The sequence below is a fragment of the Vigna angularis genome, chromosome 2 (genome assembly GCF_016808095.1).
Source record: "Vigna angularis cultivar LongXiaoDou No.4 chromosome 2, ASM1680809v1, whole genome shotgun sequence".
Classification (NCBI taxonomy): Eukaryota; Viridiplantae; Streptophyta; class Magnoliopsida; order Fabales; family Fabaceae; genus Vigna; species Vigna angularis.
This window is the reverse complement of record NC_068971.1, coordinates 32,202,778-32,254,845: the sequence shown is the minus strand read 5'-3', so window position 1 is coordinate 32,254,845 and position 52,068 is coordinate 32,202,778. Positions and strand designations below refer to the sequence as shown.

General features: G+C 32.9%; 2 protein-coding genes and 1 long non-coding RNA gene across 3 annotated transcripts; 1 reads left to right on the top strand and 2 right to left on the bottom strand.

Annotated features, from left to right (window-relative positions):
* Nucleotides 1-33,591: 33,591 nt before the first annotated feature.
* Nucleotides 33,592-35,129, bottom strand: LOC108328766 (uncharacterized). Its single transcript, XR_001832145.2, has 3 exons — nt 34,974-35,129; nt 34,774-34,870; nt 33,592-34,282 (listed from the first exon to the last, which is right to left on the bottom strand). It is a non-coding gene; the product is annotated as an uncharacterized LOC108328766 (long non-coding RNA).
* Nucleotides 35,130-35,716: 587 nt separating this feature from the next.
* Nucleotides 35,717-39,150, top strand: LOC108326821 (uncharacterized protein At3g27210). The gene is made up of 3 exons (XM_017560397.2): nt 35,717-36,233; nt 38,182-38,262; nt 38,530-39,150. Exons 1-3 carry the CDS (start codon nt 36,014-36,016, stop codon nt 38,955-38,957), a joined length of 729 nt encoding a protein of 242 aa, XP_017415886.1. The 5' UTR covers nt 35,717-36,013; the 3' UTR covers nt 38,958-39,150.
* Nucleotides 39,151-46,436: 7,286 nt separating this feature from the next.
* On the bottom strand, nt 46,437-51,267 carry LOC108327947 (triacylglycerol lipase 2). Its single transcript, XM_017561685.2, has 9 exons — nt 50,838-51,267; nt 50,625-50,744; nt 48,365-48,505; nt 48,179-48,289; nt 47,818-47,961; nt 47,679-47,719; nt 47,486-47,565; nt 47,090-47,185; nt 46,437-46,992 (listed from the first exon to the last, which is right to left on the bottom strand). Exons 1-9 carry the CDS (start codon nt 51,015-51,017, stop codon nt 46,664-46,666), a joined length of 1,242 nt encoding a protein of 413 aa, XP_017417174.1. The 5' UTR covers nt 51,018-51,267; the 3' UTR covers nt 46,437-46,663.
* Between the last annotated feature and the right edge of the window lie 801 nt (nt 51,268-52,068).

Here is a 52,068-nt window from a genome sequence, read left to right as displayed (position 1 = left end):
AACGCTATATGTCTAAAGATGAGACAAAAATCAAAAGAATCGTTTACTTGCCTAAACGATACCATGAGCTAAAAAATACTTCGTCCAATGATGAAGTTTTACTCAACACTTGATATTTTTAGAAGAAAAGCTTAATTGTCAAAATGCTACCTTAACAGTAGGAAATCAAAAAGTACTTTGTTGTTCTAAGCAAGTATTAAATGACAATAAATGCTCAATGTTCAAAAACAACAAAAGTGATAAGAAAAGACTATCTACTGCATGCACAATTTACTATACTCTTTGTAGATAAGTTATTCTACACGCAACCACAAAGTTTCAGATTTAATATCAGAAAGTGGATGTTAGAGACTAAAGAGATATACACAAAATATTCTTCACTTGAAGCCATGATTAAAAGGACGTACTGCATACTTCAAGCAAAGTACTGAAAAAACATGTTTGCTCTAACAAGTTGACTTATCCAACTACTGTTGTACACGATTAAAGAGAAAGCACAAGAATATAGGAAAACACTAAGTTTAACAGACATTTATTTAAGGAGCCTTTAAATATAAGAGCTTTCAAAAGAGAAATCAAGAGGAAGGCCAACAGAATAAGAAAAGCTCACAACGAGATATCTATCCTGAGAAGCGTACAAAAGAGAAGAAAAGAAAGAGCTCAAGAAAAAGATCATATTTGAGCAGAAAAAGAGAAGAAGAGAAGAAAGAAGAGAAGAAAAGAAATACTTTCAAGCTTCATTGTTGTATTGCTTATTGATTGTAAGAGAGAGAGAAAGAGAAAAGAGAGAAACACTTGCGAGTGTTTAGACTGCTTTGTATTATATTCAAATCCTCTCAGCGAGAGTAATAGTCTGAACAACTTGTAAGTAATCGTTGATTGTAGTTATGGAGAGAGTTAAAACACTTGCAATTGAAATATTTTGAGTTAAGGAAATCTAGGTGTGGTAGTCTAGTACTAGGAGTGATGTGAATAATCAAGGAAATTTAGGCTTGGTAGTCTAGAACCAAGAGTGGTGCGAATACTCATTTGTCGTGCACTCTTTTGTATTGTGACAAAGGATGTGTGTTGTCTTGTCAAAGATGTTGAGCCTGCTTCTTGATGACCATGAGTAATCCTTCATATGTTGGAGACAAGAGGTTTATTCCTTTTGCTCAATGATGAGCTTGGTCTGCTACTTCTTTGACGATCATTAACCTTTGCTTTTCAAGCATTTGGACCGTTTCCTCGAGTTCTGGTAGGAATTGGCTTAACGAGGTAGGCTCTGAATCCACTTGAAGTGACGAGAAACATTGGAAGGGGGGTTGAATAGTGTTTATGTATAACTTTTCGAGGCTAATATTTTGAACGTGATTTGTTGGAGATTTGGATGATTCTCGTGAGCTAGTTAGCCCTTACTTTATGAACATTATTTTGATGAATGCATTTGTCATCCCGATTTAAGCTCATCGTCCAAGTGTTTGGAAGAAAGTGAATCTTGGCAAATGAGTTGTCAGTTGAAAGTGTGTATGTTGAGGGATTCTTTTTCGTTAAAGGTAATTGTTTATAAACTAAAGTATAACACTCAAAAATTTTATACTGGTACACTTAATTGAGCTATGTCCAATAGATTTTCAATGAAGTACAAGTGAGTATTCTTACCACTCCTGGTTACCCTAGTCATTTTAAGTAACCAGCGTTCCTATGACTAATACCGAGTTTCACTCACTCTTAGTTGTGAAATATTATTCACCACTCCTAGTATCCCTAGATGCTACCTACATCCTCGAGATACGTAGTCTAGTTGAGTTTGACCCACTCTTGATTGTCGTTGTCACCTTAGTAACCATCATTACTAATTTAGCTCTGACTACATGCTTTCCTTGAGGTAGCTCAACGAGTTCCCATACCTCATTCTTCTTTAATTGATCCAGCTTTTCTTTCATGGCTTCAACCCAAGAGTTATCTTTCAGAGCCTGATTGACATTTAGTGGCTTTATTTGATAGATGAGAGTTGTGGTAGGATGCTTGTGATGTGCTCTTATTCTCACATGCTCGTCCAAATTTCCTATTATCTTTTCTGAAGGGTGATCCTTGATAATTATAGGTGTAGGCTGCTTGATTCCCTTCTTTCTTCATAAGTATTATTGAATGGTTTTTCATGTTGACTCTCTTCTTGATTATTGAGTGTGTCTTATACATTTGCCTCCTTGGACAAATTTTCGTCTATATGCAATTTAGAGAAGGAATCATCTAACTATGACTTGTTTAGGTTAGGCTCATGATTAAATTTTATATGAATGACTTTCTCAACTTTTGACGTTTTAGAGTTGTTAACCCTAAACGATCTTGACGTTTCTTAGTAGCCAAGCATTATTCCTTCATCGCTTATAGACTCAAACTTCCCTAGATTATCTTTAGTATTTAATATAAAATAATGACAACCAAAGGGGTTAAAATAAGATATATTGGGCCTTTTGTCCTTCCATAATTCATACGGTATTTTGTTAAGGATTAGCCTAATGTAAACTCTCTTTTGAATATAGCATGCATTGTTAACTAGTTTTGCTAAAAATTTCTTAGGAGAGTTAAAAGCGTTTAACATCATTCTGGCCATCTATTGTAGAGACCTATTTTCCCTCTCAACGATTCTGTTTTGCTGTGGAGTCCTTGGAGTTGAAAAGTTATGTTTAAAGCTAGAGTTTTCACAAAATTTTTGGAAAAGTTTGTTTTCAAATTCTCCTCCATGGTCATTTCGGATAGATATGATTTTCAAATTCTTTTCAGTTTATATCCTTTCACAGAGTTTGCAGAAAGCATTAAAAGCCTCATCCTTATAAGTTAGAAATAGGATCCAAGTCCATCTAGAAAATTCGTCTACTAATCCATAGTGTTTACCGCTCATAGACGTTGTTCTTGTATGACAAATTAAATCTATATGAAGCAACTGAAGATGTTGTTTAGTTGAAAATCTATTTTTACATTTGAAAGACTCCTTGACCTGTTTGTGTTTCATGCAAGCACTACAAAAGATTGTATCATTGAATGATACTTCTGGAAAATCCTCTTACGAGATAATGGCATTGCAACTTTGAGATTAATCTCATGCTTCCATGTTCACAATGATTATGTCATTTTATTGCCTCATCTTTCATAAATACAAGACATGAAACACTCTAAGACTACAATTCATCTAAGTTTGTTTTGTACAAGTTACCCTGCCTATTAGTTGTAAATAATATTGAATTACTAGCATCTAATACCCTACATTGGCCTTTTTCAAAAACCACATTGTATCCACTATCTCATAATTGACTTATGTTAAGAAATTACGTTTAAGGTCATCTACTAACAAAACATTATCAATGGAAAGGAGGAGGTTTGTACCTATCTTTCCAATTCCTATGATTTTTCCTTTTTCATTTCCTCCAAATGTGACCGATCCTCCTTTCTTACTCCTTAGGTTTAGGAACATACACTTTTCTCTCGTCATGTGATGTGAGTAGCCATTGTCTAGATACCATGGCATGGTCTTTTCGGTCATTAAGCATATCAACGAGAGGAATTATTTGACTTTTAGGTACCCATATTGAATTGGATCCTAGTTTGTTAGATGCATACATTTTCTTCTTTTCAGAAGATAATGTATCAACATTTGACCTAATAAGCCTAGTATGTTTGGTTTTGTTATGGATTTTGTGTTTGATCTTTTATACCCTAGGTCTCGTTTGTTAGAAGGGTGCCTACTGTCTTTTAATAAAAGATCTAGCCTAGCATTCCCTTCATGTGTTATACTTAATATCTTAGTTGGAGTGTCATTTTCATACCTAAGGGATTCTATGTGTTTGACACCTTTAGCTTTAGCTACATCATCTACAAGTTTTTTATTTTTCAAAATAGTTTTCTCCTTTTCCTGTTCATAGGCATTCAACTCGTTTCTAGGATTACTAACATTTTGGTGTAATAACTTCATGTTATCCCTAGATGAAGTTATTTCCTCTTTTAAGGTATTGCTTTCTACAGGGAGTTCTCTTCTTTGTTTACATAAATCCCTCTGTGTGCTAGATATTTTGGATGAATACGAGAGCAATTCATAGTATGCATGTATAACTCAGTGTAGGTTTGAGAAATCTACCTCAGCATCAGAGTCGTCTAATGTGCTCTCAGCATTTCCTGCCACAAGACATACTTTTGCATCCTCATCCTCGTCAACATCTTCTTCTTTTCATATCTAGGTCCAATTGACTTCTTCTTAATCTTTTCAATCTCGAGACATTCTAGTCTGAAATATTCGGGTTTATTACATTGATAGCAGACAGTTGTGTCTTCTAGTCGTCTGTCTTTTAAATTGTTCTTTGAGCTAGATTCAAAGCGCTGCTCTTGAACATCGTGTCTTTTTTTCTCCTTCCCACAGAATGAAGCTTTCTCAAAATAAATGAGAGCTCCTTTTCTTCGTTTTCGTTCATGGAGTTTTGTTCATCCGTTGGACTCCTTAAAGGATTTATCATTTCTGAGAACTTTGGTGTGCGTCCTCTTAAAGGCTTTGAGAACGATACTCTTCTCCTTTTTTTATAGAACCATCTTGTAGGAGTTCGAGCTCATGTACTTTCAGAATCCCGACCAACTCGTCTAGGCTCATTTTGTAAAGATTCTTTGACGTTCGAAGAGTTTTTACCAGTGGTCTCCATTGTCTAGGAAGATCTCGTAGAATTTTATCAATATGATCGAAGTTGTCATATGACTTTCCCAGGGATTTGAGATGATTTAGGATCGTTTGGAATCTACTGAACATTCTTTGGATGTTTGTTAGCATAAGTTGAAGAGAAAAAGTTTTGATGATGTTTCAAAATCAAGTCTCAAGTGCTCTTGCTGCAAGAAGATCGTCATGAAGACTTGTTTTGTTTTAAAGCATTTGTAATTTAGTAGATTTATGTATAGGATATGGTTTATCTTTGATTCTATGTATTGTATGCCTTAGGTTGCGTTACAATTCATGATGAATCATAAAACCTCATTTTATACTCAAGATAATTGATTATCAACTTATAATAATCGATTATCAGTAGTGGATAAACAAGTTTTTTACCGGTGTGCATTCATTAAATTCATAATTGATTACCATAAGTGGATAATCAATTATCATACGTTAACTAGCTGACAATAGATTTTTGGAGCTATCCTTGAGTGAGATTTCTACAAATTGGATTGAGACTCTCATTCTATAATATGAAATATGTTGTATTCGAAATTCTTATATGTTGTGTGTTGTGATATGTGTTTTAGGGTTTGTGTAACCCTTGTGCTTGTGGCTTTGATAGCTTGGTGTTGGCATAGAGGAAGAACTTTCGCGGGAGTTGTGATTGAGTGTTGTTGTTATTGCTGAGTTAAAGCATGTCATCCTTTGTGAAGATTCAAAGAAGGTGTTCATCCTTCGTGAAGCATCCGAAGGAGGTGTTCATCCCTTGTGAGTTTCAGGGGAAGTGAATTTCATCTCTTGTGGTAATAAGAGAGGTGTTTTAAACTTAAAATGTGTTATTTTCTTTGTGATTGTAACAATTTGTTGGTTTGTGACAGTGAAGAATTCTCGTTTAAGATTAACAACTATACTAGGATATGTGTGATTCGAACGAGTATAAAAATTACCTGTGCAATATTCTCTCTTCCTTACTCTTTTATTTGTTAAAATTGTTATTAAAGAATTTATGTTTTACGAGAAAATTATTAAAGGTATTATTTGCGATAAGAAACCAATTCATCCCCCTCTTGGTTTGTTGTACACGTTAATCATTTTGTTGCACCGCTCTGACAATGTTTTCATTTTCTAGCATCGAAAATAACTCTTATTGTCTGGTCAGCAGGCTCAACTTTATCCTTTTAACTTCATTCGATCCTTCGTAGGTGACAACTAAGGTATCCCACATTTATTTAGCTCCCTTATATATTCTTCTTCAGAGAGGGCGCACATCAAAGAGTTATGAGCTTTGGAATTCAATAGGTAGCATTGATTCTTCTCGTCAGTCTATTTGCTTCTTGAGAGTGACTCTCCTTGTTCATTAATGGGTATGTGGTTTCCATTCTCCATGATGTCCCACATGTCAATGTGACATGATTCCAAAAATGCAATCATTCTTTGCTTCCAATAGTTGAACTTCTCACCCTTGAATAGGGAGGACGATTAACGGTGTATCCTTCGTTTTCCATTCCTTAAGATCATTTCCTTGAGTCCTAATAAGAACTAACCCCGCGAGGTTAACTCTGATACCAGTTAAATTACGTGGAAAACACTAGAAGGGGTGTTGAATAATGTTAATGGAAAAAAAAATTCGCAACCTTTCTGTTATAGCACTTTCGTCAAGTATAAGATTATTCAAGTCGTTGTTAAACACTAAACCCTAAACCCTAAACTCTAAACCCTAAACGCTAAACTCTAAATATATAATTATGATATATTTTGAATAGAGCAGATGGATGCATGTAGTAGGTTATTTGCATAGAATATAGTAGATTGTGCATGCAACATATATGTCTTATCTCTTATCACTTTTGTTATTTTTGAACGTTGAGCATTAAAGGACATTTAATGCTTGTTCAGAACAACAAAGTTCTTTTTACATTTTCTATAGTTAAGGTAGCGTTTATAATTTAAGTTTTTCTCTAAGATACCAAGCGTTGAATAAGAACTTCATCGTTGTACGAAGTGAGGGGTTTAGTTCATGCTATCGTCTATTCTGTTGCAAATGCTTCTTAGGATATTGCATTTTTAGAGCAAGAGCATTTATCAAGTTTCCTCTTCTGCATGTTTTTTGTATTTTTATTTGAGTATTTTAAAGGGTTTAGCCAAATACATTGTCTCAACACCTTTTCACTTCTTGAAAGTTCAACTATTTACCATTGGGTACAATATATCTTACACGTTTAGCATAACTCTCATAAATGCTTTAACTTGGGAGTCATTTAGCATTGTGGCTAAATGTTTTAACTTAGTTGTTTTACGTTTCCTATGTTGCTAGATGATTAGAGATTTTGAGCCTAACACTTATGTTTTTGCCTATCCAATTATTCTAGTTATAGCATTCTCATATTCTTATCTCGTTGAATTTTGTTTGATTAAACTTCAAAATATGAGAGCATTTAGACATATAAGTCTTATAGACGATTTTGTCTTAACAAATACTATCAATTTAGTCAAAATGACTCACTAAAGGCTAAGGATATCACTCCACATACTCAACACATAAATCACAACTCAGAGATTAATTTAATCATTCAAACTCAAATTACTTATCCAAATCAAAATACAAACATAAACCAAAAACACAAATATAATCATAAAAATTCACAAATTAAATTAAAGATTACCATTCAATCATATCTCACACATTCACCAAGTTAACAATTCACTCACATATCATCAGACATTCAATTTAGACAATATAAGTCAAATTGTATAAAAAAATAATATTAGCTTCCCTAGCCTCGGTTGATCTCCTAAATTCAAAAAGGTGTATCATGCAACTCTAGATCACGCAAATTGTTCTACCTCCACAAAGAGAACTCTGAACAATGATCTAAACACTCTTAGAATACTAATTGAACAAAGATTCATCTTAAGTCCTTAAATGTCATATACAAGCCTGAAACAAAATTCTTAAAAGACCGAAAAGAAAAAAAAGATGAACTTAATCTGTTGAAGATTCTGATCGGATAGGAGTCCACAACTTAATGTCATGACTATTATGATGTACTCTGATATTCAACCAAATGAAAGATGAAGTTAAAAATCTAAAAAAAATAGAAAGAGTTTAGAAATTTTTTTAGAGCCATAGTAGTTTTATAAAACTCGATTAATAAAAAAATCATTTATAGTTAAATTTTTAGTAATAAAATAATGGTTTAAACCCTCATTTGGTCCTCAGATTTGTGTGTCAATCTCAAGTGGGTCATCATTTTTTTTTCGGTCTCAATCGGATTCATAAACTTGTAAAAATGAATCAATTATTTTTAGCAATTTTTTAAATTCTTAGATGATAATATTAAATACAGTTAAATTATATTAATATAATTGTTTTAATAAATTAAAACGAATTCATATATAAATTTAAGAATGAAGTTTAAAAAATATTATACGATATAGTTTTATAAATTAACTAATGTATAAATTTTAAGTTATACAAAATATGATTTTATTTTTTATATGTACATATCAAAAGAATTTCTAAATATTTATAACAATTGTCTGATTGAATTGCAGCATACTGCACGCGCGTTTGCCCCACGATGTTTCATACAATTAATTTAGTTGGCTTCTTATCTTTTCCAATTATTATTAGTCAAAGATCAATATGAATATATTTACTTCAAATTAAATACGTGCATGGAAAAATAAGGACTCGTTTGTCATCTATACAATATAAATATTATTTTTATTGTGAAGAACAAAAGGATAATTAGGAAAGGTACTCCTGATTGCTGAATGCCAGGTGGGACAATTCAAATGGATTTATGTACATTATTTGATATTTTAATGTATATATATTGACTTTTTTGGCAATCATATAGAGACGTGTGAAAATCATGACACGGACATGAAACGGATGAAAAGGGGATTCATAAATAAATAATAATAGTCCAGCTTATATAAATATAAGTAAAAATATCATTTAAATAATTTAATATTTTGAAATTTAGTTAAAGATATTATTTAAAAAAATATGTATATTTTCAATTTAAACATTTCTTACACTGTACATGAACAGATTTCACTGTTCATGTGGGTTTACGAGCGATGAATCCAAACCATAATGCTGTTTACTTTTGCAGATTTGTGAAGACGAAATTGAAGAGATTTGCGAGATACCTTCTTTTAGTATCACTCGCTGTGCTAAGAAGATTTGCGATGAATTGAAGGGAAATGACCTTTTTATCCTAATACATATGATAATACCAGTTGAGAACACGATGGAGGATGCTCCGACGCTTGCACTTGTGCATGAGGGCGAGAGCACGGTCGAGATTCTTCGCCGTCTCGACAGCGACGCGACGGATGGGATGCTCATAGGGCAGCGGCGACGAGGCGGAGGTGTTGGTGGCCGTGGCAAAGCGGACAAGGGTTCAGAGGATTTGGAGGAGGCGATCGACCTGCTTCCACACTTCCGAGCACTCATCTTTGAATGAGTCGGCCTCGTCCACCGTCGAGCGAACTCGCTCTGCCACCATAATCGGGTACGATAACTCTTCCTCCACTTGCTTCTCCTTCAACAACTCCATCTCCGTCGCGCCGAGTCTGCCACCAAGTCAGTCGATAAATAATCAATGGTTTTTCTGGGGATGGCGTGTGCTGTATGAGACCGAGTCAACCAACTCTATGTTGAGTCTGATAGAATCTGAGTCGGGAATTAGAACGGGGGTTTATGTTGGTGTTGTTTATTTGACACTTGTTGTTCATTTGACACTTGTTATTGTTCTGCCACGCATGTCTTTATGTTTTTTTTGTCCTAACTCCAAACGTTACCTACACTCACACATCACACAAGTAACTTCTTTCTCCATTCTTTCCTTATTAATTAATTTACCAATTTTATTATTTTATACTATTTGACTTCACATTTTTATTAATTAATTTTATTACTTTATTCCTTCAATTAGCAATTCAATGGCTAAATCAACGTTTGTATATTAAGCTTTTTGTTTTAAATTTTCCGTTTACGTTTAACTAGTCTAATAAGAAGGCTAAAATTAATTTTAATTATTATTTTTAAATTTTTATTCTTTATAAACATTTTTACAATCAAATATAACATTAAAAAATAAACATTTTTACAATTAAATATAAAAATAATAAATAACATTTTTTATAACTTTAATAACTAGGGGCATTTTGGTAATCTTTCATTTCTACCAATTATAAATTTTTTTAATCAGTCACATCAATCAAATCCTACACTAATTCTCACACACTTTACTTCCAACTCCACTCTCAGTTACCCACAAATCCACTCAAAAAAATAACAAATAAATTACCCTCAAATCCCCTCAAATCTATTCAAATCATCTCCCCAAAATCATCTCAAAAGAACAAAGCCTTAATAAATTTATGTTAAATATCACTATAAACTTTTTAGATTCTAATTATGTTAACATCCTAAAATTCATTTATCAGTTGTTATCAAATAAAAAATATTATAAAAAATAAAGTGAAAATAAGATAATACAGAGAATCACAAACCTATTATAAGAAATTAGATTGTACGAAATAATACAAACTAAACTTGTTATGAAAAAAAGTTAAAAAATAAAGGTTTAATCATTTCGAACATCTCTATTTTTGTAGGATTGTCTCAAATAGGTCCTCGTATTGTAAATGCTTTACATTAGGTCCCTTATTGTGAAAAATTGAATCAATTTAGACCTCACTATTAGTTTCGTACTAACACCATTAAAGTAGGTTACACATGTCAGTTCGTGATTTTTTAAAATTATTTTATTATTATTATTATTTTTTAAAATGCCACGTGTCCAACTGATATTGTGCCACGTGGCAATGACAATGTGACATGGCACTGACAGTGCCATGTGTCATTGTCAAACCACGTGTCATTGCATTAGTCTCAATTTGTCCCTATATTTTTATTGTGTCTCAATTTGATCCCTCTATTTTTTATTTTGTCTCAATTTAGTCTTAATTTTAAAAATTAAAAAATTTTGTCCCCCTCCAAATTCAAACAAAATTTAATTTGCATATAAATCTTAACAAATATTTTTACTACAATTGATATTTTTATTAAATATTTTTAACAAGATTAAGTTTAATTATATTTTTATTTAATTAATTATATAAATGTTAATTATGTTGTTTAAATATACCTATAAGAGTTAAAAGAAAATAGTAACATAACATGATGGTGTGAATTTTCCAAATGATTTAGCTCATTGAACAAATTATCGTGAAAATGGTAATTAAAGGTAGTTTCTTCTTTCATGATTTTCCATGAAAACTTTCTCCACCAAAATTTACACCAGCATGTTATGTCATTGCCATAATTAACATTTATATGATTAAGTAATATATATATAATTAAACTTAATCTTGTTAAAAATATTTAATAAAAATATCAATATTAATAAAAATATTTGTTAATATTTATATATAATTTAATTTTTTTTTGAATTTGAGGAGAGACAAAATTGTTTAATTTTTAAAATTAAGACTAAATTGAGATAAAATAAAGGTTTAATAGCCTCTTTGGTCCCCACTTTCGTTGCCTAATCTCAATTTTGTCCCCATTTTAAAAAGTGTTTGAAATATGTCTATAGTTAGATAAATTGGCGTCTAATGTGTCCCTTCCGTTAAGTATCACCAAACGGAGTTAATGCATTAATGATGTGACACCAGTTATGTGCAACGTGTCACTATATTGATTTTATGAATAATGACGTGTAAGGGAGTAATAGAGAATATGAACCCTATATTAAGTTAGGGTTTTATAATTTGGGGGAAATCTGATTTTGGGCATAAATAAAACCAATTAGGGTCTTCTCCTTTGTGTTGCGAACATGGTACAATGGGTGTTCTTCTTCAAATTTTTCTTGTTCTCTTTCTTTTGTTGTTGTTTAACATTTGGATGTTAGTGTTGTCTGTTGGCAGTAGGGTGGTGGTTGGTGTTTCGCGAGTTGGTGTTCCCTCGTTGGCAGTTGGTTGGCGAAGTGGTTCGTGGTTGTCTCGTTTTGGGGTTCCTTCTTGTGTCAATGTCTTTGAATCAAGGATGTTCGTCTTGCTCATGGGGGAGCTCTCGTGGTGGTACATCCAGAGGATTCGTTGGAAGCCAAATATGCCATTGTGGGAAGGTTGCTGTGTTGAGAGTGACAAAAACAGTTAAGATTGAGGGGAAGCAATATTAGACGCCCATTTATCTAACTGTGGACATATTCCAAACACTTTTAAAAATGGGGACAAAATTGAGATTAGGCAACGAAAGTGGGGACCAAAGAGGCTATTAAACCTAAAATAAAAATACAGGGATCAAATCAAGACAAAAAAAAAATACAGGGACTAAATTGAGACTAATGCAATGACACGTGGCATGACAATGCCACGTGACACTATCATTGCCATGTCACACTGTCATTGCCACGTGGCACAATATCAGTTTTACACGTGACATGTTTTTTTATTTAATTTTTTTTTAAAATAAATAAAAAATAAAAATAATAATTAAAAAAATAATTAAAAATTTAAAAAAACCATGAACTAACACATGTTACCTCCTTTAACGGTGTTAGTACGAAACTAATGGCGAAGTCTAAATTGATTCAATTTTTCACAATAAGGGACCTAATTGAGAGCATTTACAATACGAGAACCTATTTGAGACGATCTTGCAAAAATAGGAATGTTTGAAATCATTAAACCAAAAATAAATTATGGCAAAATACTAAACCACTCATACTCCTTTGTATGTGTAAAAGTCAAAAAAATTAACTTATCATTACAATAATTATTGTCACGAAAATTATAAGAAACTTTAAAGTGTACATGCGGAATGAAAGACAAACACATTGTTAAGACAAAATGTTTATGTGTCTAAACGCTCTCATGTTTTGAAGTTTAACCAAATAACATTAAAACATGATAATAATTTGAAAACAACTAGGATAAAAACACAAGACTTAGTTGTCAAATACTACCTTAACATAGGAAATAAAAAACACACTTTATTAGTATGAGCAAACATTAAATGACATTAAATGCTCAACGTTCAAAAACAACCAAGTGATAAGAAAAAGACATATCTGTTGCATGCACAATTTACTCTACTCTTTGTAGATAAGCTATTCTACATGCATCCACAAAGCATCATATCAAAATATCAGAAGAGGATGTTAGAGACGAAAGAGATATTCACATAATGTTCTTCACTTGAAGCCATGCTTAAAAGGACGTACTACTTATTTCAAGCAAAGTACTGAAAATCATGTCTACTTTGACAATTGACTTATCCAACGACTGCTATACACGAAGAAACATAAAGCACAAGAATCAAGGTGAACACTTAGTCTAACAAACATTTATTTAAGAAGCCTTTAAATAGAAGAGCTTTCGAAAGAAAAATCTAGAGGATAGCAAGGGAAAAGCTTACAATAAAATATTTATCATTAGGAGTGTTCAAAAGAGAAGAAAAGAAACAGCTCAAGAAAAAGATCATATCTGAGCAGAAAAAGAGAAGAAGAGAAAAGAAAAAAAAGAGAAAAAAAAAAATACTCTCAAGCTTCATTGTTATATTTCTTACTGATTTAAGAAAGTGAAAAAAAGAAAAGAGAGAAACACCTGCAAGTTTTTAGACTACTTTGCATTGTAATCATATCCTTTCTACGAGAGTAATAGTCTGAACGACTTGTAAGCAATCGTTGATTGTAGTTCTAGAGAGAATTAAAACACTTTTAATTGAACTTAGATCGAGTTAAGGAAATCTAGGCGAGGTTGTCTAGTACCAGGAGTGGTGCGAATACTTAGAAACCAGGAGTGGTGCAAATACTCAGACCAAGAGTGTTGTTAATACTCATTTGTAATCGTGTGAAGATTATAGTGAAACCCTCTGTAGAGGAGAATAAACATAACTTAGTTGGAGCGAACTAGTATAAAATCTCTTGTGTTATTTTCTCTTCTCTTTACTAAACGATCATCTTGAAAAACCTACAGTTGAGTCATATTTCAAAATACAAGAACTTGCAAGCTAAACAATTATTTCTTTTTAAGGAAGTTCTTACAAAACATTGTAGTAGAAACATTCTGAATATCAAAACAATCTTATCAACGCATCTCAATATATTTCAAGTCGAGCATCTAAGCTTTCAAAATAATATTTCACACGCTTGATAACGTGCTATATGAGAAGGGGTGCGAAAAATCTTTTCCATAAAAACTATTCAATCCCCCTCTAGTGTTTTTCAGGTACTTCAAAAAAGTGCACTTTCAGACGTCCAAAAGCTTTTAATGCCAAGTCCAACGAGAAAACCTTCGTTAAGCAGGGAAGGCGTGGCCTAGGGAGAAGGACGTCGGAAGGACGAATTCTGACATCAAACACCCCCATTTAACATTCTAGAGACAACCCAAAAACTTTTGCTCAATGGCCAAAGGGTGGTGCTGAGCGTTGAAGGATGTCAAAATTTACTGTTTTCTGACACCAATTAATCTCTTTTCTTCATTTCGATGTTAAATTGACATCCCTTGATATAACGTTGGTGCTTTTGTAGATGTTAAAAGTCAAAATTAACAGACATCAGATCTCTCTTTTGTAGTAGTGTATATTAGTAGATATCAAAAGATGCTAGATCTATCCAAATCTTTTAGATATTCATAAACACCAAAAAGATAAAAGATATTACGATTACTTAAAAGTATTAGAAGGATATTCAATATTAGAAAGAAGATTACAACAATAAAAAGGGCAGGAAAATGCCTAACCTAATTTCTATTCAAAGAGACTTGGGGAAACACATTAGGGAAGGTTAGAAACCCCTTTGGGGGACCAAATTTTGTGCAACCCTCCTTCTTCACCCCTTTCCCTCTCTATTTTCCATTATCTCACCTCTTTCTTCTTCCACTTTTGTGTTTCACATGGAGTGTTAAGCCTTTAGGGTTGACTCTATTGTAATTTCTTAACTGGATTATGAGGATAAATTGGTTAGTGCCTGGTATTACTAGTTTTCCATGTTAATTTAACACTTAGCTTTCTTTGATTGTGTGTAAAATCCATTTTAATTGCGTCAATTTTGCTTGTTTTACAGGATCATACAAATTCGTGGAAACCCGCTAAGGAAGGAAACCTCAAGGCTAGAGCCATGGACCACCACTTTAGTTCTACTGTCAAGATCTATAAATATAAGCACCTTGGCCAAATTTGGGGAAAGTGGAAGAACAAAAAAGGACTTTAATTGAGACACATTTTAGGGTACTTTTAGAAAGAGACACTAGAGAGTCTTTTCACCTATATCATCTATAAATAATAGAACATCTTTAGAGAATTAGGAGATATGATAACAACCTCCTTGGCTAGATTGGGCCAAAGTTAGGAGATGTGCATGGAAGGGTGTTTCCTTGGATAAATGGTGCGGATATATGGTGGTAAATGGTCCAAGGATGATGAGCTAAGGTATGAATGGGGTAGAAGCTCATGGCCTCTAAGAGATATGGTGGTGGTGGTGTAGTGTTTGGTGGCTCCAACAAAGGTTAGGCTAACTCAAGGAGGAAGGTGCACTAGAGGGGCCTCATGGGTTGCTTTAGTCTCGATCTAAGATGAGTAGTATGACCAAAATGGGCAACATAACATTACTCCACATTAAAGATGAAATACAAAGGTGGAGACATCTCTATTTATAGACCAAGGGTACCTCCTTCTAACCCTAAAAGCATGATCTCTCACTCATGTTTTAATCTCAACCACAAGTTAAATTTGTCCTAAGCATAACCAATAACCTCAATCTATGATTATCATCACGTTCCACAGCTCCTCAAGCTTGGTCCACGTCCATTCTTTATCAAATTCATCATTTTTCACAAAAATGTATTGTGATAATCGATTATCACTTAAGATAATCGATTATCACTTAAGACATGTAGTTAATCGATTATCACTAATGATAATCGATGATTGTCGAAATGACTCACATCCTGGACATGATTCAAGCATTCAAACATACATACATCGACCCTAGATCACGTGAAAATATACTTAACACATCATACATGCATTCAAGCATCACATACCCATGTAAACATATTCAAACACATATAATACATTACCTGAATAATCCAAATCCAATCATTGACATGTTATACTCCAATGATTATCACTACACCCTTATAACATATATTTGCATAGAAACCCCTAAGCATCATAACTTTGTTCTCCTTTAGCATTAAACCCTCTATTAGGATAACCCAACAAAAACATACATAATACATTCATAGGGAAAACTCATCACAAATATTACCAAAAACTTATTCCCATGCACACACAAACCCTTGCCCAACAATAGTAATAGATAATCATAATCATAATCATATGAACGTATATCAAACAAGTGTTATCATGTAATTAAATCTAGAATGCATAGCATATAACAAACAAACCCTTGCCCAACAATAGTAACAGATAATCATAATCATAATCATATGAACGTATATCAAATAAGTGTTATCATGGAATTAAATCTAGAATGCATAGCATATAACAAACAATGGTAAGATTCTCCATACCTTGGCCAATCCTAAAGCTTTCTCTATACTCAAAGATCTTCTCCAATGTAGTTGCACTCTCCCATTCACTCTCTCTCCTTTCCTCTCACTCATTTCCTATCACTTTCAAAGTTTTTGTTTTATTTTTCTAATGACCAAAGTTTCTATAGGAGGTGTCTAATATAGTTACAGTTATGTGTAAAATATACCTAGGGTACTCTATTTATAATAAAAGCCCATAAGTAATAACAACCAACTAAAACAAAACACATAAATAAGATAAATTAAATTTATCTTTAACTTAATTAATTCTGATAAATCCTTAGATAATATATTCTAACTTAATATTTTTATTCTAATTAATTATGATAAGTCTATCAATAACATATATTATTATTATCTAGTCATAATATCTAATTATATATAATAATATTTCATTATATCTTTTAATTAACTATGTAATAATATTCAAGAATATCTTTTAGAATATCTAAGAGTATCTAATGATATTCTTTTCTAATAATAATATCTCTTTTAAATCACAAGATTATAACCCTTATTTTCTTTCAACTACTTTTTAAAATAACAATAATTAAATCTTCTGAAAGATTAACATAATCTCTTTTTATTTAATTTTCATATTATTTAATTTGCATGATTTTCTTTCTACATTTTCCTATTTTAATTTCTGCACCTAGTTAATAAAATGTGAAATACCATTTTACTCTTAGGCAGAAATATAAATATAATCAAAGAAAATAACATAATAATTATGTCTTAATAAATATGTACACACAAGAACATTAATTGCCAAACAAAAAGACCAAAGTCTTAAAACTAACTTATTTTTAATACCCATATTTTTCCGGATCTTACAAACTACGCCTTAATACAAGGATAAAACAAATCTACTTATTTGGCTGAAATGCATGGCTTAAAGAAACCTACACTACTTGACAAAAATACACGGCCTAAAGAAACGTACATTACTTCAAGCTATGCTCTATGATGACTCCAAAAGGTGGTCCAAAGGGTAGAGTTTAGACCCTTTTCATGGATGACTTCAACTCTTCTTGTAGATGCTTCTTTGTTTATACTTCTTTCTATCATTTATGAGGAGCTAAATCTCATTTGTGTTGGACCAAAGATATAACAAATTTGAACTCTTTTATATTCGATAAAAACTTCCATTTATGAATGAATGCTTTTGGTTTAAAGTTTTTTAATCGATTTATACTTGTTGTTTGATGAATTGATCACTCATCTTATCTAACTAGCTTAAGATTGAGTGAAAGTTAGTCTTAAGTTGTGGTCCAATCAATTTTCCTATGGGCTCCTAGATGCTAAACATAGATATGGGGTGTGAAGTTGGAATAAATTCTTAATCTTAATGTAGGTGAGTCATACACATTCACTAACGGGTTTCAAATTGGACAATAGGCAACATATTAGGCTCTATATGCCAAACATGGACCCATAATTACCATCAAGAAAACTCCCATTACTTGATCATTTGAAGCTTCGTACTTGGAGGTAGAACTTATGTAAGAGGCGACAAATCTGTGAAGTCGAGCTTCAACATAGTTTAATTTAGTACTTTAAACTGAGTTTCAAGTACATTTTACAATATCTCACAACTACAAACACATTTTCTATACCCAAATTGTCGTACAACATATCAAACTAGTTAAAACACTGTAGTTTCTGCCAAATCCTTGTGGATATGACACTTGTTTACTACAATAACCCAATATGCTACTGGTATATTTCGAGTTGCAAATACGGTATGAACATAGAAAAAATATTTTTTTTTCTTTTTTTATTCTTGTGTTAATTTATTTATATTGTAGCAAGTTATTACGGTATTAAATCTATATAACATAATAATCATATGAATTCAATGATTTTTAATTTTATATGGGAAGTAAATTTAGTTAAAATTAAAATTAATTAAATGAGTTTTTTCTAATAAATAAAATTACACTTTGATTAAATGTAAAAGGTTTAACCATAATTAATCAAAAATTTATTTTGATTAATTAGATATTTCTTGATAAAATAAATAAAAAAAAGGGTAAAAGAATAAACATATTTAACATTTGGAAGGTTCATTCACACTTCGTCCAAACATATTATTTACACCTTGTGTCTCTCTCTATACTTAATATTTTTCCATATCTTTACAATCAACATAAAATAAAGTATTGTATCTCTCATTATCTTAAATGAAGATATATTTATTTTTTTAATACTTTATTATTAACAAGTAATCAAAATTACATTAGAATATATTGACTTTTCTTTAACATTACTTCTAAATAATATAACATTCTGGAGGCCAATTAAAATCCAATAAATTTTCTTCTGAGTTTGTTTTTATAAAAACTCCAATAATGTAATGATTTTAGGAGAAATTTAGTATTAATAGTCCTAGAAAAAATTCACACATAATCTTGTTTCATTTTAGTTATATTTATTATGATAAATCATTTTTAACCATTCATTATATTGTATAATTTTATTCAAATATCAAGATCTTAAAAAAAATATACATTGATATTCTTTTTTATTTAAAATTTATTTTATAACTTGAAAAATGATTTAATTAACGAATGCTGATTTTTATTTTAATACACTATTATTGTCAATTGTTAATTTTAGGTTTAATATTTCGGTAGGTTCTTGTTTTTGTCCAGAATCTCAAATAAATCCCTTTCTTTCTTGGCGTCTTCATTGGGTCCTTGTTTTTGTAAAACTGAAACAATTAGAGGCTTGCCGTCAAATTGGACAAACGGCTGTTTAAGTTTGGGTTACGTGACATGGTCAGTGTATTGATTAATCAGATGTGGCATTAAAAACGAGTTTGAATTGATTTTTTTATTAAAAAATGGATTGCACAAAGGTTAAATCAAATGTACTCAAGGAAAAATTGGCCAAAATTAAAACAATTTAAGTGTAGCCCTACAATTGAGAAATCCAAATCTGATTGGGGAAAAAAATTGGAGCTCCGAATTAGGGTTCGTGGGGGAGAAAGAGAAACCCCAATAATTCCCTAATTCAAACCCTTCAAAGAAATTCCCAAATCCAATTTCAGAACCTAACCCCAAAATCGCAACAGTTGAACTCCAAATCGTTTTACAATCTACAGAAAGGGAATAAAAGACCACCACCCCCAATTCACGGGCCTCACGCGAGAACACAGAACTCAAAAACCCCAAATGAAAACCCTTGCCACGAAACGCAGAGGCATCGCCGCTGAGACGCCCACTAGTCGCGAATGATGAACGTTGCGTCTGAACCTCCGGTTTCGCATCCTCCTCCCTACAACCAGAACTGAACCAGAAAGAGAAAAGGGAAGAAACTCCCTCCCTTACGACACGAATCAGCGTGAGAAAAGAGGGAAAGGGAAAAGAAGAAGAATGTCCAACGCGTCGCCGCAAACCACCACGAATGTCGCTTGGTCGTGCGATCTCCACACCGTCGTCGCGCCATCATCGCCGGAGTCGTCTCTCGTTCCTGAGATACCTAGGAACCCTAAAACTCACCTTCCCCAATTTGATTTCGATTTCGCAATTGCAGAGGATAATAGGGCTTTCAACACTTAATTTAATTTGATTTCTCAACTTTTCCCTTACTTAAATTATATTTCCACTTTGTACACTTAATTTTTTAATTCAAAAATTAAAAAATACAATTGACGCACGTTTTTAATGCCACGTAAATTAAAATTACACTGTCAGTATGCCACGTAACACCCTCCTTAACAGTGTTTGATCAATTTAACGGTAAGCCTTTATTTGATTCAATTTTACAAAAATAAGGACTCAATTAAGACGTCAAACAAGTCGGGGACCTATTTGAGATTCGGGACGAAAATAGAGACCTACCGAGATATTAAACCTTAATTATTGAAGTTAGTTTTCTGTTAGGGTTGTTATACTTTTAGTGTCTTTTCCCGTTGCCCTTTCCTAACCTTTAAAAGGTTAGGTTTTCCCCTCAATAGATATAAATATAAACACAGTACTATAATTTTTTACCATTTTCATAGATATTAAAGTTGAAGCTTTTCTTACCTTTTCTCCTATTTCGATCTATCTTTTCTCTTACTGTATCTGCAACGGAGGTCTTCTGGTGTGCCTTCCATAGCTTCTCTCTCTGCTACGAACCTAAAGCTCTGCTATGCTCCTTTTTCTATTCACCATCAAGGCTGACGAAGACTGGATGCTTCTGGAAGAGATATTTTATCTCCGTGGCTTTTTCAGCATTTGGGTTTTGGTTTGAAAAGGCTTTTGGGCCTTTCTTCGTGACTTAAGATTTGGGCCTCACTTACAATATGGTATCAGAAGTGCAACCTGTTTCTTGAGTTGTTCTTGGCATCTTGAATTGTTCTTGACACGATGGAAAACAACCCAGATCCCACCACTAATCCCTCCAGCCCCTATTATCTTCATCCTGGTGAAAATCCAGGCATTACCCTTATTTCCCAGGTCCTTACTGAATCCAATTACTCATCATGGAGCAGAAATCTGAAACGAGCTATACTCTCCAAAAACAAAATTAAATTCATTGATGGCAGTATCCAAAAGCCTGCCAGAACTGAGAAATTATTTGAAGCATGGGAAAGATGTGATACAATGGTTCTATCTTGGATCATCAAGACCCTTTCAACCCAGATTGCAGAAAGCGTCCTTTATGTTGACACTGCCCAAGATCTTTGGGAAGAACTCAAAGACAGGTTTTCTAAGGGAGACTATTTCAAGATTTCAGATTTATTACAAGATATCCATTCTATTAAGCAAGGAGAAAGAAATATCAGTCAATATTTCACTGACTTAAAAATTCTTTGGGAAGAATTAGAATCTCTCAGGCCTATACCCTGTTGTACCTGCTAGAACCCATGCACTTGTGATCTATCTAAAATCTCTCTAAAATACAGAGAGGCTGAACACGTTATTTGCTTCCTCAAAGGACTCAATGACACCTATCAAACTGTTCGGACTCAAATCCTTCTAATGGAGCCACTTCCCAACATCAACAAAGTCTTTTCTCTCCTTATACAGCAAGAAAGACAACATCAGGACAGGGGAGGCCAAAATGATTCTTTCAAAATTTTAGCCAGCACATCTGACAAGACCAACTGGAGAGGTCAAGGCCGTGGCACTAACTCAAGGGGTCAAGGAAGAGGAAGAGGGAGAAATCCCAACTATGGGAAGAAATGTTCCCATTGCAAGAAGATGAATCACACGATTGATGAATGTTACTCTAAACATGGTTTTCCACCATGGTACAAGAAGAATGATCACCAAAACAGTCAGGATAGGGGAGACCAAAATGAATGGAGTTATGCTAATGCTTGCAAAGAAGATTCTACCTCTACCCAGACTCAAAATACTCAACAGGAGATTCATAGTAATTCTATGCAGGGTTTTACTCCTGAACAGGTGCAAAAGTTATTAAAAATCATAGAGGGTACCCAAACCCAAAATACTCACAACATTAGTCAGGTTCAGAGAAACATCCCTGAAGACAACCAAGGTAATTTTTCCTGGATCATTGACACTGGGGCCACTGATCATGTGACCCATGAAAGAAAATATTTTGTTACTTTTCAGAAAATTAAACCCATAACAGTCAAACTTCCTAATAATTCTATGGTTACAGCCCAACACGCTGGAACTGTCCAATTCTCTGAAAATCTTATCATTTTCAATGTTCTCTACATTCCTGAATTTTCTTTTAACCTTATATCTGTACAAACTCTAACAAGGGACTTAAATTGTATTCTAACATTTTCTTCTAAGACCTGCCAGATTCAGGACAACTCTACCTTGAAGATGATTGGGCATGCTAACGTTTTTAAAGGCCTTTACTATCTTCAGTCATTTCCTGTTTTTACCCAGCACTATGTACCTAAGAATGTTCTTTCTTGTAAACATGTTAGTGATGACCTATGGCACTATAGATTAGGACATCCAGGTCACAATATCATAGAACAAATATGTAAAAGTTTTCCCTATGTTCAAATGCCATCTAAGACTGTTTGTGATATTTGTCATTATGCTAAACAACATAAACTGCCTTTTTCCCAAAGCACCACTGTTTCTGCTAACTGTTTTGATCTAATACATTGTGATATATGGGGACCCATTTCTATATCTTCTATCCATGGGCATAAATACTTTCTTACCATAGTAGATGACTATAGTAGACACACTTGGATTTTTTTAATGCACAATAAAGGACAAACTAGAGAGCTTTTACAGAATTTTATCCTAAAAATCAAAAACCAGTTTGGAAAAACTGTTAAAACTCTTAGATCTGATAATGGCCCTGAATTTAATTGTATTAGCATGTATAATTCCTATGGTATTGAACATCAAAAAAGTTGTGTGGAGACACCCCAACAGAATTCTATTGTTGAACGTAAGCATCAAGATATATTGAATAAAACTCGTAGTCTTCTCTTCCAATCTGGTATCCCTACTACTTATTGGTGTTATGCTGTTTCTCATGCTATATATTTGATAAATAGGCTTCCTACTTCTGTTCTTAATGGTAAAACTCCTTATGACATGATATATAACAATCCTCCTACTTATTTGAACTTAAAAACTTTTGGATGTCTTTGTTTTGCCTCCACTTTAGAACATAATAGACACAAGCTTGATTCTAGATCTAGGAAAGGTGTTTTCTTAGGATATAAAAATGGGGTTAAAGGATATGTTATACTTGATGTTAATACTAGAGAGATCTTCCTAAGCAGGAATGTTATTTTCTATGAGAATATTGTTCCCTATAAAACTCAACAGAATAATGCTAATAATTGTGCTGAAAAGGAGATAGAAACTGTTTTTCCGAATGACTTCTGGTATGGTCCTAACTGTGATGAGACTCAAAATTTTCTTGAGAATATAAACACTGAGCAGGAACCTGATCACGCAAAAAACACTAGCACCAATACTGGTAATGACCATGCTAGTGACAGTGTTAGAAGATCCACTAGAACAAAAAGGGTCCCCGGATATCTCAATGATTACATCCATCAGGTTAACCACTCCTTATCTGATTCTCTACATGTTAAGAATAATTACAAAACCCCCTATCCCATTTCCAATGTTTTGTGTTATGATTCTTTGTCTGAAAAACACCTAAAGTACACTTTAGCTGTTTCTGCTGCTAAAGAGCCAAAATCCTATAATGAGGCCAAGGAAAATCATGAATGAGTTACAGCTATGCAGAAAGAACTCAAAGCTTTGCAGGATAATGGAACTTGGAACTTAACTCAACTCCCTCCTGGAAAAAACTCCATTGGCTGTAGGTGGGTTTACAAGATAAAGCATAATGCTGATGGCATCATAAAGAGATACAAAGCTCGCTTAGTAGCCAAAGGATATACTCAGCAAGAAGGTATAGATTTTCTAGACACCTTTTCACCTGTTGCTAAGTTAACCACTGTCAGAATGATTCTGGCCATTGCGGCTGCAAAGAATTGGCATCTACATCAACTTGATGTAGATAACACCTTCCTACATGGAGACTTAAATGAGGAGGTGTACATGGAACTACCACCAGGGCTGGATATTCAGGAGAAAGGACAGGTTTGCAGGTTAACAAAGTCTCTATATGGGCTCAAACAAGCTAGTAGACAATGGTTTGACAAGTTGTCTTCTTTTCTAGTTTCTGTTAATTACACTCAATCTAAATCTGATCATTCCCTTTTTATTAAGAAAACTTCCATAAATTTTACAGCCCTGCTTGTATATGTAGATGATATTATTTTAGCAGGAAATTCTATTAAAGAAATTGACCACATTAAAGCTCTTCTCCATAATGCTTTCCGGATCAAAAACCTAGGAGAGCTAAAGTATTTTCTGGGCTTTGAAGTTGCTAGATCTAAGAAAGGAATACACTTATGCCAAAGGAAATATGCTTTGGACATTCTTGAAGAAACAGGGATGCTGGGATCTAAACCTTGCACAACTCCTTTTTTAAGTGACACAAGTTCCCTATACAAAACTGAAAATCACTTGACCAATCCAAATTCCTATCGCAGGCTAATAGGGAAGCTTCTTTACCTTACTAATACTAGACCTGATCTATGCTTTTCTGTTAATCTTCTTAGTCAATTTGTTAATTCACCTACTGATTACCACTATCGAGCTTTGCAGCACATGCTTAGATACATTAAATCCGGCCCTTCACAAGGCCTCTTCTTTGCTGCTGACTCTCATATCCAGATCAAAGCTTTCAGTGACTCGGATTGGGCCACTTGCCCTAATACTAGAAGATCTACCACTGGCTTTTGTGTCTTCCTTGGATCCTCTCTTATATCATGGAAAACTAAAAAACAAAGTACTGTTTCCAGGTCGTCCACCGAAGCAGAGTATCGAGCACTGGCTGCTACCGTATGCGAAATCCAATGGATCTCTTACATCCTACAAGACCTCAATGTTGAGACCACTACGACTGCTGCTCTCTACTGTGACAATAAGTCTGCCAGACATATTGCTCACAATCAAAGCTATCATGAAAGGACTAAGCACATCGAACTCGACTGTCACGTTGTTCGAGAGAAGATTCAAGCGAATCTCCTTCATCTCCTACCTATTCGCTCCAACGAACAGCTTGCTGACATATTCACGAAACTTCCTCACCGTGTGCGTTTTCAGTTTATCGTTCCCAAGCTTGGATTGGTAAACATACACAATCCAGCTTAAGGGGAGGCTATTGAAGTTAGTTTTCTGTTAGGGTTGTTAGACTTTTAGTGACTTTTCCCGTTCCCCTTTCCTAACCTTTAAAAGGTTAGGTTTTCCCCTCAATAGATATAAATATAGAACACACAGAACACAGTACTGTAATTTTTTACCATTTTCATAGATATTAAAGTTGAAGCTTTTCTTACCTTTTCTCCTATTTCGATCTATCTTTTCTCTTACTATATCTGCAACGGAGGTCTTCTGGTGTGCCTTCCATAGCTTCTCTCTCTGCTACGAACCTAAAGCTCTGCTATGCTCCTTTCTCTATTCACCATCAAGGCTGACGAAGACTGGATACTTCTGGAAGAGATATTTTATCTCCGTGGCTTTTTCAGCATTTGGGTTTTGGTTTGAAAAGACTTTTGGGCCTTTCTTCGTGACTTAAGATTTAGGCCTCACTTACAATATTAATTTTAAGATTAAAACATCTAATGAAAATTTCTTATAAAACTTAGTCTAAAATTCAGAATAATCATGTTTTTCTTCAATAACTTTTGTTAGTTGTCGTACAAATTAAAAGTGAACTATAGTTATTTAAAATTTGTAAACTAGAGTTATTTAAAAAATTGTATTATATTTAACGCAATAATATCAAAATTAAAACAAAAACATGTGTGTTCAATTTACAAACATTTCTTCAAATATATAATATTTCAGAGGCATTAAAATGATTATCTAAAATATATATATACATATATATATATATGCATATATGTACATATATATATATATATATATATATATATATATATATATATATATATATATATATATGCATATATGTACATATATATATATATATATATATATATATATATATATATATATATAAAAGAAAGCTTGAATAATTGTTATATTCCATCTCTTTTGTCGTCCAAACAAACATGTGCGTGGCATCTCATCTCAGGGGTCACTACGGCTACGAGTAGTGATGAGTCTAATTCTTATTATTATTGTTTATAGATATTAATTCTTTGAATGGGCCCACATCATATGAATTATTGAAATTGACTAGTTTGTTAAGGATCCAAAATAATAATCATATCCATTCAATCATGCAATAACTTTATCTTACTCTCTTTATTGTTGTTTTCTTTTCGGTCTCTTATATCTCTTTTGACCTATATTACTCATCATATATTTTATCTACCTAGTTATCATTTTTCATATTAAAATTTGAAAGACTAAGAAAACAAATTGTGTTGTTAACTATGTCAAAATGGTGCAGTGGAATGTTTAAGGTGAATAATAAATTAAGAGAAAGTGAATTAGTTTCTTATCACAAACGTGTGTCTTTAATAATTTTCTCTTGATTTGAATTTCTTTAGCAGATAATTAAAACAATAGTAAAGATTAAGAAAGAGAGAAAATTGCACAAATAATTTTACACTAATTAAGATTACGAGGATTCTATGTCCAGTTGTTAATCCCAAACAGAGATTAATGTTCCAGTATCACAAAACCAATAAACTATTACAATCACACAAAAAACATGTTAGGAAATCCACATTGAAAGCTTTGATAATGTAAGGAAGTTAAAGTGTGACCATTTGGTTTTAATTTTAAAGCCTCACATGTTAGGTCCATAAATATGTTTTATCTTCATCAACCATAAGAAGAAAACTTTTTGGTTTTGAAGGGTGGAGAAAGCACTAGTTGATTACTTAACCTTGTGTTGATGTGCATTCCCTATCTTGAAATGTTTCATTTGAGTGTCCTTCATTTAAATACTTCTATAAAAGATCGAGTTGTGTGAAAAAAAATTCAACATTAGCTCATGGTTAAAGTCTTTAATGTTGTTGGTCCTACTTTAACTTTAGATAATTATGAAGCTGATTAAGTTTGTACTAAAATTTTAATTATGAGCTTAGTTTCCTGCATACAATTTGCGGTTCTATTCACACATTGTTTTTATGAATTGTGTCATCTTTAAAATAGTATATTGCATTATTCATTATTTATTGTAGTACTTAAGAGCTTTTATTTCTCTGTGTGTAATGTTAGTATTAACTTTCAATAATTGGAAAATTGCAATTTGAAAAGAGCATAGAATGATATCATTAATATTTGAAAATAATATCATAGGTATTTCTAGCATAGTGCAAGGCTATATGTAAGGAAAAAAATCACCCCATTAATAAGAAATTATATCCTAATAATCAAGTTTAGCTTCTTGGACAAACTCCTTTACAGATTCCTTTGATTAAAGGGATTTCAAACCTGATACACTGAAATGATTTCAAATCTTATCCATATTTTGGAAGAGAATAATACAAAAATCGGAAATGGGTCATACTATGCCTTGTTGTTTTGGAATTGTGCATTTGTTTTATCTGATTTAGACAATTTCACTATTGTATTAAACATTGTATGTAGGAAAAAATTGAAGCATATGAATCCATAACATCAACGTCTCTATTAAAAGAAATATCCAGTTCAGATTCATTGGCTCATGCTTTAGGAATCCAAAAGCATTGTGGACATGTGATGGAGATTGATTTGAGGATGCTTCTTCAACAAGAGACGCTCCCCAAGGTGTGTTGATGAAGCTCTTAAGTGTCATTTGCATCTTCACATAGGGTCGTTAGTTTACTTGTTTACATAGCATTCAATTCCTTCTACTTTCCTTTTATATATTGTCTTGTTTATCTTTTAAGTCTCCGTGGTACTTAGCTTACTTGAAAGCATCTTAGATAAACCTTTCTTTGGTTTTAGGAGCATTCTTTGCATTTGCATTTAAAAAAAGTTGGAAGATTTTTACTTAGAAGCTTAGGTAAGGGTAATCTAAGGAAACTCTGGCTAGGAAGGACTTGGTTTTTAAGCTTGTCCATTGTGACCCACCTCTCCTTCTTGGGAGCTACTTGGAACATTCTTACTCTATTGTTTCTCTTTAGAAATCATCCACCCAAAAGAAATTTTTACTTGTGAAAATCGTTTCATTCATAGTTGTGAAGTGTTTTGAAAACCTTTATGAACTCTTTAGAACTTTACAACATGAGTAAACAATCTCATCATTCAAGTGTTCATGGTAGTATAAGAGATAATCAAGAAGACTTACATCTTAGGTATGAACTTACACAAAAAAATAAGCAAGTTAGAGAGTAGTTTACTGAGTTTATGATGGAAAAAAAGAGAGAGAAAAACAAGATGAGTCATCTAATAGAAGAAGGTACACTAGAGAAACATTCACCTGTCATAGTAGAAATGAGCTTCAAAATAGTCACCACAATTAAAACTTCTAGCATTCTAGTTTTGATGATCGTTTTTGGGATCATGATAGTTTATATTATAGGTATATTGAGAATGAGTTGTGTTTAAGAGCTGAGAATGACATTCCACATTTTGGTAGAGAATTTGATTGAATGTAAAGTCTTTTTTCCAAAATTACAAGACTTCTCTTCTTGAGTTCTCACCTTATGAAATTGTCTTCTTCTAAACTTCTTCATACCTTCTCCTTCATGGTTGGCCTAACCTCCTAGAGGGACATCTACCAAGACCACACTACACCAACATCTTCATCCCTTTATTTCTATTTTGCTTCTGCTACTATCAATGGTCATATGGAGTTCATCCTTTGAAGAAGCTTCATCAACCCAATTGGAAGATCTCATCTTATGTTGAATAAGCATTCTAAAATCAATCTCCATCAACGCGTTCACAGTCTAGGCTTGGTCCCTTGCTCATCTAAAGTTTTTGGAGTCAATGCTCATTCTCATAGTGGATCATCTTCAGCTTCAACTTCTAATGTTGAATTAAAAACTGAAGTTAATGAATATTTTATCAATTACTTAGTTTGTTCCTTTTATGATTAACTTATTAGATAATATTTTTCTTACTTTTCAAATAATTTCATTTGTTACAGGTATTTTCATTGACATCACAAGTCAATGAAATGAAGACAATGATATCATTATTGTTGCAAAACTATTCGAGTCAATTGCCTTCACAGTTTGCCACATTTCAACTATCACTGATAATAATTGCTAAATTTATTTGTATGATCTTTTTTTAAATTTATAATCGACTAACTATTGTGTTATATTGTAGGTATATGATTAAGGAAGTGTGCCAAACGATGGATGTAACGAAGAAGAAGAACATTAGACATATTTCTCTTTAATTTTTAGTATTGAACATTGTTATTGAACATCTTTTTGTTTAATTTTTATGTATGAACAATTAGTTGTATGAATCCTGTATATTGAACAATATAGTTTACTTTATATAATAATATTCAATTTTAGATTACATTATTTGATTGTCTGTATTGATATTAAAACCAGTTTTATCATAATCCAATTTCAACACAATAAAAAACAAAAAGAAAATTGATTAGTATACATTTTCGACAGTTTTGGATAAAACCAATGGAAATAGGAGCGGTTTTCTCGAACCCCGGTTAGTTTCGATACTTCTAGCAGAACCCTGGGAAATTACTATGGTTTCTCAGAAACCCTTGGAAATAGGGGCAGTTTGCCCGAACCCTGGTTAGTTCCGACGATTTTAGCATAACCACGGGAAATAGGATCGGTTTAGCAAAAAATCGCAAGTAATTATTTAGCAACGCTGTTTTTTCCACCAGTGTTTGCAATAGCGGAAAACGTATTTTCGAGGGGTTAAAACAACCGATAACACCAAAAATATCTCCTGGAAAAATTGCATATTTATAGTGATATAAGTAGTTAACGACTACTTAACGACACTAAATCAAACTAAATATATATATGAAGATCGATCATTGGTTTTACTATTACACTAAAAATGAAAGTTATCAAAACAATTTGCATGATAAACATATTTTCATTAAATGTAAGAACTTTATTACTACTCTATACTTTTAGATAAAGTTATCCTTAAAAGAGTTTTAGAAGATTGTGTTCGAAGATTGTGTTTCTACTCAATTCTATAGACATATTAAAGAACACGATCTAATAAGGTTCTTTAAATCTTTTAGCGGCAAGGAGCCTCATTTCGTCCAACAAGAGCTCTAAAAGCTACTACTAAGATCTTACCACCTTTCCGCAAACCCATGCTTAAGATCCTAGTAAGATCAGGTAGTAACTGATTTTTATGCTATTATTTATACAATTTCTTTTATTCATGAATTGATTAGAGTTTCATTGATATATGAAAAAGTGTGTTGCAAAATAAGTGTAAATCTAAATCCTACATTAAGTAAAGAAGAGAAGGAAGAAGATTCATACATTTATTGTCATAAAGTTTGGGGTTAGAAGTATTATCAATCTCTTATATAGATTAGACTCATGTCTTATTACTGTTTTGTCTTTCCAGTGAATCCCCATCAAAAGACTCTTCACTAATATCAAAGTCAATGGTTAGTCTCATTACTTGTTAAAATGGGTTTTTTATACTAATTCTAAAATCGTTGTAAAAACAAGAGGAATAGAAAGTATTGACTTTTTATACCGAGTTCAGAATCGATATAGAAAGTGTCACTTTTTATACCAGTTAAAGTTACAAGTGGTATAGAAAAATTCATCCAAATCGTCCCAAAATTCCAAAATTTCACCTTTCTTGACTAAATCAACCTCATCATAACCTAAATTTTGTCTAACATTGCTATATTAAAAATCTCAAGTGCCGAAACAAGGAAATGAATCAAATAATAATAGTGAGAGGTCGGCCACCACGATTTCAAGCTAAATTGATGAGCTCGGCCAAATTGTATTGAGCTCAGCAAGACGCCATTGAGCTCAGTCGGATGTTGTTGAGCGAGAAGAGTTACATAATTGATATCAAAAGGCAAAAGGAATTTCAGAAAGGGTTAAGGGGGAAGACGGTTACTGAGCAGAGACAGGTACAAAGTAGAGATAGTTACAAAGTAGCAGAGAGAGAAAAGAAATCAAGAGGAGAAAATTCGTACCAACAATCTACTTTTCACATATGAATGCGAGCTCCACCGCACTTGAAGCAGATCTACTACCACAACAACAAATGAAACCAAATCACCTCCCGCGTCGCTACAAAATGCGACCTCACAAATCTCCAACCCGCCAGCGATCCTTGTTGGAGGAGGCAACTCCATGCGAGTGACAAAACATTTTATTTAGATTTGGTTCATAGTGTGTCAGATGATGAAGGAGAAGGAGGCATGGGCAGAAAAGGTAAAAGAGGAGAACGAGGGTTAAGGATTTGGGAATCCTTTGTTTACTAATAAGAAAAAAAATAAGAAAATACTTTATATACTAGTTATAATTAAAATCGTTATAGAAAATTTTCTTATTTATTACAAAAATATTATTGCATCCACTTTTTTACTGGTTATAACTAGAATTTGTATAAAAAGTTTTATTCTATATTACAAAAATGTTACCATACTCACTTTCTATACCTATTATAATTATAACTAATAAAAAATGATTATATTATTTATTGTTATATATGTCACAATACCACTTCTTATACATGGTGGATTATAAGTGGTACAAATAACCATTATAAAAAGTGTTTTTTTACTGTGCGTGACACATTAAAATGAAAGATGGTGATACAAGTAAGGACTTCTCGTGATTGAAAGGAGAGATTGTTCAAAAATTCAAATATAAATCTAAGTTCTAAACAGACATACAAAAGTCAATTAGGTTAGAGTCTTGTCCATCCTGGTTTAAGTTGAACTCATGTAATATAATATTGGAATTCTCTTAATAAATCTTCTTTAAAAAGACTGTACAAAGTTACTTACGCTAAATATTTATATATACGTGTAACTGTAATTCGAATTGAAAGAAAAAGTAAATAACATCTATAGAGTTATACATGAGTTTATTTTACCTTCCGTTAGAAAAGTACGATAGCTAATAGCTAAACAGTTTGAAGAAAAAAAAATCGTGGAATTTAATTACTTGGGTTGTATGTTTTTTTCTTTGTTCTGCCACTAAACATGCTATGTAGCTGGAAACAGTGTGGAAAATGGAATTTAGTGTGAAAACATATGTGTATACTTGGAGTGACCCTCCTTAGCCCAGGCCTCAGAACAGAACAATAATTTTAGCACAAAATTGCATTGCATATATAAAAAGGTGGCACAACAGAGGCAGCAATAGTTACCAACTTTTTTGGTTGGAGCAGCCATATTAGATGTATTGGCAGAGGAACAACTTTGTCCAACAGTGTAAAAGGTTCCCATTAGATTATGTTAGATTGCATTCATCAAGTGGGAATTATGTGCATAACTTTATAATGTATGCGTACAATCCGGATTCTAAGTTGAATTTACATTCTTCTTGAATTTCAGCCACTTTGAATCAATTCCACCACTTTACATATGCGATTCCTACTTAATTTATTCTCCTCTTTTTATATTTAAACTTTTTCTCATACATAAACAACTAAATTTAAAAGCTTATTCTTTTAAAAAAAAAGTTAGAAGTTTTTCAAAGCACACACTTAGAAAAATTATTATTTTCTAAATCAACATGATTTGTGTGGTTTAATGTGCTTATATTGTTGAAGAGGTCGCCCTTTTAGACTCGTGGTTGAAAAGGTACCAAAAATAATTTAGACAAGTTTTGAAGGGAGAACAAAATAATAATTTTAGTTATAATGTTTCAACTTCATCTTATTGAGTAGTGGATTTTCAATTTCTTTAAAAATAAAAAATTATAAAATTGTAACTTCACAATTATTAAACATTTCTTCCCATGTAAGTTTGTTTATGTATAAGTATTTTATACTTTAAAATATTTATATATTATGAGCCTTTAGTTCTTATTTTATCTTGAGTTAAAAAAAGTGTTGAATGAGGCTTTTATTATTTGAGATGAATAAAGGTTTTGTGGTTTTTCTCTCTCTTTTCGTATGGTTGGATGGTTAGGTTTTAGACTTTAAAGCGATTTAAGATTTTTGATGAATTTGATCTTTAACACGTTTTTCAAGTGTAAATTGAATCAGAACCAATGTAGCCCAAAGTCTTGAAAGAATCCTTGATTTGTAATCACCAAACAAAGCTTTGATTCTTCAAGAATGTTTCTTGAAATCACCTGTAATCAAAACTCAACAAGAATGTTAGTATTTGAAAATTGTAACCTTTTTTAAACAAGTTTCAAGTCACATTTATATAGGATTTTCAAATCTTAGGGCATAATAATCGATTATGTTAATTGCATAATTTGTCATGATTTTCCCTCTAATTTAACATATTATTCCATGTTTGTAATCAATTATTTAAATTCTTAAGCCTATTACTGCTTCTTTTAACAGTCTTAATAGATTAAGCTATTTGTGTAATGGATTAGACTATGTTCTCTGTTTTAATGGATTATCAAATTTATGTAATCGATTATATTAATATTTAACCATATTAGTCATTCATTTGTTATTCTTAACAGATTATCTCACTTATATAACATATTATGGTTTACTCTCTGTTTTAACCGATTACGTAACTTATATAACGGATTATAACAGAGTGATTTGTCCCTGTTAAGCTTTCTAAGTGTTCTAGCTAAATTTAACAGATTATATACATTATGTAATCGATTATTTATACTAGAAACTAGATTTTTAATGTTTTAGACATGATTCACTCAACATTAATAGATTCAATCATCTAGCACACACATGTTAAAGATATAAACAATTGTTATGCCATTTTGTTGTACACGAAACCATTATTAATCATTTAATCATTCATCATAAAAAACAAAGATATAAAGAGACTAAGCTCCCCCTATCAACAACAATGACAAACTGAAACATGTTATTTAACATTATCAATGTTTCGACAAGTTGGTCATCATGCAGGTAAAGAGTTGACCCATTGCTAACTGATGTTGAATTCAACTCTGCCTATTGAACATGCTCTCATCCCATTTTGTGCTCTTGTATCTTTTTTATTTTCTTTGAGACTTGAGTTTACTCCTCCCTTCGATAAATAAGAGTACTCAAGTATTGTTAATTCAACTTGAAAATGATATAGAAATATTCTACCAATTTGGCAGCTATTCTTTTGTTCAAAGTTTACTAGATTATCTTTTTTACTTCCCCTAGACCATTTTATTGAGAATTGGCTCAATTTCCTTCAAAATACACATCCATCTCATTCTCCAAATAAACTCTGATTCATCATTTCAAACTTCTACATCAAGTCACATCATCTCCATGGAAGTAACTTCAACTTTCATATAAAATAGGTTTCCATCATTTGATACCAAAACGTGTTTCTTCATTTGGGTCATGTTCCAGTTGGGTCATGTTTCATCATTGATGTAAATTTTGTAGTTAAGTGAAAAATGCCTTGATCCTTTTCCATGATTTGGTATCTCATTCAACAGATCCTGCCACAAGCCTCGGTCTGCTATATGCAAAATTGCAAAGAAAATGCTATTAGATTTCTAAGTAAAGAAAAATATATACATAAAAATGGATTTATGTGTGTTGGAGAGAAATTTCAACAAAAAAGAGAAGTCCCACAGATGCAGTGAGTTCAAAATGCATTATAGTTACGCTGTAAAAGTTTGATGCATATTTATAAATCTCGTAAGCAAGAACAAAAGTGAGATGATATAATGCTTGGCACATGACACATTGATTCAATCATCTGTGATTCTACAATGTAAAAGGGATTTGAGGAAGCGGAACGTGAATCTGAAATGACAGTTGGCAACCAGTCATCTATAAACAAGTATTTTGACACGAAAACCATATGCTTGAGTATCAGACAATGACAATGGAGAATAATGAATTTCAATCTACCACCCAATCAAACGGCCACAATTACACAAAGAAAGCGAGGACGAAATCCTATAAATGTTACTATTAACCAAATCCAGAATAAGGCAACACCTCAACCGCATAAGGTTCAATTCCAAGCTTGCTTCCATCAAATACAGTCTCACACTGTACCCACTCTCGAACTTCATCATGGACTTCACACCAATCGCTGCAACAACACTCCAATTACACAAACCGAAAAATTCAAATTAAAAAAAAAAACTGCAATCTACATTGTGCAGATGTTCGATCTCGAAATTCAAATCTCTTACAAGTACAATCTGTGTCTTAGGATTCTTCGCCCCCAAACAATCACCTCTGCCTCTTGATTATGCGGTGCAGCTTCATCATCTCTACAAGATTTTGGTGCGTCGTCGAAATGGCACTCTGTAGAGGATGATGAAGGAAAGGTAAAGGAAAATTTAATACAAAAGACAAGACTGTGGAAGGAGTCATATACACTTTTTTTTATCCCTTTAATATTTTTTAAAAATTTAGATAATTATTTATAATAAAAAAATTATTTTTCAATTTTATTATTTTAATAATTACTTTTTTAAATTCAAATAATTATTCATTATAATTTTTTATTCTTGTATGATTTTAGTAATTATTTTTCAAATTTAATAATTATTCATAATATTATTTTCACAATATTATATATAATATTTTTTTATTTAATAATTAAAATTTATTTTATTTATAATTATAAATTTGTAATTATATATAATTTTGATTTTTTTAATTTTACTCTTTTAATTATTATTTTTATAGTTTATATTTTATAAATATTTAAAAAAATCATATACACAAACACGATAATATGTGTTTAAGCTAATATCTACTCAATAAAAGTTATAAAAAAAATTATGATTGTTAAATAAAATTAACAGAAATAAAAATATTTCTAACTGTTTGAAGTAAAAGTGATTTAAGATAACATTTGAAAAAAGTCAAATGTAATTTTTTCTTCAATAATAGATATACATATGTTCATAGTGGCATAGTTTTTGTGATGCAACCCCTTCCCTTTGAAGGCCAATCATCTCTTACTTTCACCCATCGTTTCTTCTACTCTTAGTGGGGCGTTTTACTTTTCTTCTTTCCCATCGCACTCACCCTTCTCATAACGCCAAAACTCCTTCGTTCTATTCTCTTCCTCACCCGGAGTTTGCTCATTCTTCACCTCTCTTCTCTCTCTCTCTCACTTCCACTCCACTCCTCTCTCTCTCTCTCTCTCTCTCTCTCTCTTATACACACGCACCATGAAATCTTCTTATATGCTGCACGCTCTTTCCTCTTGAACAGTCAAATGGGTTCGTCCTCTTCTGTCCACCGAAACCAGCAACCCAACATGAAGCACCTCACGCTCTCTTTGGAGTCCAAAGCTGAAAACCTCGTGATTTCTTCATCACCCTTCAAAGAAAAACCCAAAAACGGAAACTTTGTGGCTGATGATGCAGCGTTTAAGTCTCAGTCGTCACCCTCTCGGTCAACCACCACCTTCTCAGTCACGGACTGTGGGGATGATGGTAGGGTCCCTTTGGGGTTCTTCTTTCCTTCCAAACTTTCTATTTTCGTGCATCCTCATAAAAAGTTTGTATTTTTTATTTTCATCCTTCATCATGATCATCATGGTATAAAGTTTTTTTTTTCTTAAAGAAGCTGTTTTATTGCTATAAATAGTCAGAACTGATTTTTTTTTTCTGGGGGTTTCCTTATTTATTTTTATGTTATATAAAACTTTTACTTTTATTGTAATTACTCTTTCTTTTTTTATTCATCTCTTGTAATAACAAGAGCTTGGTATTTTCTCAAATTTTGGCCTTTTGACCTGGTCAAGGGATTATTTGCAGTATAAAATTTGTATTTTGATAGATATTTTCTTCATGGTTGGAGTGGATTTTTAGTGGGGAGGGGAGTTTCCTTTTTTTCCTTCTAAATTAGATTCTTTTTCCACAATCTCGATCCGATTAGTTAAATTAAATATCTGTTGTAGAAAATTATTCTGGTTTTTTACATCACAGTTTACTCCTGCTGTCTTTAATAGAACATATGTTTTAAAATATGCTGAGTTTGCTTCTTCAGTTCCAAATGTTTTTTATTTTGTAGTTGGAATCTTTTGACCTTTATTTGGTATCTCTGTAGGTGGGATATTTTTCTGAATAAGTTATGGTCTGATAACAAGAGAGTCTGTGGTGGTTGAAATTGAAAGAGCTAGTTTTGACATCAGCAATCTGTTAACACTTTTACATGATTAATTTGGTGAATACTATTTTGTTCTTTAGTTTTTTTTGTTTTTAGGCATGCGGAATGTTTCGTCCTTACTTCCATGCCTTCTCTTCATAAGTCAATTGATGGTAATTTTTATGTGGATGACTTTGCTTGCATAGTAATTTTTAAGCAAGGAATCCATTACACAAATTATTTGCCCTTGAACATGCTGTTTTTCCAATTCAGCTCTTTGTTCTAGTAATTTAGGGGAGACATAAACTCCATGTGTCCTAACTCCTAACTCTTACAATATCTAGCATTCACTAACAATATTTGCGTTGAACTGTGTGTGTATGATACAGACAGTATATGAACATCACGCATCAGATTGTTATTTCAGTGACAAATAGTTGCCTGATTTCATGAGATGCTTTGATTGCTACTTGTGATTTTAGGTTCAATTGATGGAAGCTTTTATGATGGTTATCGTATTAACTTTAATTACTATATTCTGATAATGCTTATTTATAAGCGATCCTGGTCCCTGCCTTTTGGAGCTTTTATCCTATTGGGGACCAGTAGTTTAGCAGCACTCTTATGGCTATTCCTCTATCTGTGAATAAGTTATGTTTTCACTATATTGTGCGTGTTTGCAGTTATGGACCACAACAAGCTAGTCTTATGAGGATTACTATTGAGGGAAAATTGGGTGAAAGAAAAAAACTTCTATTTAATAACAGATTAAGATTGTATTGTTGTTCATTGTGACTGTTATTGTAGGAAAATATGAGAAATGTCCCAACATTGTAATCTACCTTTTCTGACCATTCTAACAATTATTTCTCTTGAACTACTATATTTTGTTTTATTATGAGTAGGGTATTCTTAAAACTCTAGAACTGAAAGTAGACTCAACTGTTTCTGCAATAAATGAGTCCCATATGCAGCCTTGAATTGGATCATGTGCTTGTTTACAGAGTCTAGTGTGTTATGATTGAGATGGAAGATTAACTGACATGGAAAGTTCTGTCAGCAATAACATGCTCCCCCCATCCAACAAAGGGACTTAAATCACTACATTGTCCTTATGAAATACTTCTTCTCGATTGATCAGAATCAATAAGCCAACTCATCATTAATTCATCCAATGAAATCCATGTTAACAATCCCTCTTCCATGACATTTTGTTTGTTTTTGTTTTTGGTAATATTCATGTTAGTTTTCTAACTCAACTTTTTGAACTTGGACTTTTATTATACTGCACAGATGGAAAGGATGACTCATTTTTTGACTCAAAGGCCTGGTTAGACTCAGACTGTGAAGATGATTTCTACAGTGTCAAGGGTGGTAAGGATGCCCTGCAATGCTTTTCCTTTTGCATTCTTTTGCTAGTATCTTAATCTGATTAATTGGCATGATTGTGTACTTAACTGAGACTAGGATGTGAGACTTTTGCATTGTTAATAATTTGAGTAGGTAAGACTTTAGAAGGAAACAAAATTGTCATGGATGAAAAGGTTCATGATTTATTGTATGACAAGTTGTGTGATTATAGTTTCTCTCTTCTCAATGTTTGACCCTTCTCCTTCAAATAACTTCAATGTTTGTATACAGAGTTTACTCCATCTCGTGGCAGCACTCCAGTGCACCACATTTTTCTCAACAAAGCCCCTTCTTCTGAGCCTGGTTCTGTTCCAGAACCATCTCCAACAACACAAAAGAAAAAGTTGTTGGATCTTTTCCGCGAAAGTGTGAGAGAAAACCCAAGCGAAGATGGTGAGAACACTTTTGACAGTGAAATGAAAGATGTGAAAGCAACAACTGTGCATGAACTTCCGAAATCTGCACACAGCACTCCGTACGTTTCATGGGGAAACTCTGCATGTAGCAGTGAAAGAACGACGAATGGTGATCATGTATCCCTCAGAGAAAAAACTGTTAAATCTGTGCAGGGGTGCCTTCCGAGCTTGGCTTCATGCCGTAGCTTCAGTGAGAGGAAGAGAAAGACAAGTCCTGCAATAGCAGCAAATGGAAAAGCTTAGTAGACATGATCATCAAGATCAATGAACTCAATATCATATTGTACATCTTTACGTTATCCTTGTAAAGAGCCAAGTAGCAATATGAATATGAAAGCGTGTGCACAAACGGAAGAGATGTAATATATCAATAAGCGATCAGATTTTTGTTTCATAATCTATGAAATAAATACCTTCTACATTGCCTCCATACAAATTTGTTTGCAAAGTATTACTTTCAGAAATTGGCAAATCACAGTTTGAATCATTAAAAAAAATGTAACATGAAAGAATGAATTGACTTTTTTTAAATAAAGATTGGGATTGAGTCAAAAGAAATTAAAAAACAATATTAAACAATTATTATAAATAGTGAAAAAAAATATTAAGCCATTTATTTTTTAATATAATTAATAGGAAAATCTATTGTACCAAAAAGTTTGTTAAATCCTTGAGATGCATCTATGTGCCTAAAAGCGGAATTCGATCCTAATCGTTGATGGACAAACCAAATCTGAAATTAATTTTGGTTTGGTTTTATTAGATAACAATCCCAATCGTTGAGGGAAAAATTGTGGGACAATTTGACGGAAAAAAGTAGTTGAAGTTTGGGTGCAGAGATGGCGAATTATAGAAGTAGATATAGAAAACCCTATGAGGAGTAAATGTAAGCACGAGCTCTCGTTATCAAGTCGGCGTAGATTTTGTCTCTGTGCACACCACCAAACGAGACACCTTATTTGACTTTGCATTTTATTATTTATAATCAAATAATCTTGTTTTACTCAGACAAAACCCAAATTTTTAGTTAATAATATTAATTTTTTTTGCCTTTTCTCAAAAATAGCCTAAAAGTTTTAGATCAGGTTATTCTTAATACTTAAATATAATGAAAATTTGTTTTTAAATGATAAAAATCTAAATAATTGTGGGGATTTTCTCATATTTTATCTTATAATTTAAATGGTATACCCTAGACTATTGTAGGCAATTAAATAAATTGTTTTAGGCTCTGAATAAATCATTTAAATTTAATACAAGTTAGTTAAAGTATGTGTTTCGACATTTTTCGTGAGGATCCTGTTAAAACACAAACTTGACCGAGTGGGCGGACGGTTGCTGCTGAATCCCACAAACTGAAGAAGGTCGGGCGCACGGTCATCCTCGTACTCCTGGCACTGCTCCATACTCCAAGCCGGGTGGTCGGGTACCTGTCAAAGGCACTCCGACACTCAAGTTAGTAATATGACAGAGCAGTTTGTGATGCATGGATCTTTTGCATCATAAGGAAAGTTAGTTCATAACTCATACCTGGAACCTTTATTTATACTGATTGTAATGGGCTTTTACCTTTAGTGGGCCTGACAAAGGCCCTTTTACCTTTAGTGGGCCTGATGTCGAACGATCAATCACACCTTAATCTTCATTAAGGGCTTTAACGAGTCATTAGTATTTAATCACGCAGTTGGCATAGTGAATGACGGTCGTGACAGTCGGCCAGCAGGGCAACCGGCCAAGGATGCCAACCTGGGAGGGACGGTCCTTGACGTCCGCCAGTTTGGACGCTCGGTCCTGATTATGACCTGGGTGGGCGGCCTTGGACGTCCGCTAGTTTGGACGCTCGGTCCTCATTGTGACCTGGGTGGGCGGCCTTGGACGTCCGCCAGTTTGGAAGCTCGGTCCTGATTCTGACCTGGGTGGGCGGCCTTGGACGTCCGCTAATTTGGACGCTCGGTCCTGATGATCATGACCTTGGCAGGCGGCAGTGTTAACCGCTCGTTCGGTGTGCGCGTTGGGAGGACATACAATGACGCGGGCGTCCAGTCACATTTGGACGCTCGGTCCTGCTGGTATATAAATGGGCGTCCGCCCTGACATACCTTCTGGACAATCAGGAGGATGACATGGGCGGCCGGTCCGTTTGGCGACGTGTGTCTTTTCGTACGGCGTCCGGTCCTGCTGGTACAGTATGAAATTTCAAAATTTAAATATTATATTTTTTTGAAAAAAATTGTGAAAAAATTACTACAAATAATTTATAGAGGTAAAACATTATATATTTTTTTCTAGTGATTATGATAATACTAAATTACTAGACTATAATAACTCTAGTATTCTTAAGATAGTAGTAAAAAAAATAGTAATGATAAAGATAATTTAAAATCATCTCCCAAATAAACATTGAATTAATTTCTACAAATTAATTTTTATAAAACCTATATTAAAGATTAAGAAAACACAATACAAATAAGAAAATAGAAAGGTAAATAAAATAAAGAACTAGCCTAAAACTAAAGTCCAACACATACCTAATGCAATTAAAATGAACGAATGTGAAAAAGAAATGCAAAAATATACAAAAGATGATATACCTAGAAATCTACAAAGATGTCCCTATATATATATATATATATATATATATATATATATATATATATATATATATATATATGACTATTGAATAAAAAAGATGAATTTTTAATATTCAAGCCAAGATGAACGAATTAAATAAAATCAAGGATTAAGTATGTTTTCAGTATATGAACTTTTGATGTGAAATTAGAATTCGTCCTTATTCGAAACTTTGATCTATTTTGGCCTTTAAACTTTAAAAATGAATGTATCCTTTTATCCAATTACGTTAACTTTTATTGTCATTTAAAACACATTTTATGCTAGTATTTGAGTTGTTTACACCATTTGATACATTCTCACTTCAATGTTTATTGGGAAATGTGTTTGACATGTCCAAAAAGTTTAATCTACTTAGGTTAAAAAAGACTATATTCATTCACTTTTAAAGTTTGAGGACCAAAATGTATAAAAGTTTCAATTAGGGAGGGATTCCAATTTCACATTAGGAACTAAAATCATACTTAACCATAAAATCAATGAGCATTCAAATGAATAGCAAAGAGATAAAATGCTTAAAAATTGACAATGAAATTGGTTCATTCAACTAATTTTTTAAAATAGAATTCATAATTGGTTTTCTAAAGATTTTATTTAATTGATTATTGTCCTATATTTCAAATTAATCAACATAGCCTCTCAATCAATTTATTGGCGTTGTTACTATTAATCAAAATAACTTCTTAATTAAAAGCAAAAAAAATTAGATTAATCATAGTAAATTTAGTGAAAGTAATTTCTCAATTAATATTATTATTCTAACATTCCATTTTTAATAGTAAAATACTACTAAAATAAAAATATTACATATATGATAATAAAACCACTATAAGAAAACAAACCTACGAAAGACAAGATCTACACCTGTAGAATCATCGACTTCCCAACTATTTCACCTCACCTCCCGCTGGAGCAAATGTAAAGAAAGTCTCCCTAAGCTCACACCATTAGGTGTTCATCGTAAAAGAGAAAACAATATACAACAAACAACAAACAACAAAAAAAGCAAAGGTAAGCTATTTATAGCATTGCTTTTACTTGATTAGGAAATAAAAGATAGATAACAATAAATCACATTAATAATCCAAAGAACAAACAATTAATTCCATCTAATTTCATAATCTAATTAAAAAATTACAATAAAATCAACCCAAAAACTTACCACTGTGTGGAGAATAAATATAACATAAAAATAGAAGAAAAGAGAGAGAAAAGTGGAGAATGAGGTTGGTTGAAATTAGGCTCCCCAAAGAGCTCTTAGTTGTATTAATATAGGAATTAGACTGTGTCCATTTCAGCAATTTTGTTGGTGAAATCCTTTTTCTGCTAATGCAATCTCCATCAACTATCTTTTAAATAAATATAGTATTTCCATGACATTCTTTGTTATTGTGGAGATTTAAAATGATTTGAGAAGATTTGGCCAGATTTGAAATGATTTGGCAATTGTTATCTATGGACTCTTTTTTATTTAATTAAATAAAATGATTATTTAAAAATATCAATTCAAATATCTAAATATAAATTTTTATTAAATTATCTCTCATCATAATGTTTATTGTATTATCCCTTTTAGTGAAAATTACAGAGAAAATCTCGCAGTTCAATTTTTGTTAGCTTTGTTAGCTTCTCTTCCATTTTTTTTGCGCCACTTATTTCTCGCTTAACCAAATTGATGATTCCATCTCTAAGCTTGCTTGCAGATGAAGGAAGAGGAATGAAGGTAGGTCGAAGCTTTGATGTGATTTAGTTTGGTGAAGATGAAATGGAAGTGTGAGGAGGTTGCTCTCAAAAGATGTTGTACCAACTCAAAAGGAAGGTGGTTAGAGAAAATCGAGATAAGGTAGAACCTATCCTTAGGGTGACTCACAAAGTTGAGAGGAAATCTAGGCAGCGTATCAGAGAATACCAGAATTGTCTAGTACCAGGAGTGGTGAGAATACTCAACTAGTCTAGGGTAACAAAAGGTTATTCGCTGACTAGGGATACCATGAGTGGTGAAGAATACTACACAACCAAGAGTGGGTGAAACTCAACCATGTAGCGTATCGGTGGATACCAGGAGTGGTAAGAATACTCAACTGGTCTAAGGTAACTGGAAGTTATTCGTTGATCAGGGATACCGGGAGTGGTGAGAATATTCAACTGGTCTAGGGTAACTAGAGGTTATTCGCTGACCAAGAATACTAGAAGTGGTGAGAATACTCAATTAGTTTAGGATAACTAGAGGTTATTCAATAAGGATACCAAGAGTGGTGAAGAATACTTCACAACCACGAGTGGGTGAAACCCAACTAGACGGTGTATTAGAGTGATATCAAAAGCGTCTAGGGATACCAAGAGTGGTAAATAATACTACGCAGTCAGGAGTGGGTGAAACTCAACTAGTCAGAAGTAACAATGGTTACTTAATATGACTAGGGACATTAAGAGTGGTTTAAAATAACTCAATTGTACTTCATTGAATATTTAATGGAACTCTCTAAGTTAACTTAGAGAAGAACTAGATGTAGCTCTAAGGAGTAAACCCATATAAAAGTTGTTTATGCTAATGTTTGTTTAGTAAACAATTCATTCTTTATGGAAGTGATCTTCATATACACACAAGTCAACAACGAATTATCAGTAAACATTTACATCGTCAAGGGTTACTGCCTATATATATATATATATATATATATATATATATATATATATATATATATATATATATATATATTTATTTATTTATTTATTGTGTTGAAAATACTGTTTGTTCAACCTCTTCTAGTGTTTTCCCGCAACTTCACTCTGTTGTTAACCTCCTTACATGAAGCTCAACAACAATACCCTCAAATAAACACAATTTTTTATTCTTGTTCTAACAATACAAACAACAAACATCATTATTCCGTTCATCAAAATTTATTTCTTTGGAAGAATAAAATAATGGTACGTGCGGGCCATGCTCTTTTACAGGGCACCTTACAAGAGTTTCATAGCTCTTTGATTGAGGGACATGCTGGGTTTTCTAGAACTCTAGCCAGAATTGCTACTCAGTTTTATTGGCAGGGTATGCATAAGGACATTAAGTCTTTTGTTCATCAATGTTTGATTTGTCAACAGGCCAAAGTTGTTAATACTTTCTTTCATGTTTGTTACAACCCTTACCTATGCCCAATGCAATTTGGAAGAATTAGCCATGAATTTCATTACTGGTCTGCCTTCATCTCATGGGTTAACTGTTATCTATGTTGTGGCTCAGATTGTCTAAGGTAGCTCATTTGATCCCATTGAAGATTGACTATACTAGCAAAGTGGTAACTGATTTTTTTTTTTAAATATAGTGAAATTGCATGGATTCCATAAGTCCATTGTCTCAGATAGAGATAAAGTTTTCACTGGTCCGTTTTTAAAATATTTATGGTAAATTAGTGGCACAACATTGAAAATGTCATCAGCATATCACTCTCAATCCTGATGGTCAATCCGAGATTCTCAACAAATGTTTGGAATTGTATTTCAGATGTTTCACTTTTGACTCTCCAAGAGAATGGTCCAAGTTTCTTCCCTGAGTAGAATATTGGTATAACACAGCTTACCATACAAGTGCGGGCATGACACCCTTCAAAGTTGTATATGGCCGTGATCAGGCCCAGCTATTAAAATATGTTCCTCATGATAAGGATACGTTGCAATGAAAGAGTAATTGTTGACAAGAGATGCTATATTGCAAAAGTTGAAAATGAATTTGCATAGGGCATAACACATTTAAAATAAGTATGTTGATAAAGAAAAGGCAGGATATGCAATTTGAAGTGGGTGATTTGGTGTTGGTGAAATTGCAACCATATCGACAACACTCTTTAGCTCTAAGGAAGAATCAGAAGTTGGGCTTGAGATATTTTGGTCCCTTTACCATCATTCAGAGAGTCGGGAAGGTTGCTTATAAATTGAAGCTTCCAGATTCAGCAAGGATTCATCTAGTATTCCATGTTTCTCAACTGAAATTGTGGCGTGGAAACAATGATCAACCTTATGTGCCATTGTCCATTGTGACTCAAATTTATCTCCTGTCATTCAACTTATTGTTGTCTTAAAGTCTCGTGTCATACTCAAAGGAAACCAACAAGTTCCACAATCTTGATTCACTGAAAAGATGGTTTACTTAATGATGCTACTTGGGAAGATAATTAATATAGTGCTTGATCAAGCTTACCCTCACTCCTTTGAGGACAAGGTCAGTCATGATGGAGGGAGAATTGTAAGAAAAATGGATGCAACGGCCTAGGAGGTTGACTCGTGTGTGGGGCCAGAGGAAATAACTACAGATGAACATGTGGAGAGGAGAGGAAAAGGCGCACCATCCAAGAACATAAAAAGAAAGAAGGACTATGAGTGAGATATTCGCTAGTATAAATGTAATAACCATTTAGTGAAAGGGGTGTGGTTGGTATCTTTCTTTTCTCTTTCATGAAATTTCTCTGTCCCTATTCGTTTTCCTTTGGAGAACCAATTTCAGTGCTGCATTGTTCGTACGTTTCTTTATGATTTTCATGGTCATCAATACATAAGGCATTTTCGTTAAAAATAGAATCATCTTTTAGTGCTGTTTTTTTTAGTGTTTCATTACACATCTCAATGGGTAGTTTGGAAGCTCAAATTTTAATTTATATGACAGATAATGGCACAACAAGAGAGGAAAGAAACAAAAGGAAATCAACACTAGAACCAAAGAGGGTTATGGTCAGAAGAAGCGGGTGTTAATTGTGGCTGTTGGAGATTAGTTGGTTAATTTGGTGTTGTTAATTACTAGTTCAATAAGCTCTATAAATATAGAGCATGTATCAAACTCACTGGTATCTTTTTCATCCAAATCAGTACAGTGAGTTACTTCTATGAAAGTCCTCTCATGTTCTTCGCACTCAAAAACTTTTGACCTGAACAAGTTGGGACATGCATCTCATTTCAATAAGCTCTATAAACTGATATTTGACACTAGATTTTCAAACGAGCTTCAATTACAAAAACAGTGTACGTGTATATATTTCATCTGAAATATTTTGTGATATGATCATTCAATGAATATGTATATATTTGGAACCTTCCATCTTAGATAGTTCAGGCCAATAGCCAATTTCTTCTGCATTAGAACACAACACAACAGATGCACAGCAATTGCAACACCAAAGCAAATCACTAGTGATACTTCATTACTTTTGTAATTGGCCATTACTTAATCTTCACAGGATAACTTAGATTGACCTAAGTAATCACTAGTAGATGAAGGAACACGTTTCATGAAACTTGATTCTTTCTAACAAGTAATTTGCTTGCCATCAAGTGTTAACTTGATGATTGAAAAATGAAACAACAGCATTGTATACCAAGTCCTTGGCATTGAACCCCATTACATAGTCGGCGTGAGCATATTCCTCGATGAACTGAACACTGAGCTTGTCCTCATCATGAAACTTGAGTTTATCAAGTAAATTCTCAACATCACGAGCATCTGAAAGTGCATCTCTTCCACCATAGCTAATGAAGAGAGGGAGGTCATGAGGGATATTGGAAAGGTTGTAGATAGGAGGGAATATTTCTCCATAATGCATAATATTATAGTCTGGTCTCACATAATTAAATTTTGTCAACACCCCACGTCTTACAGCTGCAATACATAGTAATACAAGCTTCCTTGATTAGCATTAAGTAATTGAACTCAATACACCAGAAACGAGTTATGTTGCAAGATGGGAAAATCTTACTCTGGGCCAAGTGCACCATGTTCTTTGTTGATGTTGACTGAGGTTCATTCATCAAGAATAGATCAACAGTTGAAGAATTGAGGCAGCAATTTTTACCTAAATAGGACATCACATTTCGATCACAGACACAGTCAGAAAACTTTGACAGTTTAAGTTATGGTTTAACTAAGTTTTCAGTGGAAATATAGATAATTTCAGTTCTAATTCTTTAAACTAAGTGGGGTTGTGATTCTCTTTAGTTTTTTTAGATGGTCACTATCATCAATTTACTGATATTTAATGGCGTTAACAATAGTATTAAACCTTGATTTACTTATAAGAAAAGTGTCTCCAATATATAATGCTTAATTAAAAATCAAAATAGTTAAGTGATAGAGTTTGGGTAAAGACTTAGACCAGTTAGTGCAGTCATCAAGTCATAGCAGTCTATCCCAGGGTAAACGCAGAGAGACTTAAGGAAGGCATCAACAGGTAACCTACACAATGAAGTTGCTAATAAAGCATTAAATTGTATATATTATAGAATCATAGTTATGGTTTAAAAGTATAAGGAGACAACTTCACTAATTTGTGAGTTCAATGCCCTTACCCTTTTGGATTAAATTCTGCCAGACCGAAGAGGGTAGTGACCTGTTTGGCAAAACAAAAATCATTGCCAAGATTCAGCAAATGTGTCTTCTTGTAGGTTCATATGAACATGATTTTATAGTAATACAAGTGCCACATACCTCACCAACGAAGGACTTAGCAGCAATAACACCAAGTGCTGTGTTCATGTGGCTTAAATAAGCTATAGGGCTCAACAAGGCTGCTGAGTTCAGCTGGTTAACCAATGTTCCTTCGGAAAAGGATGCTAAAGCTATCAAAGTTCCCTGCCAAACACGGTCTTTCAATTTCAGAACTAAATTATTCTCTTCATCTTTAACTGATAACTTGTAATTAAATATTGTTAATATATAGACTTTTATATTATCAATATCAATCGGGATTATCATCATATTTGATAATTTACATTCAGATTGTAAGAAAATCTCAAGCTATTAATAAGTTCGAATTAAAGTTATGTAATAAAAGAACGTAATGCAGTACCAAGGAGTGGCCAACGTAATTGATCTTCTGCTCTGTTTGGCTGAATACATAATTAAAGACAGCTGGTAGATCATAGGAGACAAGTTCATCCCAAGACCAATTCCAGAAGGCCTGTCACATTGACATAGAAGAGTTAATTTAGTACATTAGAGCAAAAACACAACATATCCTTAAAAAAGGACCAACCGGACTAGAGGGGTCCAATGAGATGTGTCGGCGGCTAAATCTGGTTCCTCTGCTGTTTGCAATCCACACGTCAAAGCCATTATCAGCTAAAATCAAAGGTAGGTCTTGCTCTGGAGAATTCAGAAGCCATGTTACACCATCCTGCATCCATCATCCGATTATTTAAGCTAAGTACTCAAAAAGCACATATTTCTGTTACAAGAAAAATCTTAATTTTTTCCATTTTTACCAGTAAAAAGTAAAGGTTAAATTTCTTACCACAGGTTTAAGAAACAAAGCTATCTATTAATCACTATAGTAACAACAAATTTTAATCATTGTAGTGTTTTAATCAATAGATAATAAATCTAACTTGCTAAAGAGACTATATGAGATTTCGTAGACACTTTTATTTTTTCTATTTTGCTTTCATAACTTCTTCTGCAATTCTCTATTTTATACCTACAATTTCCCTTTTTAAACCTCCAGTACCTTTTTTCAATCACCCACTTTTATTATTTAGCTTTTATTAAGTTATTTTTAAAGATGTGGAAGGATCATGAAGTCTTTCTTTTCTCCTGGTTAGTATACATATACTTTTTAAAAATAAATACATGCTTCTGAGATTTATATAAGTTGAATCAGAATCCTGTAAACAGTTAATCAATGACTATTATAATATTATGACAGAAATTAAACACAAGTGTAGTAAAAAATTAAAGTCAATTATAATCTTAAAGAGCAGTTCCATTTAGTGGGGTGTCATGTTCCTATGCTATCTTGGTTGGGAAAAAACCAAAATCGATGTGACAGAGATACGTAAAAACAACTACCTAAATGTGTACGCATGACACTGAGTGGGGTTTCTATCATGGGTTGGGGATTGAGAATGTGCATATAGCTTTTTGAATTTTACAAGCATGCTTTGTAGCGCTTGATCAAGAAAATATGAGATTATTAAAAAGTATTTAATACATTTTTTTAGACGAATAAATTATTGACACATGGATGTCATGTGTTCTGAGATGGTAGATTGAAAAATAAAGGCAAGTCAGTGCAATTATGATGTAATGTCCGACACTTAGACTGTGTTTCTTCTTTTAGGTATATATTTCGTAGTATGAAAAGGATCACTTTAAGGATTGGGTTTCTCGAAATTACAAAAAAGAAGAAAAAAATTAGAGAGGATACTGATGATATCATATACTGTCGTTAATTTCAAGCCCCGTTGATGGTGGGAAAAAGTAACACAAAAGGAAAAAAAAAAACAGAATTAATCATGAAAATTTGTTATGGAAGTCATAACGAAACATAAATATCCTAGGAAGCATTACTTTGGAAGATATCTGAAGAAAATCAAATTCGTATAACGCGGACTTTAACAGCTGGATCACATTAATAATGGTTAACGCTTATTGACCCCATTTAATCAAATAAAATGCATGCTTTAACTAAAGAGTAAAGTAAAATTCTTTTTCTTTTATATAGAATTTAACATTTATAAAGATGATTCATTCAGTTTTTATTTAGAAGATATCGATTTTGAAAAAACAAAAGACCTTTTTCTATATCATTTATTGTGAAAATTGTTTTTCAAGCACCTTTCGATTGCTTAATTGTAACGTCACTAATTGTAATAATGCGTTAAGCAACGAGACATATGAGCATCACGTAATTTTTCACCTTTATCTAAAATAGCATAAAAAAACAACTCTTAGTGTTGTGAAAGACGCGGAACTTTTGCCACCTTATCATAAACCTATCATTGTTTGTGGTAACGTTTGTCTCAAGAATGGCAAACAGTGTGAAATGAATGGTGTGGGCAAAGAGGAATAAAAAGAGAATAAAATATTGCGTGAGTAGAAAAAAAATAACATAAAAGAGATATGAAAAAAATTATGATTAAAAAAATAACGAAAACATATATATTTTTTCACGTCTAATGCAAAATGAAATGAACATGATATGATTAATCAGATGTAACAACAAATCACGTAAAAAACTCATAACGCATTGCTTTAAAGGTATAACGTAGGAATTACATAATTTAACTTTAATAATTAATATACACATAATCATCATGACGAAAATACTGTATCGAAAAGGAAGAATTTCAAAAACTTCTTTTTGTTACTGAACAGTTTAAAAGGCTGAGTTGATATTAGTGTGTTTAGATTTCTTTCAGAAACTGTCCATTCAAAACGGAAATCATGTTATGAATGTTGTGTGCAGTTGAATTTGAAAGTAGGAATTGAAAGCATAATACAGAGTTCCCACTCACCACTAGAACTCCGTGTTGTATGATTACTGGTTGTTTGCTAGTTCTGCTACCGCTGCCCTTACCACCACGACCTTGTGGGATCCTTTGCACACTCAGAATATATCCATCATTTGTTGTAACCTTAAAAACATGTCATCAACAGAAAAATGTTTCATTATTTTGATCATATGTTGATGTAATTAATATCTCCGAACACGGTTGCAAACCATTTACCTCGTGTTCTTGGCACTCGTATCCATGCACAATGACAGAAGAGGAACATAGACCAGAAACCGGAGGGTTAATGTTTCTGCCAAAGGAACCACGGCTTGAAGCATGTGGTTCGTGTGGGAGGGTTGTGAGGAGCAAGAAAAAGGTGAAAGCAGCAAAAGTCATTGAACCTTGAAGAGCCATGTTTGTGAGATGGTCTATCTATTAAAGGCGTTGATACGTGTGTGTTTATATAGGGTGTGGGACAAGAAAGAAGAGGAAAGTAATTGTATGAAACTGAAGAAAAAGGGAACACCAAAGGATGGGAAAACGGTTTTTGTTAGATTCTTCACTTTATCTGCTTGAAGACAGGTTCAAATAATAATAAATTAAGGTCCAGATTACAAGAGTTTGTGAGGGGAAAATTGATAGAAAATTAAACTGAAACACATTCAATTAAAAGTGTATATAAAATCATATAGACTCTTTTGAAAAAGATTAACTAAAAGCTACTCAAATCAGAAGAGCTATTTAACTGTGGGGGTCCACTAATCTTTGTTAGGGGTAAGAAAAATGGGTTTCAATCAATTCAACAAACTGATGCACTGATTTCTGATACAAATCACTGTTCTGCTCGTAAGTCTGTGTTGAAAAGATCACTTTGGCAGTGTGAAATTTGAAGGGATGCAGAAGCTTGTAGGGATAGAAATATGCCAAAAAAGGAGTGTGGGGCCCACCTAGTGTTTGGGATGTTTTTCACGTCATGGGTTGGGTGGTGTGTGCTTTTATCTGTTTTCTAATGCCATCGATCAATAAGATTGAGAAAAAAAGATGAGAGTGATCAGTACTGAGAAGGACGTGATCCTTTCACTCGTATGAGGCTTTCTGGATTTAGGTGTGAACAGGAGAAACATTGTTTTTGTGCTTTCCGAAATGAAAAAGTGTTTCCATTAAAATTTCATTCATGGCAATAGTTATTGTGGTCAAATGTTCCAGTTGATGTAGGCAGTCATTAAGGGGTAAAAGGACATTTAATTAAAGCATTTAATTAAAGCCTTCAATTAATAACGATTTCTTTTTCTTTTTCTGAAGCAATCAATGTATTGATTACTTTTTCACTGAATTTGCTTTGGAAAGACTGACGTTGTCTGATGAGAAGGCATGAAAAGTGGAAGGTGAAAAGTAAAAAGTAAAACCTTTGGTTTTCATTCCTTAAAACCGAAAGAAACAAAGAGAACTTGACAGCAAGTTCAGC

Coding starts and splice junctions, on each gene's coding strand:
- LOC108326821 (XM_017560397.2), top strand. CDS start 36,014: ATGGGTTCGTCCTCTTCTGTCCACCGAAACCAGCAACCCAACATGAAG. Junction 36,234..38,181: donor CACGGACTGTGGGGATGATG/GTAGGGTCCCTT, acceptor TATACTGCACAG/ATGGAAAGGATGACTCATTT. Junction 38,263..38,529: donor TTTCTACAGTGTCAAGGGTG/GTAAGGATGCCC, acceptor GTTTGTATACAG/AGTTTACTCCATCTCGTGGC.
- LOC108327947 (XM_017561685.2), bottom strand. CDS start 51,017: ATGGCTCTTCAAGGTTCAATGACTTTTGCTGCTTTCACCTTTTTCTTG. Junction 47,962..48,178: donor ATTACGTTGGCCACTCCTTG/GTACTGCATTAC, acceptor CGTGTTTGGCAG/GGAACTTTGATAGCTTTAGC. Junction 47,720..47,817: donor CTAAGTCCTTCGTTGGTGAG/GTATGTGGCACT, acceptor TTTGCCAAACAG/GTCACTACCCTCTTCGGTCT.